We start from the raw sequence: 72089 nt of genomic DNA on the forward strand, positions 1-72089 counted from the left end.
CTAGGAGACTGCAGGGTGACTTGGATAGGCTGGGTGAGTGGGCAAATGTTTGGCAGATGCAGTATAATGTGGATAAATGTGAGGTTATCCATTTTGGTGGCAAAAACAGGAAAGCAGACTATTATCTAAATGGTGGCCGATTGGGAAAGGGGGAGATGCAGCGAGACCTGGGTGTCATGGTACACCAGTCATTGAAGGTAGGCATGCAGGTGCAGCAGGCAGTAAAGAAAGCGAATGGTATGTTAGCTTTCATTGCAAAAGGATTTGAGTATAGGAGCAGAGAGGTTCTACTGCAGTTGTACAGGGTCTTGGTGAGACCACACCTGGAGTATTGCGTACAGTTTTGGTCTCCAAATCTGAGGAAGGACATTATTGCCATAGAGGGAGTGCAGAGACGGTTCACCAGACTGATTCCTGGGATGTCAGGACTGTCTTATGAAGAAAGACTGGATAGACTTGGTTTATACTCTCTAGAATTTAGAAGATTGAGAGGGGATCTTATAGAAACTTACAAAATTCTTAAGGGGTTGGACAGGCTAGATGCAGGAAGATTGTTCCCGATGTTAGGGAAGTCCAGGACAAGGGGTCACAGCTTAAGGATAAAGGGGAAATCCTTTAAAACCGAGATGAGAAGAACTTTTTTTTTTCACGCAGAGAGTGGTGAATCTCTGGAACTCTCTGCCACAGAGGGTAGTTGAGGCCACTTCATTGGCTATATTTAAGAGGGAGTTAGATGTGGCCCTTGTGGCTAAGGGGATCAGGGGGTATGGAGAGAAGGCAGGTACGGGATACTGAGTTGGATGATCAGCCATGATCATATTGAATGGCGGTGCAGGCTCGAAGGGCCGAATGGCCTACTCCTGCACCTAATTTCTATGTTTCTATTTGATTTATGTGTTCGGAGGACTTGGCCACAGCTTGTGCTTTAAATGGACAGCCAATGCTCATGCATGGGCTTTTTTCCCTCTGGGAAATAAGTTTAAAGAGTTTGAGTTTAGTTTATTGTCATGCGTATCGAGGTCAATGAAAAGCTTTGGTTGCGTGCTAACCAGTCAGCGGAAAGACTGTATATGATTACAATCGAGCCACCCACAGTGTACAGATACAGGATAAAAGGAATAACGTGAATAACATCTAGTGCAAGATAAAGTTCATTAAAGTCCGATCAAAGATAGTCTGAGGGTTTCCAATTAGGTAGATAGTTGTTCAGGGCTGCTCGCTTAGTTGTTGGTTGGATGGTTCAGTTGTCTGATTGAGATGCTTTGCTGTTTACATACTGTGGAACCCAGTCCCTTTAAGAACTGGAAAACTATTTTAATATTGGTCATTACAGAATCATTAAGGGGAACATTCCCGATGTTGGGGATGTCCAGAACAAGGGGTCACAGTTTAAGGATAAGGGGGAAGTCTTTTAGGACCCAGATGAGAAAATCATTTTTTACACAGAGAGTGGTGAATCTGCGGAATTCTCTGCCACAGAAGGTAGTTGAGGCCAGTTCATTGGCTATATTTAAGAGGGAGTTAGATGTGGCCCTTGTGGCTAAAGGGATCAGGGGGTATGGAGAGAAGGCAGGTACAGGATACTGAGTTGGATGATCATATTGAATGGCGGTGCAGGCTCGACGGGCTGAATGGCCTACTCCTGCACCTATTTTCTATGTTTCTATGAAAACAGGGAGTTTGTCTGAATTTCCTGCGTTTCTCTTCCATATTTGAGCAAATTAGATTTTCTTGGGAGAATAAAATTTTGAGTGATTGGATACTTCATTTAGTGAATGTGGTAGGTGTTGGATTATCAACAGCTTCACACTGGCATCGCCAGTCTCCATTGCCCACGTTGCACCAAGGTGTGTGGATCACAAATCGGCCTCTACTGACATCTGCAGACCACAAGTCGACCCAATGGAGAGGAGAGGATAGCCATACTCGTTTCCGCTGATGATGACCTACCTGTGACGCCACTTTCAAAGAACTATGTACCTGCACTCCTAGATCCCACTGCTCTACAACACTCCCCATAGCTCTGTCATTCACTGTGCAGGTCTTGCCCTGGTTAGAGTTTCCAAAATGCATCCACTTTAGCGGAGTCGAGATGGTAGGTTGATTTTCAACGAACATTATTGTGAAAGTCAAACAAAAACAACAAGAGTCTATAGACGGCTAAATAACGATGTCGCTACCACAAGGATGGTGATCAGAATGAATGGGCTTGCCCAAATGCGCGCAAAAACCCCTCCCCACACCCACGTGACTGAGGTAGCCGTGACGGAGGGTTCGACCACACCAAGGCACCAGCAGGTGATACTACAGGACCCCCCCCCAGAACCCGAGGTACTGAACCGAGCGGGGACCCGGATGCAACGGCCAGAACGCGTGGTCAGCGGAGGCGGGGCAGGCGTAACACAAGGGACCGGCGAAAAACAGGGCCGGGATCAGGTAACGGGCTGGAAAGAACAGGAACCACAAGGCCGTGGGAAACAGGCACACTAGGTGCAGCCGGAATGGCCAGCGGACGACCTCTACGTCAGGACAAAACGACCACCACTGGGCTGTCCACGTCCACGTGGGCGGGCTGAGACGGCTGACGTAGAAGAATTCCTCCCGGCTGCCCACGTCCATGATGAAAGTGGCGACGCCGGATCGCAGCACCCGGAATGGCCCCTCATAGACCCACTGTAAGGGAGAGCGGTGGGCATCCCTGCGAATAAAAACATAGGCACATTTTTGCAAAACCACCTGCATATGCACCGCAGGTGAACCATATCTCGAAGTAGGAACGGGGGCCAACCCACTCACCCGCTCCCGGAGAGTCGCCAGCAATGCCAGGGCGGAATCCACCTGCCCGCGGGCGGCAGGGAGAAAATCCCTGGGCACCAGCGGGGCCGAACCATACACCAGCTCGGCGGAGGAAGCAGCCAAATCCTCTTGAGGGGCGGTGCAGATGCCGAGGAGGACCCACGGCAACTGGTCTCCCCATGAGCTGGGCCTTCAGCGCCTATTTCAGGTGCTGGTGAAACCGTTCGACCAACCCATTGGCCTGCGGGTGGTAGGCGGATGGTATAGTGTAACCGTGTCCCGTAGAGCTGGGCCAGGACAGACCACAAGGCAGAGGTGAACTGGGCCCCCCGGTCGCTGGAATGCCTTTGCGGCGTTTTATAACCCAAAGGGCATACGGAGCTACTCAAACAGGCCAAACGGGGTGATCATCGCGGTTTTCGGGACGTCGTCACGGCGAACGGGGGTCTGGTTGTATCCCCGGACGAGGTTGACTTTCGAAAAGAAAGCGGCGCCCTCGAGATGTGCAGAAAAGTCTTGAATGTGGGGCACCGGGTAATGGTCCGCTGTGGTCATGACGTTCAGACGCCGATAATCCCTGCGTGGTCTCCACCCCCCAGATGCTTTGGGGACCATATATAGCGGGGAGCCCCACGGGCTTTCCGAGCGCCAGACGATCCCCATTAGCTGAAACTCGTCCCGGGCGATGCACAGCTTGTTTGGCGGGAGGCGGCATGCCTGAGCGTGTATCGGAAGGCCCACGGTGGGGATGTGGTGCTCGACCCCGTGTTCAGGGGCTGTCCCGCTGAAACGGGGTGTGAGGAGCTCAGGAATGTCAGTGAGCAGGGAGGCAAATGGACCATCAACCTTGGCGACGACGCTGAGCTGTGTGCTGGATGTGGGCGGGGGCCGCGGAATGGCGGGGTCAATGGCTGATCGCGCAGTCATGCGCCCGCCCCGTACATCAACGACGAGGGAGAACGCACGCAGGAATTCAGCCCCCAGGAGCGGCTGAGCGACGTCGGCCACGATGAATGTCCACTCGTACGGGCGGGATTCGAATGTAAGCGAGAGGGTCCGCATACCGTAAGTCCGGAAGGTGCTCCTATTGATGGCTGTGAGCACAGGACCCCGTTTACCACATCCGGCACTCAAATACACCTGGACCATTTCCGACACTTCCCTACCATTCCTTGACCTCACTATCTCCATTGCAGGTGATAGACTTCTGACCGACATACACTATAAACCCACTGACTCCCATGGCTATCTGGACTACACTTCTTCCCACCCTGCTTCCTGTAAGGACTCCATCCCCTACTCCCAATTCCCCCGTCTACGCCGCATCTGCTCCACGGATGAGGCGTTCCACACCAGGACATCTGAAATGTCCTCATTATTCAGGGAACGGGGGTTCCCCTCCTCCACCATAAATGAGGATCGCACCAGGGTCTCTTCCATACCCCGCAACACTGCTCTCTCTCCCCATCCCCGCACTCGCAACAAGGGCCGAGTCCCCCTAGTCCTCACCTTTCACCCCACCAGCCGTCACATACAAAAAGTAATCCTCCGTCAGTTTCGCCACCTCCAACGTGACCCCACCACTCGCCACATCTTCCCATCTCCCCCCATATCTGCCTTCCGCAAAGACCGCTCCCTCCATAACTCCCTTGTCAATTCTTCCCTTCCCTCTCGTACCACCCCCTCCCCGGGCACTTTCCCTTGCAACCGCAAGAGATGCAACACTTGTCCCTTTACCTCCCCCCTCGACTCCGTTCAAGGACCCAAGCAATCGTTCCAGGTGCGACAGAGGTTTACCTGCATCTCTTCCAACCTCATCTATTGCGTCCGCTGCTCTAGATGTCAGCAGATCTATATCGGTGAGACCAAGCGGAGGTTGGGCGATCGTTTCGCCGAACACCTCCGCTCGGTCCGCAATAACCAAGCTGACCTCCCGGTGGCTCAGCACTTCAACTCCCCCTCCCACTCCGTCTCCGACCTCTCTGTCCTGGGTCTCCTCCATGGCCACAGCGAGCAGCACCGGAAATTGGAGGAACAGCACCTCATATTCCGTTTGGGGAGTCTGCATCCCGGGGGCATGAACATCGAATTCTCCCAATTTTGTTAGTCCTTGCTGTCTCCTCCCCTTCCTCAGTCCCCCTGCTGTCTCCTCCCATCCCCCAGCCTTCGGGCTCCTCCTCCTTTTTCCTTTCTTGTCCCCGCCCACCCCCGCCCCCGATCAGTCTGAAGAAGGGTTTCGGCCCGAAACGTTGCCTATTTCCTTCGCTCCATAGATGCTGCTGCACCCGCTGAGTTTCTCCAGCTTTTTTGTGTAACCCCGTTTACCATCATGGGTGTGGCGCCCGGTCGGCGGGAGGATGCTGACAATGGTACCGGAGCGTCTGCCGAAGCGGTGGTCGCGGACATAGAGGCGGATGTTTGGGCCGATCGTGATTGCCTCTACAGATGATCGGCCGAGGCATTTCCCTGAAACGAGCAGGGTTGACGGCAGCGTCGAGCCTCAGCGCCCCAGTGGAGGTAATAGAGGTACCATTTGTGCTTACCCCGGGACCTGGCTCGCTGCTGTGGCTCCGCGGTGGAAACCGTGGGCGGGGTGTCATTATGGTCATGCCGAGGCGAAAGGCGTGCTTGTGCGGAAACACGGTTAATGGTGCCGCCATCTTGTTGCTTCGCCAGCCAAAGTTCGTCAACCCGTTCGGTGAGCTGCAGAGAGTCGGCGAAATCAGCACCAGCGAGCATGAGGTGGATGTCGTTTGCCATCTGTTCCAAAAAGGCCTGTTCGTAAAGCAGGCACGGACGGTGGCCGTCCAAGAGAGCAAGCATCTCGGCCATGAGCACGGACGGCTTGCGATCGCCTAACCCGTCCATGTGCAGGAGGTGGGCGGCGCGATCCCAGCGGCTGAGCCCGAAAGTGTGAAGGAGGAGGGCCTTGAGGCCGTCGTACTTGGTGGCTGTGGGTGGGTTTTGCAGTAAAGGCAGCAACGTGAAGCCATCTCCTACGTAAGCGGCCCTATGACGTGGAAATATTTTGTGTCATCCACCACTATATTGCGAAGGTGGAATTGTGCTTCCACATGCGCGAACCACACTTGAGGCTGTTCAGGCCAGAACACCGGCAGCTTGAAGCCGACGGCGCTCTGATGAGCAACGGGAACGGCGTCAGGAACTGCGGCGGCTTGCATGTTGACATTTGGGCGTGCGGAGTCACCAGTTTAGCGGAGTCGAGATGGTAGGTTGATTTTCAACTAATTTTATTGTGAAAGTTAAACAAAAACAATGAGAGTCTATAGACGGCTAAATAACGATGTTGCTACCACAAGGGTAGTGATCAGAATGAATGGGCTTGCCCAAAAGCGCGGGAAAACCCCTCCCCGCGCCCACGTGACTGAGGTAGCCAATCGGACGGTTCGACTACCCCAAGGATACACCCGCTCCATTTTCTTTTCCCTACTTTGTTGAAACGTTCTACATGTGATTTCTGTATTGTGATTCCACATAGAATTCACGAGTTCAATACTGAAAGTGGTGTGGAGGTCACTACAGAATCGTAAAGGAAAAAATAGGGAATCAAGTTGTATTTGTATGGTTCTTCATTATCTCTTGCATCAAGATACTATGAAATTCTTTTGTTTGCATACAGATGAGTAAGATTATTGTCATACAAATACAATCCCCGATTAAGTGCGGAATTCATTGAAAAAGCACGATATGCAAGTTTTCGTTCTATTTCCAAAGTCCCAGATGCAGCTGGCTTTAAAGTCTTTCTGAACGCAATGAAAGCTTTTCACTGTACCTCGGTACACGTGACAATAAACTAAATTAAGATTTAAAATATCTCCTCAAGGTATGCCTACTTTGAAGAAGTTCTCGTGCCTAGGTCTTCCCGATTCCATATTTCTATTCCACAGTCTGAAGGAGCATCCTGACTTGAAACGTCACCTATCCATGTTCTCCAGAGATGCTGACTGACCCACTGAGTTACTCTAGCACTTTGTGTTTGTCTTTGGTGTAAACCAGCATCTGCAGTTCCTTGTTCTTACATATTATTCCAAAATGTTTAGAGGGCCCATCCTCAATTTTAATATTCAATAATAGTCTCGCCCATTCATTAATATTAAACGAACCCCTCCCTTCATTAACATTGAGAGCCAGTCCTTCCCCCTTCATTAATATTCTGGAATCAGCCCACTTCATTTATATTCAACCCCCATTCATTAATATTCAGCAGTGCGGGTCACGTGGAAGGCGAGGAGGTGGGAACTCCAGCCCTGAGGAGAGCGCGGAGGGGATACGCAGGTTCAGTCGACGTCAGCGTAGTCCTCCGGCACGTCACTGGTTTTGTGGAGTCACGGCGTGAGTTGAGCGTTTGAATGTAAACAAGAGGTGTGGGGGGTTATCACAGACGGTAGCGGTAACGGCGGCGGGCCCGCCTCCCCCTCACGGTAAAGGCCTTGATTGTCCGGTGAGGTCCAGCCCAGCCCAGCCCGGCGCGTGAGGGGGGCGAAGGCAGGCGCACTTCTCGTCTCTGCCAGTCCTAGGCCCCAGGCCCCGCGCCTCCCGCCACCCCGAGGCCCGACTGTCGGGGCCCGATTGCCCAGCGCTCGGCCGCTGCTGCACGCCCGAGGAGACGGAAGGTAAGGCAGCAGCCCCGGCTGCGGGGGAGCAGGGTGTCATGGTCTTCATGGTGGTTCTCGGCCCTGTCCCCGCTCGGGACTCCTGACTCACGCATGGCAGTGAGTGTGGGCGAGGGTAGCGGGTGTGTGGGTGAGGGTGACCCGGTTGTGTGGGGGTGGGCTAATGTGTGGGCAAGAATGTTTGGGTGAAGGCCTGGTGCGTGGATCAGTGTGAGGGGGTGTGTGGGTGAAGGTAGGTTGGAGTGTGGTGGAGGGGTGTGTGAGCGAGCCCCGGCTGAAGAAGGGACCCCGCCCACATTCTCCAGAGATGTCTGACCCACTGAGTTACTCTAGTATTTTGTGTCCTTTTTGCTAACAGATTCCAGCATCTGCTACATCGCTGTGTTGTTTAATTCTGCTCTGGCTTTGATTATTCATGCCCTCTTTATGATGTTTATTGTGGTGGGGGGGGAGGGGGGGTTCAGTCAACTTATTTCAGTGTTTTGTAGAAACAAGGAACTGCAGATACTGGTTTACAAAAAAAGACACAAAACTTCACTTATCCATGTTCTCTGGAGATACTGCCTGATCTGTTGACTCCTGAACTTTGTATCCTTGCTTCTGTATTTTCTCAGCTCTGATGAAAGTTTAGGGTTTTTATTGTCATGTGTACTGAGGTACATTGAAAAGCATGTTATCAAATCAGAAATGTGATACATACACAATCAGGCCAAACTTGTGTAGAGTGAAGGGGATGACAGTGCAGAATATGGTTCTCAACATTGTAGTTGCTCAAGTAACTGGAGAATCCCTGGAGAATCGTGGATAGGTGACGTTTTGGGTTGGGATCCTTCTTCAGACAGCATCAACAGTTCCTTGTTTCTCCAGGGCCAGAGAATCTTTGGATTAAATGAAATGATGCTTATATCCTCAGTTTTCATCTCTATCTAATGATCTGGAGAAACTGGCCATTCAGAAGCAATCATTTTTTTTCTTTTAATCATTCTCGTCTATTCAAATAGCTTGCTATATAAGGATTTCAGATGGGATGTAAAGCTCTTCCCACCACAATAATTGAATTGCAGCAACAACTAAAAAAACTGGAGAAACTCAGCAGGTCAAGGGTTTCCACAGATCAAGATTCGAACATCTGTAGTTTCTTGTGTCTCTGTTTTCTCAGATGCTTCCTGACCTCCAGAATATTTCTAGCACCTTTATTCTGTGGGTCGCTTTTCTTCACAGTTAATCCAGCAATTCTGGCCAGAGTTGAACTGACAGGCTGTGCAATTGTGGACACAAGAGACTAAAATCTGGAGCAAAGAACAAAGTGCTTGAGTGACTCAGCAGGTCAGGCAGCATCTGTGGTGGCAGGGGGGTGCTTGACCATCCCTGTGCCTTCACAGGTACTGCCTGGTCCCCTTGCTTCAGCATTTTGCCAGCTATGATGAAGGGTCTTTGATATAAAATGTTTCAATTTCCACAGATGCTGTCTAATCTCCAGAGTGTTTCCAGCTCTTTTTTGTTTATTTTTATTCTGTGTCCATCCAATTGCTTGTGCCACTTAATCTGGCAGTACTGGCCTGATTTGAGAGTTGACAGACTGCTTGTGGAAATATTAGAGACTGGAATCTGGGGCAAAGAACAAAATACTCGTGGGACTTGGCGGGTCAGCAAACATTTGTGGAGCGAAATGGCCAAATGCGCTTTGGAACCTTTCAAGGCTGGAGTAGAGGAGATAGCCGGTTGAAAGAGGTGAGAGGAAAAGGTGAGCTGCTGAATTCCTTCAAGAATTTTGATTTTTTTTTTTGCTGCAATTCAATTGAAGTGGTGATAATGGGTCTGCATCCCATTTAAAAACTTTGTCCATCAAGCTATCTGGTAGGCGAGGAGGCTGGGGAAAGAAATCGTTCATTGATACTCAATGGCCATCCAGTTCCCACAGAAGAGAGGTTAGCACTTGAAATGACCCATTGGTAATTGTCCTCAGAATTGGGGTGGATTCTGAACCATAATCCTCCAAATATTATAAAATGTATAACTTTTAAAAGTATACATTTTTTAAAAGTTTCTTATGGAGTAGCATAGTTTAATTTGATTGGTATCATTTATTGTTGCTTGATTATTGTAATTCCCCATCTGGGATATGTGATTAATTTCTGGAAAGAATTTGAGCCTGTGGCTTTTATCAGTTCCATTTACAGTCTGAGAGCTATTTGTCCTCAATCGGAGAGCTACAGATTTGAGCTTCAATTTAGAGGTTAGCACGAATCATCTGGTATTGATGTTAAAGAAGGAACTGCAGATGCTGGAAAATCGAAGGTAGACAAAAGTGCTGGAGAAACTCAGTGGGTGCAGCAGCATCTATGGAGCGAAGGAAATGGGCAACATTTCGGGCCAAAACCCTTCTTCAGCCTTCTCCATCTGAAGAAGGATTTCGGCCCGAAACATTGCCAAAATCCTTCGCTCCATAGATGCTGCTGCACCCGTGGAGTTTCTCCAGCACTTTTGTCTACCTTTGGTCTTGATGTTAGTTTGTTATTGTCAAGTGTACTGACATATGGTGGAAAAATTAAAATCCATCAATTGATATATCAAATGGATAAATCAATAAGTCTGGTGGCATGCTTACTTTCTTTAGCCTTCTGTGGATTTGGAGGTCTGTATTTTCTTGGCCTTAGCATCAATGTGATTGTATCAGAACAAATAGGTGATACAGGTGCACAACCTTTTATCCGACAGCCTTGGGACCAGACACTTTTCGTAATTTGGAATTTGTCGGTCTTCGGAATGGAAATTTTTTAGCGTAGATTTTAATGGCTGGCTCGGTGGTAGAGTGCCCGGCTCATATCCGCAAGGTCGCGAGTTTGCGCCTTGATCCCGGCAGTTCCTCGGTCGCGAGTTTGATTCTTCAATGTAGTTTTTTCTTGCAGAATAAATATCTGTATGAAATGCAGTGTGTTGAATGAATTCCTGAGTTTGTAAATGTGACCGCAGCATTGAATCACCTCCCGCACTCATGTCACCCTAGCGGGGCTACATGCCCTAAGGCGGCCTAAGGCGACATTTTCACACTCTTATATCCGTGTGCAGCAGAGGCGCCAAACGTGAGCTTTGGTGTGCAGACGACATCCTGGAAAAATGTCTGGTTTCTTCCAGGTAGGCGATATACCCTCCCGCGCAATATACCCTCCACTTCTCTTTTATGAAGGTGATTTAGTTCCCCTTTCTTCCAGGACCGACCCGAGGTTCCGCTGTCACCTCTGCGGGCCACCCTCGGTGAACGCTCACTCAACTTTGTCTTGGGATTCCTACTCTCCCACGCAATGTACCCTCACCTTCTCTTTTATGAATGGGGATTTAGTTCCCCTTTCGTCGAGGACCGACAGGAGGTTCCGCTGTCACCTCTGCGGGCCGCCCTCGGTGAACGTCCTGTCTCTCTGTCCCTGGGATAGCAGGGGGCGATCATACAGCACAATACCCCCCTCCAACTCCAGAGGAATCCGCTCCCCGATGGGCTGCTACGGCGACAAGTGGCAGTTCGCCCACAGCCCGAGCTGCGTGACACCAAGAACAAGACGCACCTTGCGCACCATCAGTTTCTGCCCCTCTGGAGTTGGAGCGGGGCTAGGCTGGAGTTGCTGATCTGGGATCTCCGTGCTTGCAGTGGGGTCGGTGTCCCGATGAGGGGGCACAGCTCGGGCTGTGGGCGAACTGCCACTTGTCGCCGTAGCGGCCCATCGGGGAGCGGCTTCTGGTGGTCCTGATGTCTCCCGCTAGTTTGCAGTTTTCCTCTGGAGTTGGAACGGGGCTGGGCTGGGCTGCTGCTGGCTGTGGGTCTCTGGGATCTCCGTGCTTGCAGTGGGCCTGGGGGTCGGTGTCCCGTTGGTCCTGACGTCTCCGGTGACTGGCATTGCCGACGTGAAGACAGTGCAAAGCCCCCACGCCGGTGCAATGGGCGGGGAGCTGGAGAGGGGAGGGAAGGGGTCACACACATGGCCAGGAAGCAGAGGGGTGTAGGTGGGGTGAAACTGAAGGGAGCGACAATCTGCTGCTGCCTGCCCGCTGAGTTAAAAAGTTCCCACGCAAGACTCACGGTACACTGTGTATCGTGAGTCTACCGTGGGAACATTTTAACTCAGCGGGCAGACAGCAGCATATTGTCAATTATTAACCCTCCCGCGCAATATACCCTCACCTTCTCTTTTATGAATGGGAATTTAGTTCCCCTTTCTTCGAGGACCGACCGGAGGTTCCGCTGTCACCTCTGCGGGCTGCCCTCCGTGAACGTTTTCAAGGACCTTTTTTCAAGGACTGAAAAAATGTCGCTATTCGGAGGTTTTCGTTATTTGGATCGTCGGATAAAAGGTTGTGCACCTGTATTTACACCTGGGAACTTGATGCTCTCACCTACCTTCACTAGTTGAGCGAGTACTCCACCCTGCTTCTTGAAGTCGATGACAGGCTCCATCTTACTGACATTGAGGGAGAGTTTGTAGTCTGGACACCATGCTACTAAACTCTATAATCATTCCTGTACCCGTCTCATCATTATTCAAGATCTGGCCCATTGCAGTGGTGTCATCTGCAAACTAATAAATTGATTTAAAGAAAAGCATTTAGCTTCACAGCCTTGAGTGTATGGGGAGTATACTAAGGAGCTGAGGAGGCGGCCTTGTGACGCACTGATGTTGAGAATTCTCATGAATGATTTTTGTTGCCTATCCTCACTGATTATGGTCTATAGGTCAGGCAGTTGTGGATCCAATTACAGAGGAAATGTTGTGACTTAAGTCCAAAAGTTTAGATATGACTGGAATTGTGGCGTTGAGTTGGAGCAATCTCAATAATAGGCATCTGACATAGATGTTATCCAGATGTTTTGAGAGTGAGTGTAGTGCCAGGGAGATGCCATTTCTTGTGGAGGTGGTAGGCAAATTGCAGTGGATTAAAGCTGTTTTTTAAGGCTGGAGCTGATGTGTGACATGACCGCAATGGGTGGCACAGCTAGTAGAGCCTCACAGTGCCAGAGACCGTTCGATCCAACCTCAGATGCTGATTGTGCGATATTTGCACATTCTCTCTGTGACCACATGGATTTCCTTCGGGTGCTCTGATATCCCCCCCACATCCCAAGACGTGCAAGTTTGTAGGTTAATTGGCTCTCCAAGTTGACCCTAGTGTGTAGTCGGACAGTGAGATAATAGAACTAGTGTGAACGGCTGATCTACAGTCGACGTGTCCTGAAGGGCCAGTTTTCATCCTTTATCTCTAAGCTAAACTAAACCAAACCTGCCTCACGAAGCTCATGATGGTGGATGCCAGAGCCATTGGCCATTGCATTGAGGCATGCTGCCATGATTTTTTTTGGTAATGAGATGGCAGTAGTCTTAAAGCAGGTGTGAAGATCAGATTGGAATAGAGCGAGTTTAAATATGTCCATGAATATTCCTGCCAGCTGGTCAGTGTGGTTTCCGAGGACACGACTAGGGACTCCATCCGCGCCGGCCACCTTCCGCAGGTTCGCACACACAATGACCACTCTGATGTCTATGACGATGACACTGGGTGCAAGCCCACCAGAAGTGAGAAACAACCATTCGCTGACTTTCCGTTCCTCATTCTGGACTGTGCATTTAAAAAATTTTACTTTCTCTATAATGCTACGATGCTCTGGCAGGACTTTCACTTAATTTTTTTCACTGTTGCCAGCCAGGCAACCTAGGCAGTATTTTAGGTTGCCGAATGACAGTTTACATGGTCATTTAAGACGGTTTGCATGACGCGTGCGATAATGTGCTCGGACGAAGTGCGTAGTTACCATTCGGAATTATGCTCAATGAAGCATTCACATATTATTTCTGCTTCAAATAAAGTCACAAATAAACATATTCACCAATCAAGACATGATATATACCACAATGACATGCAGCAAAATTATAATACAATATCTCGACTCTTTTTACACGTTGCAATGAATGCAATTTCTATTATTTCTTTCCACTTCCAAACAAAAATGTGGTTGGATTATTCAGCGTATGATCAACCTGTGTCAATAAATCCTGGACCATGGTAACATATATGTTTAACACTACAGATTGATGCAAGCATGTATTCTGTGAAGGACCAAAAATTATCATGATATGGCCATAGCATGGGTCTTTTCCTCTTGAATCTTCAATCATCAATCTCTGTTATGCCCAGTCACAGCAGGGTAAGTTGATAAAGAATTGAATCGATCTGTTTGACACCTTTGAAGGTGGACACAGTAACACCATCATGAGGGGAAAAATAGATACATAATATATCCCTTCTGCTCTGGGATTTTGTAATTTAAAAGAAATAAAGCGAATGGAACCGTACTTTAATTTTCTTTTTCCTGTAACATACTTGTTACTGTATTATTATTATTACCTGACCAGACCTATACCATACCTTTGAATGTATATACAGGTGCACAACCTTTTATCCGAAAGCCTTGGGACCAGACACTTTTCGTAATTCAGAATTTTTCGGCTTTCGGAATGGAAGATTTTTAGCGTAGATTTTAACGGCTGGCTCAGTGGTAGAGTGCTCGGCTCATATCCGCAAGGTCGCGAGTTTGCGCCTCGATCCCGGCAGTTACTCGATCGCGAGTTTGAGTCTTCAATGTAGTTTTTTCTTGCAGAATAGGAGAGAATAGGGGGGGTTAGGCTGGGATCATTCTCTGCGAGATAATCTTAGTGCGGGAGACAAGTGTAGGAGAGGTGTACTGACTGTGTGGGCAGAACTTTGGAAGTGATTGCCCACCATTCTCAAAAGCCGCTGTGTCTCCCTGTCCCTCCAACTCCAGAGGAATCCGCTCCCCGATGGGCCGCTACGGCGACAAGTGGCAGTTCACCCACAGCCCGAGCTGCGCCCCCTCATCCGCAACCCGGGTTCCTCTGGAGTTGGAGCGGGGCTGGGCTAGAGTTGTTGCTGTCTGTGAGTCTCTGGGATCTCCGTGCTTGCAGTGGGCCTGGGGGTCGGTGTCCCGATGAGGGGGCACAGCTCGGGCTGTGGGCGAACTGCCACTTGTCGCTGTAGCGGCGCATCGGGGAGCGGCTTCTGGTGGTCCTGACGTCTCTCAGCTCCTGTCCAGGGGGATGGCCGGAGACGTCAGGACCAACAGGAACCCGCTCCCCGATGCGCCGCTACAGTGACAAGTGGCTGTTCGCCCACAGCCCGAGCTGCGCCCCCTCATCCGCAACCCGGGTTCCTCTGGAGTTGGAGCGGGGCTGGGCTAGAGTTGCTGCTGGCTGTGAGTCTCTGGGATCTCCGTGCTTGCAGTCGGTGTCCCGTTGGTCCTGACGTCTCCGGTCACCCCCCTGGAATGGAGCTGAGACTGGGAACTGTACCGCCCTTGCCCCCTCCCTCTGCAACTGCAAACAACCCCACAGTTCCCAGTCTCAGCTCCTGTACAGGGGGGTGGCCGGAGACGTCACAGCCCGAGCTGCGCCCCCTCATCCGCAACCTCAAGACCAAGACGCACCTTGCACACCATCAGCTTCGGTCCCTACGGGGAGCGTGTTCCTCTGGAATTGGAACGGGGCTGGGCTGCTGCTGGCTGTGGGTCTCTGGGATCTCCGTGCTTGCAGTGGGCCTGGGGGCCAGTGTCCCGTTGGTCCTGACGTCTCCGGTGACTGGCACTAGCTCCGACGTGAAGACAGTGCAAAACCCCCGCGCCGGTGCAATGGGCGGGGAGCTGGAGAGGGGAGGGAAGGGGTCACACACATGGCCGGGACGCAGAGGGGTGTAGGTGGGGTGAAACTGAAGGGAGCGACAATTTGCTGCTGCCTGCCCGCTGAGTTAAAAAGTTCTCATGCAAGACTCACGATACACTGTGTATCGTGAGTCTACCGTGGGAACTTTTTTAACTCAGCGGGCAGGCAGCAGCAGATTGTCAATTATTAACCCTCGCGCAATATACCCTCACCTTCTCTTTTATGAATGGGGATTTAGTTCCCCTTTCTTCGAGGACCGACCGGAGCTTCCGCTGTCACCTCTGCGGGCCGCCCTCGGTGAACGTTTTCAAGGACCTTTCTTCAAGGACTGAAAAAATGTCGCTATTCGGAGGTTTTCGTTATTTGGAACTTCGGATAAAAGGTTGTGCACCTGTAGTACCTATTTTACTCTGTGCCCACTAAGAAGACGAATCATGGAAGTAGGTGACTATTGAATCAATCATGGAACTTGGCAAGTGAGATTGCCCAGAAGGGCAATAAAAATGGCTGGTGGGTTTTTTTTTTTGGGGGGGGGGGGGGGGGGGGGGGGAAATATCAACTTTAAATGAACAAAAATATTATATTTGTGAGTACATGTAACTTTTCTGCTTGATAGTTAAACCATCTCCTGAAAAGCAAAGTAAAGACAGAGCTGTTCAAATACCTATAAAAGTCACTTGAATTGTCATCTGAGTCGCTCTCGAGCAGAGCATCCTCATCAGACTTGTCAGAGTGAGGTCCTGAGGCAGATGCTGCAGCTGGGTCTTCTCCCATGTCAGGCCTCCTTGCCCTCATCCCTCCTGCAAGCCACAAGCTGATGGCTGGCCGGGGATCAAGGTCCTTGATATTACAGGCATACACCATGATGAGTAGCTGGTCTGTCACCTGGTCCTGGAGGGAATTCCTGATGGTGGTCTTCAGCTGCTTCAGCAGGCTGAAGCCTCGCTCGGCCTCAGCTGAACTTGCCGGGATGGCAAGGACGAGGCCAAGGAGAATGCGGATGTTGGGTAGGTCTTCTGGTGTGGGACTTCAGGAACACCATGTTGTATCACAACGACCCTTTCAGCAACATGGCTGTTACTTGGCACTACCGTGGAGCATTAGGGGGAGCTTCAATGCCCAAATTTCAGGGTGGGTTTCTGATGAAAAAGTGGGGGAGAACTGGTAAGCAAGAGAGAGTCACAAAGACGGAGAGACAGAAAGAGCAGAGACAGAGACAGATAGAAAGACAGGGACAGAGACAGGTACAAGGATAGATCAGGTTTGGAGGGATATGGACCAAACGTGGGCAGGTGGCTTTGCAGTTTCACCCGTGGTGTGAGGGATTTCAGGGCCTGTCCCACTTGGGCGACATTTTCGGCGACATCCTAAAAAGAGGTTGTTGCATCGTGGTCTGGTCGTGACACATGTAGTGACGCGCGATGTCTCCCTGTCGCCTCAGGATTTTGGAATGTTCAAAATCCAGGGGCGACATTTGGGTGTCTCATCATGTCGTGCACCCTGTCACACGCTGACGTATGCTGTCCTGCGACGCCCGGTTAGGGTTAGGGATGGGCTGTAAAATATTCTTCCTTCAATGCATGGATTTTAAACAATATATTAAAATTAATACAATGAAATCAATTGTGCAAATGAAAAGATATCCGAATCGTTCAGTTTTATTTTGTATTGGTCCGCTTCCAGATGCAAATCACCGTCTCTAACTTTTCACAGGGATGGATTCATTGAGTGTAGACTGAACTGCTCTCTCCCCTCCCTTCCCCATCCCCCCCACTTCCTCTTCCCCGCTCCACTTTTTCTCCCCCTTCTCCACTTTTCCCCTTCCCCCCCCCCCCCCCCCCCCCCCCCCCCCTCACATCCCCTTCTCCCCATCTCCTTCCCTTCTCCCATTTTCCAATCCCCTCCTCCCACTTTCCCAGACGCCCCTCATTTGTGGACCCAACCTGTGACAGCTAGATCCCACTAATAGTACTGCACAATGTCTACTCCACATCTGTTTCAAGTGCCTGTCCCACGAGCATGCGACTCCATGCGGCAAGCGCAACCTAACGTGGTCGCTTGAGCCGTACGGCCTCGCGGGGCCGGTCCCACTTTGATCGCTGGAGCCATATGGAGTTGTGCGGAGCTGGTCCCGACATCGCGCGGGGCTCCGAAAAAAGTGACCGTGTTCAAAAATTCAGCGCGGCAATGGCCTGCCGGCCCGCAGCCACCTTGACGCCATAAGCACCACCTCGACGGGCATACGCAGCGTCTTGATGCTGTATGTCACACGCAAACTTCCCACGGACTTCGCTCGAACATTGGAACTATACTGGAACATTGACAACATTGCCTGTACCCAGTTGAAAAGCCCGCTGTCTCTGGGGGTTTGGAGAGATCATTGGAAGAGAGATCTGCCTCTGGGACAACTCGTGCCCAACAGTTTAGTTCCCATGCAGAATATTGGGGGTTCGAGTCCGACCTCTGGGGCCCCTGTGTCACATTTAGTTCAGCGATACAATGCCCTTCGGCCCACCGAGTCCGCACCGACCAGCGATCCCCTGCACACTATCCCACACATGCTAGGGACAATTTATAAATACCAAGCCTACCAACCTAGAGTTAGGATTAGAGTTACCTCCCGCACTCCAAAGGTTTGTATAAATTGTCCCTAGCGTGTGTGGGATAGTGTGCGGGGGATCACTGGTCGCAGGCTGGGTCCACAAATGGGGGACGTTGGGGAAAGTGGGTTGGAGAAGGGAGGGAGAAGGGGATTGGGGGGGAAGAAGGGGGAAGGGGAGAAGCGGCTCAGGCGGTCGACACTGCTGCAAATTGTTCTGTTCCTGTTGTTCCCTTAAAGAGCCTGTCCCACCAGCTAGCAACTTCTTCATAAAGACTTGGTCTATTGCTAGAAATTGTAATTTATTTACCTATCTGTTACGAACTTACAGCATATCAAACAATAATATTAAAGTTCTGATCTTGAGAATATCACATTTTTGAATTTTTCAAGGCAGTCTGGGTGTTTATTACTATTTCTGTCACAACGGTCAATTTTGTAATTAGCTACAATTAGGTAATTAACTAATTATATGCTTTAATTTCAGGTCATCCAAGTAAGATGTTTTATATTTGTTTCAGAATGCTTCAATCTAATATAACTGAAAATTTCACTCGGTTCTCTTAATTTTTAAGGAAGTTACGGGCTTTTGACTGACCTCGATCACAGCTTTTGTGTTAAGTCAATGGAAAAGCAATAGGGAACAAGTTGCTAATTTCCGAGTATGAAAATGACCATAACTTTTTTAATACTGCAGACATAAAAGTGAATTAGGTGTCAAATTAAACGTCTTTTTATGCTTTATCTGATGAGATAAATTGCAGACTTGATTTTTTTAAATCGCAAAATGTTGTAACATTGTTACTTTCTCTGTATAATACATCAATAACAACCAATACCGACATCTTCTCTAGTATATTCTGTATTCACTATTAGTGCTAATGTGTTGTATTTAGAATTTTTTGTTTCATGTTTTTATCTGTATGTCTTCCAGTCTGCCATATTCATAATTCATGTAAACTTAAGGCAAGGTCCACGTTTGATGTATTTATAGTATAATTGCCGTATGATCACCTCTATACCTCTGACTATCACATTGCATCCCTGTCTAGACTTAATTGAAGGGCTGTATTAGGCTCATTCTCAGTAAATCTTTAAGATGTAATGGAAATTTGAATTTTTAGTATGGTCAACATTTTTTTGTTAGTCATTTATGAAAAGAATGGTTAAAGGGATATGAGATGGGAGCAGGTGGCAGAGTAATCCATAAGATTGGAGGAGTTGAGGTGAGATTTTAACTGCTTTCAAAGGAAATGGCACCATACTTTCTTCAAAGATTCATCGTTGTTAGTGGGATCCTCAGCAAAAGTCAGGACATCGACATCTCCAATCGTTGGTCATGAAGAAACGATGAGATTGTGAAAATTTAAAATATAACAAAATATTGTGGATCGAGTGTGTAAGTGGAGCCATGGTTTTGAATGGTGGGTCAGGATCCATGAGTTGTATGGATGACTCCTGCTTCAAGTTGTGTTCTAGTTAATGTAGTGGAGGTTATGGTCTCCTGTGGAAAGTGTACCCAGCATGGTGTCATTATTACTCTCCGACTGAGTCTGTGCTGTCCAGAGGCACAGATTGCTTCATTAGCTAAAATATAAAATATGCTGAGAAATACACAAAATACATGTAGAGGGAGAAAACAGCTAGTATTTCACGTTGGTGTCTTTTCCTCAGAAATGAAAGTAAAAATGAAATATGCTTAAGTTTACATGAATTATGAATTTCAGTGCAACTTATCTGAAAAGGTAGGAATGGAAAAGAATATCATGTACTTATCAACAAACATCCTGCTTCTGGTTTTATGATTGAGGAATTGTCATTGAAGTAGCGTCATTGGCAAAGGAACTGAAACAGTATGGCATGGGGTAGTACCTTGCAGAATGCGACTGGGGTTTAGGTTAGAGATACAGCGTGGAAGCATGCCCTTTGGCCCACACCGACCATTGATTATTACGTATCGGTACGTATATATATTTGTGAGTATGTACACACACTGAAATCTTTTCCCTCTAGTTTATTATATTATTTACAGTGTGCTATGTTTACATAATCTGTTGTGTTGCTGCAAGTAAGAATTTCATTGTTCCTTCTGGGACATATGATGATAAAACACTTGACTCTTGACTTGATCACCTGCACACTAGTTCCATGTTATTATTTTGAGAGGGCTTGTACAAAAACAGACTGGATGTCGAGAGGATGTTTCCACCAATGGGAGAGTCTAGGACTAGAGGTCCTAGCCTCAAAATTAAAAGCTGTTATAGGAAGGAGTTGCGGAGGAATTTCTTTAGTCAGAGGGTGGTGAATCGGTGGAAATCTGTCATAGAAATGTGTAGAGGCAGTCAGTGGATATATTTAAGGCAGAGATGGATAGATTCTTGAGTAATACGGGTGTGAGGTTATGGGGAGAAGGCAGGAGAATGGGGTTAGGAGTGACATCAGCCATGATTGAATAGATGATAGACTGAATGGCCTAAAGGGCCTGTCCCACCAGCATGCGATTGCATGTGTCTAGCGCGACCAAACGTGGTCGCTTGAGGCGTATGGAGTTGTGCGGGGCTGGTCCCGACATCATACTCGCCAATCAGCTGGGCGGGAGGCAGGCCGACTGAATTTGGACGTCGGGCGGTGACGTCATCACACAATGGCACGCCGAGTGGTGACGTCATCAGCAGCACCACGTGCTAGGCGTACGCCATCAAGACGCTGCGTACGATGTCAAGACGCTGCCCATGCCGTCAAGACACTGCCCACGCCGCCAAGACGCTGCCCACGCCGTCAAGAAGCTGCATACGCCCTCAATACGCCTGCGGGCCGACAGGCAGTTGGCGCACGGAATTTTCAGACAGTGCAGGATTTTCGGAGCCCCGCGCGATGTCTGGTCCAGCCCCGCACAACTCCATACGCCTCCGCGGTTTGAAGTGCAACCGGCCCCGCGCAGCCGTACGCCTCAAGCTACCACATTTGGTCGCGCTAGACGCATGCATGCTGGTGGAACATGCCCTTAATTCTACTCCTATCTCTATGATCCCATTGTCACATCCTACACGCTAAGAGCAATTTACAGAAGCAAATTAACCTACAATCCTGCATGTCTTTGGAATATGGGAGGAAACTGGAGCACATGGAGAAAAGCTTTTGACCGCACCGGGCCTGTGCCCGCTGGAGTATTGAAGGACGAGGGGGACCCCATTGCAACTTACCAAATAGTGAAAGGCCTGGTTAGAGTGAATGTGGAGAGGATATTTTCACTAATGGGGAAAGTCTAGGGCCAGAGGCAATAGCCTCAGAATAAAAGGGACATACCTTTACAAAGGAGATGAGAAGGAATTTCTTTAGTCGGAGGCAGGCAAATCTGTAGATTCTTTGCTGTGGAAGCTAAGTCGATGGGCATTTTTAAGGTGGAGATTGATAGATTTGTGATTAGTAAGGTGTCGGGGTTATTGGGAGAAGGCGGGTGAATGGGTTTGAGATGGAAAGATAGATCTGTCAAGATTGAACGAAAGAGTAGGCTTGATGGGCCGAATGATCTAATCCTACTCCCAGAATTTATGAACTATAGAAATCACGTGCTCATCATCTTTCCCATGTAGTAGCATGATGGTGGCCAGGGTTATATGGGTCCTTGCTATAAGCTGCTGCATTAAGGTAGTGCTTCCTGTATATCCCTTGCAAAAATATTGTGCTGTCTGCATTATTTTGTGAATATCTTTACTAGAAAGACTGCCCTGTTCAAGTTGTGGCTCGCCACTACCATCTTGGGGGCAGTATGGAGTGGACAGTGAACATTGGCTTTGCCAGCGTTGCTTGCATCCTTGCAAAGAATGAATAAGAGGGGATTTAATTGTGAATATGCACTGGTTGTCTTCATGCAAGTTGTGTGTTCATGTTTGGGGGGGGGGGGGGGGGGGGGGGGGATAAAAATGGCTTATTGTGTTTGAACAATATCTGACACTGAGGAGATCACCTTTTTCCACCATATAGTCCTTTTGCACTCTATCTGTAGCTGTGGGCCAGACATCTGCATCTTAAAATTGGATGGCCTCTGGTGAAGTACTGACGATGAAATATCACTACCGCTCGTCCATCGAGAGCCTGCTGACATACTGCATTACAGCATGGTATGGCAGCTGCACCATGGCAGACAGGGAGAGGCTTCAGAGGGTAACTAGGACAGCGCAGAAGATCATTGGTTGCCCTCTCCCCTCCCTGATGGATATCTACACCTCCCGCTGCCTTAGCAGGGCAAAGAAGATCATCAAAGACAGCTCCCATCCTGCGTTTGGACTGTTCGACCTGCTGCCCTCTGGAAGGCGCTATAGGTGCATCAAATCCAGGACAAATAGACTCAGAAATAGTTGCTTTCCGAAAATTATAACTACTCTTAATTCAAATTCACACATGCACTGACTTCACAGCCCAACACCCGGACTTCCATCTGTATATATGTATATAGCGCCGCAGAATTGTGCACCAATTGTGCACCCCCCCCCCCCCTTCTCCCTTCTGGTTTTTGTTTTTCTGTTTCTTGTTTTTTGTACTAAAATTATATATATGCACTGAGTACGAGCAGCTTTCAATTTCACTGTACATGTATAGTGACAATAAATGGCATATCTATATCTATATTGCTCTCAGCTTGCGCACTTATTGGCTTGCCTTGGCTGTCTTGTTTGTGCTGATTTTTCTTAAGGTATGCATTTCCTGCACATGGTTGCTTCTATTGAGGCCCCTACACCAGAGGTCCCTGGGCAACAAATGGTCAGTGGTTTACTAGTGCCTCACACCCCCCGCCATCTATCCACCCCGCACCGATTCACACACCCCCTGACCCTATTGTGCTTCATGGTCTTTAGAGCGAACATTGACTATGTTTGATAACGGATTGCAATCAAATGTGTTTTAATTCCCAATGTTATTATTTGTTTTGACACCTTTAAACATTTTACCAAAAGAATATTTGCTGCAGTTATGTCCTTTGGCCATCTCTTGTCAGTTAGTGTTTAAGATCTACTGAGATCTACTCTGAAACCCCAGCCAGACCATCAGTACCGACTGGCTATCCGCCGGCATACCCAACAATTCTCCAACCGGGCACTGAGATCTACTCTGATCGCCACCTCCAACGTGACCCCGCCACTCGCCACATCTTCCCATCTCCCCCCATGTCTGCCTCCCGCAAAGACCACTCCCTCCGTAACTCCCCTGTCAATTCTTCCCTTCCCTCCCGTACCACCCCCTCCCCGGGCACTTTGCCTTGCAACCGCAAGAGATGCAACATTTGTCCCTTTACCTCCCCCCTCGACTCCATTCAAGGACCCAAGCAGTCGTTCCAGGTGCGACAGAGGTTTACCTGCATCTCCTCCAACCTCATCTATTGCATCCGCTGCTCTAGATGTCAGCAGATCTATATCGGTGAGACCAAGCGGAGGCTGGGCGATCGTTTCACCGAACACCTCCGCTCGGTCCGCAATAACCAACCTAACCTCCCGGTGGCTCAGCACATCAATCGCTCCCACTCCGTATCCGACCTCTCTGTCCTGGGTCTCCTCCATGGCCAGAGCGAGCAACACCAGAAATTGGAGGAACAGCACCTCGTATTCCGCTTGGGGAGTCTACACAGAGGGAGTACAAGGAGGGAAGAGACAGAGACTAACACTTTTGCCTCCATCAAAGTGAGGAGGTGCTTGGTGAACTCACTGTGGTGGATGTTAATTTGTGTTTATTGTATGTTTTGTTATTTATTATTATATGTATGACTGCAGGCAACGAAATTTCGTTCAGACCGAAAGGTCTGAATGACAATAAAGGAATCTAATCTAATCTACATCCTGGGGGCATGAACATTGAATTCTCCCAATTTTGTTAGTCCTTGCTGTCTCCTCCCCTTCCTCAGCCCTCCTGCTGTCTCCTCCCATCCCCCAGCCTTCGGGCTCCTCCTCCTTCTCCTCCTTTTTCCTTTCTTCCCACCCCCCATCAGTCTGAAGAAGGGTTTCGGCCCAAAACGTTGCCTATTTCCTTCGCTCCATAGATGCTGCTACACCCGCTGAATTTCTCCAGCTTTTTTGTGTACCTTCTTGTCAGTTAGTGTAATGTTTAACCTGTCAGATGAGTATAGCCGGTTTTAACAGCTATTATCATAAAATGCCTTTAGAAATGTCCTTGCAACCTGTATATTTTGTTATGGATAAATTATGTGGGAAGCCAGAGTGTTTCTGTGCCAATAGCAATAACGACCCATGCTATGGCCATGTCACGGTAATTTTCGGTCCTTCACATGCTTGCATCAATCTGTAGAGTGCATGGTTAAGCATATATGTTACCATGGTCCAGGATTTATTGACACAGGTTGAATTATGCTGAATTATCCAACCACATTTTTTTTTGGAAGTGGAAAGAACTAATATACATTGCATTAATTGCAATGTGTAAAAAGAGTTGAGATATTGTATTATAATTTTGCTGCATGTCATTGTGGTATATATCATGTCTTGATTGGTGAATATGTTTAGTTTGTGAGTTATTTGAAGCAGAAATAATATGTGAATGCAGACAAAGGTGCTGGAGAAACTCAGTGGATGCGGCAGCATCTATGGATCGAAGGAAATGGGCAAAGTTTCGGGCCGAAACCCTTCTTCAGACTGATGGGTTTCGGCCTGAAAAGTTGCCTATTTTCTTCGCTCCATAGATGCTGCTGCACCCGCTGACTTTCTCCAGCACTTTTGTCTACCTTCGATTTTCCGGCATCTGCAGTTCCTTCTTGAACATAATATGTGAGTGCTTCATTGAGCATTATTCCAACTGGTAACTATGCACTTCATCCGAGCACATTATCGCACGCGTCATGCAAACCGTCTTAAATGACCACCTAAACTGTCATTTGGCAACCTAAAAAGCTGCCTAGGTTGCCCGGCTGGCAACAGGGAAAAAAAAGTTAAGTGAGAGCCCTGATTGCGCTATGGCCACAGTGCTATGGGTCACAGACTGTTAGGGGAGGGAGAGAGGAAGAGGGAGAGAGGAAGAAGGAGAGAGGGAAAGGGAGAGAGGGAGGGTGGGAGAGGGAAGGAGGAAGGCTTCCAAAATGATTTCTACATCACAACGGTGCTAAAAGCAGGAAGCAGCCATTCAAACAGCAGTATACAAAGAGCTAGTAATGAATGCAGTCAAGTAAAGTGCGTAGAAAACATGTCCATTGGTAGCAAAGTTATGCATTCTTGTACTCTTACATGGGTATGACCGCACATATATTAAAAAAAAACACTTTTCTCAGCAAAATGGCACCGTGTAAATATACTGATTTCCTCGGGAAAATACTGAATTTCAGGTACTAGAATACTGAAATGCTCTGACAAAACTTGGCAGCTCTGCACTTCTCAAACTGCCAAGTCTCCTGTCCCATTGAGCATTTCCTGTTCTCTCTGGGGGACCATGTGGAAGGAGGGTCGTGTGTGGGGAGGGGAGAGAGGAGGATGATGATATTTGGAAATTGTCAGTAGGCGTAGAATGAGTGGATCAGTCTGAAAAAGGGCCTCGACCCAAAATGTCGCCCTTCTTTTAGGGCTTCAATTAAATTTCCAAAGGGATTTTATTGAGTTTGGGTTTTTTTGATAGCAGGACGGTTTCATAATAAGCATTATTGACAAAAATGTTTATTTCCAGAATCAATGAACAAATAAGTACACTTGACTTTTTCTTCAGTACATTTACCATATTATTTTCATTGTTATTATATTTAGCTATAGTTCCTGCTAAATTCTATGGTAATGCAGCAACCCTCATTATTTTCTTAGCAGTAAATGAGAAGGGTCATTCAATTCATTCCCATTAGAAGAACTGTACCACCAGATGCTCTAGTGTAGTATCTTACACATCGCTCATGGAACCAATTTACAGAAGCACAAACTGTCGCAGGAAGAGAGCACATAGTAGTAATCTTGACTGCAATTAAATTTATATTATAATTATAATGCATTTTAATTTAGTTTTTCTAATGCCGTGCTGCAAAGTGATGTTTCTGTCTGCTTATGAATACATTTTATGAAATGTCACATCATTTCTACACTTTTCTTGTTTTCCCCACATGCAAGAAAAACTGACCAGAGTTTCACAAGGCTGCATAGAAAATGAAAGCAAGAGAAAGATTAAGATCACCTACTTCAAGAAACTAAATGAGGGAAATTCCAGTTGCTTGTATGACTATTTAAAGGTAAGAAATGCTATAGGGAAGGGCTGAAATAAAAAATGGTTATGTGATTGGAAAATGTACTGATGTCATTGCAATATAATTTAAAATATATTGAGGAAAGTAATGTGCTTTCCTGTTGAATAATTCCTGTTCAATTTTGAATAAAAATTGAATATTTGCTAGTTGGGTTTAAAAAAAAGCTGGACTTTTGATACTTTCAATTTCTAAATTTACCTGGATTTTTGAAAAAGTCAAATCTGTCTGTGATGCTCAGAGATGTGGCTCTGATCAGGGATAGATTAGTTGTGAGCAGTTACTTCCATTTGGAAATAGCAGTATGTTTGGGAGTTCATTTCAGCACAATTTATGAGTTTGGGATTGAGAAAACTCCTTGGGATATATATGTTGAGTGTATCACAAGCGTAGGTAGGGGAAGTGTGAGGGGCAGCATTTCACTACTAGGAAGGTGGGATTATGGAACAACCTGCCAGAAGAGGTATTTGAGGCAAGTACACTTGAAAGGTAAATGGCTAGAAAATTAAAATTTGCTTAAAGTAAATGGCTAGGAAAGGTTTTGAGAGATATGGGCCAAACACAGGCCAGCCAATGTTTACCCACTGTTTATAGAACCTTCTAACTTATTTCATTTAAATGAAGATTGCTTGCCTGTTGTAGAACCTGTGATGTTTACTAAGAGTTTACTGGACAAATTGGTGGAAATGAGTACATGAATGTAGGTTCTGAAACGGGTGATAGGTCCTATTTGGAATTGTATTTGAGTTTCATTTTAAAGTATGACTGAATGGTAATTTCTTCTATAGATGTTATACTTTATTTTGCAACAATTAAGAAACTCCAATTTACAACAGAAGCATAAACTTTAATAGCTATTAAGCAATAATCTTATCCTGCTTCAGTGACTGTTTCAATTTGGGCTTTCCCCCAATACCTTGTATCATTTTCTGATCTGCCATGGTTTGGAATTTCCAGCAGCAGATCAAATTTCCTGTGTGTAAATTGCTGGTTATAATTAATTTCCAATTCTGCACTTGCATATTTATTTGAGAATGTGTGCAATTTCCCTGAGCTACTGCCTCACAGCGGCAGGGACCCGGATTCAATCCTGACCTCAAGTGCTGTCTGTGCGGAATTTGTACGCTCTCCCTGTGACAACGTGGGTCTCCTTCAGGTGCTCTGATTTCCTCCCACAGTCCAAAAACACATGCAGGTTTGTGCAATAATTGGATTTTGTGAAATTGTCCCTAGTATATAGGATGCAAAAGAGGGATGACATCGATGGATGCTGTATCTAAAAAAAAAAAAGTTTTTTTTGTTATGTACTGACAGTGGAACAACGACGTACATACTTGTAGCATGTAAGCACTTATGGGCGTGTAAGCACTTATGGGCGTGTAAGCACAATACACATAGATAATAATAATACACAGATTCAATAAACTAATTGGTCTAGTAAGAATGCATAAAGTCCTGAAGCTACAAACAAGAGAACGCCAAAAAAAAATGCCGGCGATCAGAGGAATAAAATTAAAATACATATGCTCCTACCATATACAAAAGTCTTAGAGTATAGAGATATAGTGTGGATACGGGCCCTTCGGCTCACCGACTGCGCTGGGCAACGATCACCCATGTACCTTAGCATTACCCTACACACTAGGGACAATTTACAATATAAACTCCAATTAACCTACAAACTTTTTTGGAAAGTGGAACGTCTTTAGAATGTGGGATGAAACCAGAGCACCCAGAGAAAACCCATGCGGTCACAGGGAGAACGTACAAACTCCTTACAGAAAGCACCTGTAGTCAGCATCAAACCTGGGTCTCTGGCGCTGCAATTCTACTGCTGCGCTACTCTACTGCCATTAGTGCAACTAAAGACAGTTCATTGTTCATTTCCCAAAGCAGAATTAATGTCTAAATATTGGTCATAATTTATGTTAAACACAAGATGCATTTTTTCAAAGTCAGTTTTATCTCTTATAAAAGCCCCCCCTCCCCCCCAAGTTTGTTGTTGGGAGAGGATGAGTAAGTGGGGTAACAAAGAACTAATGTGAACGGGTGCTTGATGGTCAGCATGGGACGGAAGGCCTGTTTTCATGCCATAGTTGAGTAGTGAGGTTCATTTCTCTGCCATGTACAATAGTAAATGGTGCACGTAATCATGTGTTGTCTTTCTGCTGACTGGTTAGCACGCAACAAAAGCTTTTCACTGTACATCGGTACATGTGACAATAAATTAAACTAACCAACTGGTAGGGACACTTATTTTTATAGCGTCTTCTACAAACTAATTCTTGTAAATATCTCCCTTTTCTCACTTGATTGTTAATTCTTCCCCTTTTTTGAGGTATATTTCTGAGGCAAAGCCTATAACCGATACAGAATGCAGCATTTAGTGGGATTTCCTCACCAGCCGTGTGATCTTTAAGCTGCATTCCAGTACATTATTTATGATTTTTGAGAGGAGAGGGAATGAATGATTAATCCGACATTGTTTCCACAGGAGGCTTTGTGTTTGAATCTGTTCGATTCAGCCTTTGATCAGCTCTTGCTGAAACTGCAGCCATATGATATACTGTGCAGTTGAATGCCAAATGTTATGCATGTTATATGGATGGAGCATAATACAATCTGTCTCCCAGTGACCCGTCACTTGCCTCAGCGATGAGGAGAGCAACATTATAGCCCCCTCCTCCACTAAAATATTGTTAACTAACTCTACACCACAACTATGTATCTCTCTTGGGATCACACCTGTTTCTATCGCTAGCAATCTGACTATCAGGGAACCCCCTCGCCTGAGGTCATCTCTTGCCTGCTGCGATTTGCTGTACCTCTTTTCACTTTGTTTCTTTTGCCTGCTCCCCACTATGGTCTGAAGAAGGATTCTGACCTGAAATATCACCTATCCATGTTTTCCAGGGTTTCTGCTCGACCCGCTGAGCATTTTGTTTCTATCTAAAATTGAAGCCTTTTTAACTTTCCCCCTTTTTTTAGTTCAGTGGTAATGTTATTGCAAGATTGAGAACATAAATCTGCTGAAGAATTGTGCTGTTTATTGAAAGGTCCTTTAAAAAGTTGTTAAAACAACAACCTTAAATCTGTTGGAACAGTTTTCCCAAGGTAGAAATTTCAAAAACTAGAGGGCACTAAAGACTAGTGGGTGGCATAGTTGCTGACTTGCAACACCAGAGACTTAGGTTTGATCCTGACTGCGGGTGCTGTCTGTATGGAGATTGTACGTTCTCTCTCCTGGTGCTCCGTTTTTCTACCATATCACAGACCTGCAGGTTTTTAGGTTAGTTGGCTTCTGTAAATTGTTTCTAGATGTGTAGATGGAATAATGTAGGGGTGATCATTGCGGCGGGGAATTGGTGGCCAAGGTAACCTGTGCTGACTCCGTGCCTCACCTCAATAGAGAATTGACTCAAAGTTAGGGAATATATCAGGAGCCTGTATGAGGTAAGAAAGAGATTTACTGAATGCAATAATGTGGTTGAGAGCTTTCAGCTATGTAGTGACGTATTTAACAGCAGTAAGTGGAGTTATAATGCATGTTCACTGCTGCAGGGTCTCGACCTAAATGACAGTCATCCCTCTGCCTCCACAGGGAATGGGCTGCCAGGGGTGTGTAGGAGGCTGATATGTTAGTTGCGTTTAAGAGGCGTTTAGATAGGCACATGGGTACGCTAGCAATGCAGGGATATGGATCTTGTATGTGTAGATAAATTTAATCTTAGCATTATGTTCAACACTGACATTATGGACTGAAATGCCTGTTTCTGTGCTGTACTTTACTATGTTCCAAATGTTTTGTGCAGGGACCCTTACACCAGTTTACTGAGCATCAGTTCTGATGTAGGGTCTCTACCCGAAATGTTGACAATTTTCCACCCTCTCGCTCCCACAACGGATACTACTAGACTTGCTGAGTTTCTACAGCAGTTTGTTGTGGTTTTGCTCATGATGAATTTTAAGACCATTTTTCCACTTGCCAGTTGGTGGAGCTGTAATCAATGTTTAATGTAGTCAAGCTTTTACAGTATCACTCAGTGGCTGCATCAGTACTGTGTAAACTGCATAAGATGGCTAAATGTCAGAGTTCTATCCAGGAGCCTCTCATGCAGGTTATGATTTTATCCTATGTTGGTTCAAACAAAAAAAAAAGGAATATTTTATTTTGAGCTATAATATTAAAATGAGCAGGATAGACCTCCATTACTTGTAGCACAGGAGGATGAGGGGTGATCCTATAGAGGTGTACAAAATCATGAGAGGAATAGATCGGATAAACACAGTCTCTTGCCCAGAGTAGGGAATGTGAGGTCCAAGGTTTAAGATGAGGGGGGAGAGATTTAATAGGAACCTGAGGGGCAACTTTTTTAAATACAAAGGATGGTGGGTGTATGGAACATGCTGCTGCCAGAGGAACTAATTGAGGCAAGTGCTTTTGCAATGTTTAAGAAACATTTAACCGTGTACATGGATAGGATGGTTTAGAGGGATATAGGCTAAACACAGGCGGTTAGTTGGGTCTAGTCTAGATGAGACTTGTTTAGACAAATTGGGCCAAAGGGCCTGTTTCCACGCAGAATGACTGACTCTATTAGAATATTGTTATAATCATCAACATTCTATGTAACATTTCAATCTACAGGACATTGATATGGAGAGTAGAGGATGCACGTGAAGTAATAGCTATCAAAATGAAATTGACAAATATTGGAAAAGCCGTGGGAAAGATGATTAACAAGGACCCAATGTATCTGTGCAAATAACATTAATTCCACTATGTTACTGGGGAACAACTCAGCAGATTGGATTGCTCACTGAGTACTGTTAACAAGTGTGAATGCAATTCGACATCTTATCTGTGAAAGTAATAAAGAAGTGAATGTTCCATCCGAACTTTGCTGAAATTGTAAATTGAAATGGCTTTGCTGATGAGCAGGGAGCTGTGCACTTTTAAAATGGAGAGGGAAAAGGGTTTTCTGCACAGCTAGCCATGATAGCCGGTTGGCGGCGCGACTGACGTCGCAGCGGCCGCTGCAGTCCGTCTGTCTTTTTTATTTTTATTTTATTGTCCTGTTGAGGGTACAGTTTGTGGTGGGTTTTTGACTGTATGTGTGGAGGGTGCGGGAAACTTTTAGATCTCTTCCCTGTATGGGGACCCGACCTTTTCCCTGTCGGGTCTCCGTTGCCGTTGGGGCCTAGCACCGTGGAGCGGCCTCCAACCGGAACGACCTGGGGGCTCAAGTCACGGAGCCTGCGGAGCTGCGGACCTACCATCGTGGAGCTGGCCGGCTTCAGAGCGTGGAGAGCTGCGGTGGCGCGCTGCTGCGACCCGACTCCAGTGGATGGTGACACCGGGAGCTTGCGGCTCCCTGGTGGGAGACTGCGGGGCACCGGCAATGGCGACTTCTCCCGCTCGAATTGCGCGGTTGAGAGTGACGTGGAGCGGGGCCTCACATCGCCTGGCGCGGCTTTAAATGGCCGCGGACTTGCTAGCGCCCGCCGGGGGCTCCAACATCGGGACCCGGAGCAGGGCCTTGCATCGCCCGGCGCGGCTTTGAGTGGTCGTGGGACTTGCTAGCGCCCGCCGGGGGCTTTGACTTTGACTTCGGGAGAGGAATGGAGAGCTGGAGAGAGACAAGACTTTGCCTTCCATCACAGTGAGGAGGAGATTCACTGTGATGGATGTTTGTGTAAATTGTGTTGGTGTGTGTCTTGGTTCATTTCTTGTATGAATGCAGAAACCAAATTTCGTTTGAACTTCATGTGAGGGTCAAATGACAAATAAACGGTATTGTATTGTATCTGAAAATTAACTCTGCTTAACGATACTACGATTTTCCTGAATTATTTCCATTCACCTTCCCTTTGCTTGAAGCTGTTTCTATCGTAATTTAGTCTAGATCTGGCTAAGTTAATTTGCGTGCTATTCTTTAACAATTAATGGCAGCTGTTTTTGCATGACCTGTTTCTCAACGGCTTCTGTTTAGGAATGAACTCAACAGCCTCATAACTATGAATCAGCCATGGTGCAATTAAACCAAGAAACTTTGTTTGCCCACACAACTATCCTCATTGTCTATTGTTTAGTCTCTGGGAGAAAAATATTTACTTGGAAATAAATAGTTTGTTTCGGTGGCTGAATCACTTCCTTATTTTCAGTTTGTTAAATAGTAACTTTTATCTTTCCATGGTATTACTTTTATCATAATTTAATAATGGCTGTAGCTGTAAGTGCATCAAAGCATAATGGTTTAGTTTTATGATAGGAACATTTCAACCATCAGAATTTTGTACTGTGGCTTTTTGTAACTTGTATCCCATTACAGAACTAGTGGGGGACGGATGATCGATGGTCAGCGTAGACTCTGGGCTGGAGGGCTTTTTCCCCATCCTGTATCTCTAATTGAAATACTTGTCATTATATTAGTTTATAGGCACTCCCTGACTTGCGCAATAGACGACTTGCATAAACTTGCACTTTAGCGATTCTTTAAGCCCGCTGCTTTATTTCCGAATTGCATATCTCTGTAGCATTACTGCACAAGCGGCTATTTGCAAGCGCTTGCGGGTTTTTTCGGCATCATTGACTGACGTATCACCGAAAAAGTCACGGCATGATGATGTATTGATGCGTGTTGTTTCCTCAAATGTCGGAACATTTTTTTTGTCGCCGCTGGATTTTGAAATGTTCAAAATCTTTCGGCAACCCTGATACGTCAGTTATTCACGCGGCAGTTGCCGGAAAAAATCGGCAAGTGGGACGGGTCCTTAAATGATTCCAGGATTTTTACCTCCACAGCCCGCTGAATCAACTTCAACTCAATTTTGTGCAGTAATTTGAGGTATTATTTATTTTATAAAGCAGCTTGTACAACACTATCACCAGCGACACCTCCCACCATTCCCTGTATGTGTTGGTTTTTGCTCTGCTGATAGTAACAAAACCAGGATAGATCTCTCATCATTTCATCGTAAGACCATGCTTTGTTTTCTCAATCTGCAATCAAGCCAACGTTTGTTCAATTGGCTTAAACCATCTTGGATAAACAATGTATTGTTGAGATGTGATCCACTCTCACTTAATCCTTGAACTGTTACGTGAGACTAAACCTGTATGTACCTGTGGTATCCTCTTTAATTTCCAAACTGAGCTGCAAATCTCATATTCAGTTGTCACTCAAGACTTTCACATTAAGACTCGTATTATATGTGTCTTATTTTTATTTCCCCAGCCACAGTATAGCTAAATTCTCTCAAAATCCATGCTTTGCCATCTCCATGGTGGAACTGTGTCATCACACTGATCTTCTGCTACCTCTGCTGGCAGTTTGCTAGTATTTTCCATTGTTGCCCTTCTGCCTTCCCCGTATTTTATCAGACGGGTTATTCTTTCTGATCCGCCATCAATGGAGAGTTCACAACTTACTCCTACACAGCAGAATATTTTTTGTTCCAGTGTTTTATTGTCATACGTACCGAAATGGAACAACAAAATTCTTACTTGCAGCAACAGCACAACAGGTTCAATGGGTAATATAATAAACAAAAAATAACTTAATGACTAGTGCAATCAAGGCAGTTCAAAGTTTAGTTGGGGTCGTAGCTTTCAATAGCCATATGATTGTTGGGAAGAAGCCGTTCTTGAACCTGGATGTTAGTTTTCAGGCTCCTATAACTTCTTCCCAATGGCACGATGCCTCCTTTTAAAAGTTTTTAAATTTGTTTAGCTACCACCTTCATCACATTGGTCTGAAGAAGGGTCCTGACCCGAAAAACCATTTATCAATGTTCTCCAGAGGTGTTGCCAGACCCGCTTAGTTACTCCAGCACTTTGCCTTTTACTTAACCAGCATTTGCAGTTTCTTGTATCTCCACTCTATTCATGTAATGGTCTAAACTCCCTACTTCCACTCCTCTCTTCAACTTGGCTCTTTGGATTTAGTTTAAAGATAGAGCTTGGAAACGGGCCCCTTCTTTCTACCTAGTCTACATTGACCATTGTTCACACGTTCATGCTAGTTCTATGTTATCCCACTTTCTCATCCACTCGCTACACACTCGGGGCAATTTTGAGGCCCAATGACATATAAACCTGTACGTCTCTGGGATGTGGGAGGAAACCCCATCCGATCGCAGGGAGAACGTGCAAACTGCACAGGCAACTCGCACTTTGTTGTTTCTAAAGTTATTGTAGTGAAAGGATATTTTTAATGAAGGAAGGCTTGATGACTTAAAGCGTGAATCCAAACACGTGAGCCAGAATACAAGAAAGTCGCAGCAGAAATAATTGTAGAAGGCAGGAACATTATCTGGCTGGTGCCAAATTGTAGATACTAGGCTTATCAGTGGATCAGGCAGCATCTGTGAATGGAATGGATGAGTCGCATTTCGGAGCCGAACACTTGCTGAGCTAACTCCGTTTGACTTGAACATCCACCGGACTGAAGCAGGGCCCCCACTTCGCAGATGCAACTGGACCCGCTGAGTTCCTCCAGCACTTTGTGTTTAGCTCAAAATTCCAGCATCTGCAGTTGTTTTATCTTCAATGTATAGATACTTGTTCATTTAATTGACCACATGATGGCACCAAAACTTCGAAGAGCATCACTTGTTCTTCATTTCAGATTTGCCCTGTTCTTTTTTTTTTTGTGCCCTTGATCGCAAAGCGCCTTAACAATTTGCATGAAACTGAAAAGTGGCAGCTAGAATCATAAGAATCTTAAAAATGATTTCAAGGGAGGATGAAGGATCCGGTTAAGTCAGCAAGCTGAAATGTTCAAAAAAGGAAAAATTGTTGATTCTGTAAATTTGTTGAAGTTTTAACAGTAATAGCACAGGAATAGGCCCTTCGGCCCACAATGTCTGTGCCTAACACGATGTCAAGGCAAACTCTTATTTGCCTGCACATGATGTATATCCCTTCATTCCCTGAAGTCTCTTAAACGCAACTGTAGTATCTGTCTCCACCACACTTGAAAAAATAAGTGTTTTCTTCTCTCTGCACATGCCTACTGAATATTTTCAGTATGTTCTGTTCTTAAAGGAGATGATTGATCTGGGTGGGTGGGAAGAGTAGTGAACGGGAACCATGTGAGCCCAGGTTTGATGGATCAGAGTTCCTGGAGTTTGTTGTGGTACAATTTATGTAGCTAATAAATAGGAAATGCAGATGTCGGTTTATGCCAAAGATAGACACAAAATGCTAAGTCGCTTTGCCACTCATTCTGAGACAGCTTGATAAACTGAACTACTGATGGAAAGAGAACATTTTTGCCCTCTATTATTGGCACTTAGTTATGAGTAAATGACTAATGTTTTAATTGTCAGTTTTTGAAGTTTTGATTCAAACCAAAAATTGCTACTTTGACCACATGTTAAAGTGCTTTTGGTAAAATATACATTTGAACAGTGTTATTTGACATTGTACTCTCTATATGTGATATATATATACCTAAAATTTCTGCTGTCGTGAGACCTTTTCTTTTAAAAAAGGAAGCAATGTTGGAGCAAGTCAGGAAGCATCTCTGGAGAACATGGATAGGTGACGTTTCGGGTTGGGACTCTTCTTCAGAATGAAGTTAGTTCATTCTTCAGATTGAGTCTGTAGAAGGGCCCCAACCCAAAACGTCATCTATTTATTTTCTCCAGAGATGCTGCCTGACCCATTGAGGTACTCCAACATTTTGTGTCTCTCAATCTAAGCAGCTTTTGGATGCATTTTGAAAATCCAAAACTTTCAATGAAGATTTCCAGTTTTGTAACTCTTCAACTTGCGATCTCTGTTACAGATAACATCGAGCCTGGCTGTTTTCCCCAACATGGAACCGGAGGGGAAAGGTGGTGAGGATGAGGAGAGCCTGCAGATGGCATTCAAAAAGCTTAAAGTGGATTCTGAACGGTAAGTCTAGTCAACCAAGTGTGGCACGAGAATATTACTGGTGCACGTCCAGCCCTTCAGGGGAAGCAATAATTCTGGGAGACTCTACATCCATCCTGGAACACTTCAAGTGTCATTGGTGCAGGGGGAATAAGTGCTGGACGCTGCCCGGTCCGTCACAGGTACTGACCTCAAAGGCAGCAAGCATCATCAATGACCCACACCACCCTGGCCATGCTCCCAATTCACTCCTGCCATCGGAAAGAAGGTGCAGGAGCCTGAAGACCATGAACTTGAGGTTCAGGAACAGCTTCTTGCCAACAACCATCAGGCTCTTGAACGCTACAAATACCAAATGAACTGCAAACTGTCTTGGGCTTTTTGCACCAATATTGGTTTTTTTTTAAACTTTGACCTTTTTTTAATCTATTGTGAACCGCTGTGAATTGTGTTTACAGGCGTTATGCTGTTTCAAGTAAGAATTTCATTGTTCCATTTACAGTATAAATGGCAATTAAACACTCTTTACCCTTAAGCTGACTAAAGGTGGTTCTGAATGCTCGTCAGGAATTGGGGGCCACAGGAGAAAATACTGAGAACAGCTGCACTAGCAGGATACAAAGTTCAACTGTTTAAATCCAATGGCAGCACCAGCGGTAATAGACAACTTGGAGAGCAAGGAAAGCAAAAAAGTCTACAAGTAGAGCAGCAAGTTACATATTATGACGGTGCACATGGGCGGTGAGCTGTCTGGGGCCAGTCGCTAGCGATCCATCAGGGAGACAGCAGCTAAAGTTTACACATTCTCCCTGTGACCATGCGACTTTCCTCTCTCATCCCAAAGACGTGTGGATTCACAGATTAATTGGCCTGTGAATAGCCCCGAGTATTGAATAGTACTTGTATGAACGGGTGATCGATGGTCCATTTTGGACTCGTTGGGCCGAAGGGCCTGTTTCTATGCTGTATCTCTAAACTAAACCTTCTCTCGGGTGCCATTTCGTGTCCTTGTCTTGGTGTCCATTTTTCATTTAATCTCCCACCCTTATAAAACACCATAATTTCAAACTTTTTTCTGAATTCGGACAGTAGATGATCAATCTGAAACTTTAATTGTGTAACTGCTATACAGCTGCAGCCTGGCATAACTTCCAACACGTTGCATTTCTCTTTTTTATCATATAGCTACACCCTGATTTATTTCACATCCTGCACTGATTTTTCCTGTTGGATCTTCCAAATGTCTGCAAGCTTCATGCTAAATGCAACCTCAAGATCCCATGGTGATTAATGCCCTTGTCCCACTATGGCCACATGGTTGCTGGGGTGTCTCCTCGGTTGCCCAAAGAATCGTAGCATTGTTCTGGTCGCTGCTGGAGTTTGAAATGGTCAAAACATTTTGGCGACAGTCGGTGTACGTGGGCTTTTGTCATAGCTTGATTTCCCCTGACGTAGGTGCTGTCGTAGGTTGTTGCCAGGATGGCGTAGGTTGCCGCCGGTGCCGACTGCGGTGAGTTCAATTGCCGACTACCTACGTCAACCGGCGACTGAATTGTCGTAGCTTGTCGCGGGTGGACATAGGTTGTCGTAGGTGTGGTCGTAGGTGGACGTCCTAATGGATCGCGGGTTGTCGGTAGCTTAACGTCGACTAGATGGTAGATTGTAACGTTGTCATAACGGGGTCCAGTCGCCGGTTTTTCGGCGACCTGCTACGTCTAACAGTCGCCGAAAAAATCGCTGAAGCGGAAAGGTCCATAAGTAGCTTGTGAAAACCCTCCAATTATAATCACTTCCATCTACAGCACAGCCCAATGTTATGGACAATCTTGCTCTCTGTCCTTTTTGCTGAAAATTATAAATAACTTTCAAAGTTGTATCTGCAAAAGGTGCCTTTTACATCTTCCTTTATATTAGTGCAAGTATTAAAGCAGCAGAGGTATTACAACAGCAAGTGATTTATTTTTAAATGTTTTCATAATTTCTAGTGACCTGTCAATCTACGAACTATAAAGCATCTTGTTATCTAACCTCCCAATCAGTTATTTGTTATAAGTTGGGTGTTGTTACTTTAGAGATCAGTTACAGTTAACAGCTGTAATGTAGTGAAAACCACTAGCTGATGTTACTTAACGTTTTGCATCATTTCAAGTTTTAGTCTTAATGTTTTGGGTACATTTGTTTCTTGTGGTGGGCTTCTCACTTGAAAGAATCAAGTTGGAACCCTTCTTCTGACCGAAACATCACCCATCCTTTTTCTCCAGAGATACTGCCTAACCTGCTGAGACTCCTGTATAAATAAACCAGCATCTACAGTTCCTTCCTACACAAAGGATCAAGTGTTTAATTGTCACATGCACCGACCACGGAACAATGGAATTCTTACTTGCAACAGCATTACAGGCCAGTAAACACAATACACATCGACAATATATAATAAACAAAATTTAAATAAATTAATTGCTCCAATACTAGCAAAAAAAAAAAAAAAAAATCTAAGTCCTTAGTGCAACCGAAGAGAGTTCATAGTTGCCTGAGCTATGAACTTCAGAGCGAGTTGCAGGAGCTCGGGCTGGTGGAAGGCACTAACAACATCGCCTGACCAACCCCTGTAACACTGACCCAGGGCAACAGGCCTTCAAGGGCAAGATAAGACTCCACATTTTTAACAACTTTGCATTGGAATCGTACAAAATGGTGCCAAAAATGTGGTGGCTATTGTGCACTCAGTGTAATCTTCTAATCCTACGCTCTGACACTTGAGCATGATTGTGCCTAATGGTAGGAATTGTATTGGCCTGTGAGCAAAAAATTAATTTCACTCTACCCAAGGCCATCTGACAGTAAAGTACCGTCATACAATTGGACCATTGAAGTTAGTATTGTGCAGTGTTCAAGAGCCTGATGGTTGTTGGGAAGAGGTTATTCTTGACCCTTTCTTGAAGGTTCAAGAAACATCTTGAAGGATGTACTTTTAGAAAAGAGATAAGTAATTTCTTGTGCCAGAGGGTGATGAACCTGTGGAATTCATTGCCACTGACGACAGTAGAGCCCGACATTGGGTATTTTTAAAGTGAAGATTCACTGTTTTGTGAATAGTAAGTGTGTCAAAGGTTAAAGGGAGAAGACAGGAGAATGTGGTTGAGAGGGAAATATAGACCAGACGTTTGAATGGCGGAGTGGACTCGATTGACCGAAATACCTAATTCTGCTCCTATGACTGATGAACCTGGTTTTCTCGGTTTTCAGATGTACACGTCCACCACAGAGTTTTCAGCACCATTGGTTCCAGAGCCTTGCTGTATTACCTGTTTTGCCCAACCAACAGAGCTCACAGCGCTTTCTTGGGGGGACTTCCAGCTGTGATTTCAAGTGCAAACTCGTAATTTTGTCTGGAATAAAAGGGGTGTCGGACCACCATTTGCTGGAAATTCAGTGGTGGACATGTACCATCTTCATGATGGCCGGAGTGAAATAGCCAGGGTGGTAGCCAAAGACAGCATGTGCTTTGGGAGGCCGGGTTGGTGCCTGCTGCCTGAGATCATTTTGTTTAATTACTATCCATAGTTTGTGATCAAAGCAGGTATCAAGTCAGTGGCTTTCTTTGGAGCTGATAGATTGGGCATAAGTGAGAAAACTAATGTTGACTGTTGTGTTTGATTCTGTTTACAGTGCTGCGCCTGCATCTGTCCACATAAACACTGAAACAACTACTTCAAGGACATCAATGCGAGGCAGCCCTGACGGAGCTAAGGCCAGGACAGTATGTTCTTCCAAAGAGAGCTGGCACGGGTAAGCAGCTGAAGCTCAGCATTGACTTTTGAAGTTTGCATTAATGTCAGCTTTGTGTCAACCTAAACCAGTTCTAATCGATAGTTGTATAATGTTATAAATACACAACATAAAGGTTTCATAGAATTAAATTAATAATTGTGCTAAGGTTTATCTTCTCTAGAACCGCCCAGTAGTGTTTAAACTGGATTCCAATTTCAAAAATCCTGGACAGGATTTCATTGGAATCCTGGTCTAGATTCAACCCATGCACAAATACTCAAGAGTAGCAAACCTGTCAAAAGCCCTGCGCAAAAGGGGAGAAAGGGCTATGCAGTGTCGGCAGTGCTATGCTACATTTTACTAGGCCCAGAAGTTGGGTTGAATGCATCGGCCTTTTGACCTTTTTGGCCAGTCTGAAAAAGGGTTCTGACCCGAAATGTCACCTTCTCCTTTTCTCACTGAGTTGCTCCAGCATATCGCATCAACCTTTTGACTTTGCTGTCAAAGTGATCCCATGATCTTTCCCACTCTCCCATCTACCTCGGAGCTAACTCTCTACTGTGCGCTCCTTCCCCACCCCAGTGTTACCGTTCCCAAGTTTGTTCCAACATGTCAAAGTTTAATTCGATATTATCGCTTTGCGACTAAAGTTCCTCTTTTCTGATGTAAATTATCAGTGATTTTTTACTATTAATGGCTAACAAGCAATTGAGAAAGTGAAGGTACACAAAAATGCTGGAGAAACTCAGCGGGTACAGCAGCATCTATGGAGCGAAGGAAATGGGCAACGGTTTGGGCCGAAACCCTTCTTCAGACTTGCCCTGAGTTGAAAACTCTGCATCTGGACCTACTTATTGTGAAATTTTCTAACGCCCACCCCAGTGCGCACCCAGTTCTCTCACTATCCTGTCACTCTTTCCCATCCTCATGTCCCCTTCCACCTCTGTCCCTCCATCTACATTTCAATCCTCCTTACCTGACTCTTTCTCCATTTCATCTTTAGCCTTTGTCACTTGCTCCACCTATCTGCCATTCAGACATCTTTGTTGGACCCCCTCAACTGCATCCACCTATCACTTTGTCCCACACCCACCTTTTCCAATTTTAACCCCAAGACAACTTTCAGTTTGAAGAAGGCTTTTATTGCATTGATGTTTGTGGGCGCTTGCATGTCACATGACACTACAAGGTAGCTTTACCTCAGAAACACTCGATTGTTGTGAAGCACCTTGTCCTGTGTGGTGCAATATAAACACAAGGCTGTGCATCTGTTCCTCCCCTGTTCTCTCAATCCCTTTAACAAAGTAACATGCGGTGTTTGTGGAAAGACCTTTTCTAGGTTGTGGTAAGACCTTTCTGGTTTGTAATAAGCCCTTTTTTTACCGTATGTCCTTAATTGGTGGAAAGTCCCAATTCATAAATCATGCACTAGGTAGACTGCAGTGTGTGTTGCAATTGAAAAGTGGTATTTTTGTAGAAAATGTTCTGACAGTCAGAACATTGTTTCCAGGGCGGAAATGTCCAACACTAGAGGACATAGATATAACGTGAGAGGGGGAAAGCTTAATGAAGATGTGCAGGGCAAGTTCTTTTGCACAGAGCATGGTGGGAGGGGCGCTGGAATGCACTGCCAGTGATGGTGGTGGAGGCTGATATGATAGTGACATTTAAGAGGCTTTTGGATAGACACATGGGAATGCAGGAAATGGAGTTATATGGATCATGTGCAGGCAGAAGAGATCAGTCAGCTGGGCCAAAGGGCCTGTTCTTGTGCTGCACTGTTCTATGTTAACATTGTGAGCAAAACACAGTGCTGGAAGAACTCAGCTGGACAGGCAGCAACTGTGGAAGGAATGGACAGGCGATACTTTGGGTTGGGACCTTTCTTCACTCTAGTTTTGACTCTGCGTCGCCTATCCCTATCTGAAGAAGGATTCCGACCCGAAACAACATTGCCTGTCCGTTCCCTTCACAGATGCTGCCTGATTTGCTGAGTTCCACCAGCACTTTGTGTTTTGCTCAATATACCAGTGTTTGCAGTTCCTTGAATCTCTCGTTAACAATGGTTTCTCTTTTGTGCCCTCTTGCCGACATGGGGATAAAAACATACAGCTCAACCAGAAAGCCATCGCGTGGTGCCATCCGAACTCAGCGGAGAAGACGTTCTAAATCGCCCATTCTTCATCCTCCTAAATTTACTTACTGCAGTTCCGCAGCGCCCTCGGCCAGCTCACAAGCGAAGCACAGTAACCAAACGGAGCCTTACCAGGGCCTTGCCGTCCAGCCTCCCAAAGAGTGCTGTAAGGCCGGGCAGCCTGAAGCTGTGTTTGGCGCTAAAGTCCCCACCGTCTTCTCACTGGAGCCATCGGAAGAACCCGCAGTTGTAAATGGCACCGGATCACGCACTGACTCCCCATCCGAGACACCGAAACTAGCGGCCCTGAAGTCCAGGCCATCCTCCGACTTCCAGTCTCTGTCGAAGCTTCACCAGACCGACCCCTGCCGCTGCTCGCGGGAGAAGGAATGCCGCTGCAAGCGGTGGCAAGATGTCGAGGTGTACTCCTTCACTGGGCTTCGCAGCGTGATATCGGAGTGCGAGAGAGATGCAGCCGAGACCGGCCGACGCACCTCACCCCGTCGAAGAACTCAGCCAGGCACTGGGGCCGCGGGTTCCCCACGCTCTTGCTCCGAAGAGGCCAGGGCATTTGTTGAAGACATCACCATCGAAGACCTGTCGGGATACATGGAATATTACCTGTATATCCCCAAAAAAATGTCACACATGGCCGAAATGATGTACACTTAAAAGAAGGATCACTCCTTCAATGGGTGATTTATTTTCAAGCTAACGTGACTGGTGTAAAAACAAAAGTTGGAAGGAATACTGGCTTAGTTAAATTATGCAAGAACTGATTTTTTTCTTTTTTCTTTTGATTTGACTTTTCAAAGTAATTTCTTTTCTCCACCGCTCCCTGTGGTTTTACTTTGGGGCCCTTGGTGTAGTTTGGAGCTTCATGAGTGTCACATGTGAAAACATGAAGCTGTTGGTCTAACATATGTGTTTTGGGACACAGGTTTAAAATGTCCAAAGTTCACTGTTTACATAATATGTCAGCAGTCAAATTAATCAACAAAATTTCTTGCATTCGCACTGCATCTACAGTGGAGAAAGATGTGATTTTTATTTGCACGAATAGAATAACATGATGGCTTTGAAATAAACGGTAGGGTACGTCTTTGGCTGATTGCAGGCTGTGACTTGTGTTTATGTATTCCTCTGACAGAAAATAGTCTTAACCTCTGATTTGGAATGTTAAATCTGCATTGCGTTGTGATTTTAGACCTGGTAAAACCAAGGGAAGTCATTTCTGAGTGTGCAAATGTAAAATCCAGTACCGCCCAAATCCTGTGCTCTCCTCTTCTGTGAATGGATTTGAGGTGGGGGGTGATGGAGTATTGGCTTCTGATCTCTTTAGCCGCATACTGTGTCTTCAGCGGAGCGGATCACAAGTGCTTTCTGAATTGGAAGACCATGGGTAGAAATTCCCATTATGCTAAAGGAGCAGAAAAAGTAGTTACACATTGTACCAAAAATTGGGCTTATGAACTCCAATGGAATTGAATTTTGGAAGTAGGTGGCACAAAGCCATCTTATTTATGTATTTTTCCCCCAAGCAGTTGCTTCCCCTTTTCAGAATTAATTTGTACACCACTCTAATTTATTGGCGTGTTGGTCCATTTTGAAGGAACATTTGCTGGTGTGAGTTGTAATTGATACGCATTTAATAATCCAAAAGAAAAAAGCTAGAAATGTGTAAAGGAACTATTGAATGTGCATTAGCAGACCAAGCAGTGTCTGGAGAGATGCAAATAACTGGTTTTCTCCTTCTGTAGAATCTCCCTGACCAGCTGAGCATTCCAAGCTCTATCTTGGCAGCCAATTGATCCATGACTTGTTGTTCTACCAGTTGTTCACATTAGCTGGGTACGATCTTGGAATTACCTGATTACTTGTAACCCAAACTAATTTGTGCCCTCCAATTTAGCTTTTTTTAAAAGCTTGAAATAGTTGTTCACTGCACTAACCAGCGAGAGGCTGAATGATGAAACCAGAGTATTTAAATCTATTGCTGATCCTTTAAGATAAATGATCTTGAATGATAAATGGAGAAGGTGCTGCAACTAGCCCTTGCACTCCTGTGTTTTATGTGCACACTTGTAGGTGTGAATAGAGGAGGGGTGAGGAGAAATCCACCTTCGGGTGATAATTCACCTGGATTGTGAAATGTCAATTTTGAGGATGTTTAACGTTAATCTATTTGGATGAAAACAAATTATAAAATGTCCGCTTGAGTGCTTTTGTAGTGACATAAACACAGATTACGCCATATCTGAATTGAATTATTTCTGATTTCCTTCCTCCAACAGAGGATAAAGTGCTTTGAGTATTAACACCGCCCTTCTGATAGGACTGCGGTAGAGTTCTGAAGTAGCATGAGTACTCTGTGCATCTTTGTCTTGTTTACTGTAGTTATTTTGCACAAAAAAATCAATTTATTTGGAATCAGTAATTCAGATTAGGAAAGGATGGGGGGTATTCTGCGTCTCCAGAGATTGAACCTCGTAAAATCTTATTGAACTTGGAATCAAATTGACTTTTAATTAGCAACAATGGTCAAACGGGCAGCCTGTTAGAATAAATGTTGAGGCGTTTTCCAATTTACTTCTGGGAAGTGATGTTGTGTGTAAAGCCAACTCCAAGCTGCACTGATTAGGAGGTGGGTAATTTGATTAATACAACTTATTGGATGTTCTTCTACAGCAGAGGATAGTTCAGAGTTGAGTCCAACATGGATTCTCCCAAGTTACAAAATTAAAAACTGGGTTATCAATTGTAATATTTGAAAATTGTACATCCATCTGTAAAGTATACATGCCCAGTACCATTCTGTTCCATATGGTCTGAAAGCCACTAGTTATTTAAAAACAGAACCTCAGCATGGTTAACACTATTATATTAACAACTGTGCCAAAACATACACTCAATTCACAAAGTAGCTATATTCACAGGCAGATGTGCTGAAATTAGGCGTCAAATCCAAAATTAATTTGAAATTGATCAGGATGAAAATAGGGTATAGAATTTATGATGCTGCCATTTTTGAAATCACACAAGTTTACATATAACTGTTTAATGTATACTACCTAATCCTGTGATCTGCTGCAATATGGCATTGCATCCCTCTTTTGCTGTATCGAAATTTTATTGCATTAAATAAAAATGTTGCAGTTTGATGCCAGACAGTTGCATCCCTGGGTAATGCAATTTGCATATGCATGACTTGTTTATTTCAGCAGATCCCAGAAATTTATGTTTGGCCAGAAATGTAGAAGATCCAGATCTTGCAAAAAAAGTGCTCACAACCCAAGTGTTATGGCATGGTCTATTCACTGTCCCTCGCAGTAATAGCGAAACTTTGTGATATCCTTTTTAACACCACAAAATGCATAAATGTTTCCTGAATTATAAAAAATTGCTGCTTATTGTTAAATGTTTGGGGATTTTTGTGCGTTGTGTCATCAGTTCCCCAACCCTCTCCATCCCAGCACCACGTACAAACTTGTACATTGACCCACTGATTGAAGTGTACAACTGTGTAGAGATGCCTGCTTGTATTGTGGGCTGTTGGACCTTTTTAAAGTCCATCCATGTTGACAGTTACCTTTCCAAGTCTGAGCTTGAACATGCGTTAGTTATCATTTGCTTGTGTCCAGAGGTGTGTGGGTCCTATCCCCAACACAAGAACTGAGCATGTAGCTTCACTATTGTGATGCGCCAAGTGAATGATGCTGTTCAAAAATTGGTGTTGGGAAGTTATTTGGGATATATACAAAGGATGGATGTCAAAATGAATGGGGGAGACTTAATTCCATCTAATTATATTAATTTCAAAAGCAAAAGAAACACATTGCGGCAGGTTTTATGGTGACAGCCTCTGGGGCCAAATCAGAGAAAAAAAGCTGCATGTATGTATTGTACCATTCTTAACTATTTCACAGTAGGATCACATTGGATTGCTGTCTTGTCTAGGTTCTTAGTTTTTGACATAATTGGACGTGCCAGAATTCTACGGACTGTCAATCCCTGTTTTGAATGTTAGCAAATTCTCATTCTAATACTGTGTTCCCATGCAGTGAGTATTTTATGCATCAAAATCCTGGATGTTCTTTCCAATAAAGCCACATGTAAATAGGTGATTGGGTCGCTGTGTCTTTGTACTGGGTAGTCCCATTATGTGGGAGTCTTTCTGCATTATTGAAACGGGCTCAAGGAGGCTTGTTTTAGGGTGGGGATGGTGGGGGGGGGGGATGCACTCATGCCATTATGACTGTGTAGAACAGCACAGGAACTGTATCTTTGGCCCACAATGTCTGCTGAACATGATGCTAAATCTGGGCAGCGTGGTGGCAGAATTTAATGCAGACAAGTGTGAGGGTCAGATACCACAAGGTTTAAATGGCCATTCTGTAACTATTTCCCTTTGATAGAGATTCTCCACCTGGTGAGAATGTCTTCTTTGGTCACACTCCCTCAGTACCTTGCATGGGTCAGTCTGATCACTCCTCCCCAGCCAAACCGATCTAATGGCATCTGTTACTCCTAATAGGAAAGAGCTCTCAATCCTGAAATTATTCTAATGAACCTCTTTTGTACTACCTCCAATGTCAGCGTGACTTTTCTTAAATAAGGAAACCCAAATGGCACAGCATTCCTGGTGTAGCCACAAAGGCACCCTTTACGATTGTAGCAGTATTTCCCTATTTCTGGACTCGAACCCTCTTGCAATAAGAGGTCAATGTACCGTTTACATTTCAAACCACTTACTACAGCTGCCCACTAACATTTGTACCTAAAAAACACTTAGACCTCTCTGTACTTGTCACATCTGCAAACTTTTTCCATTTAGATGAGGTTCTGCCTTTCAATTACTCAACCTCGAGTGTCTCCCTCATCCCGTAAAAAAAGGACAGCACACTGACGCAGTGGTAGAGTTGCTGCCTCACAGCGAAAGAAAGCCAGGTTCGATCCTGACTACAGGTGAAGTATGTATGGAGTTTGCACGTTCTCCCTGTGACTGTGGGTTTTCTCCGGGTCTGAGCGTCATCCCAAAAGCGTGACGATTTGTAGGTTAATTGACTTTGACAAAATAGTAGATTTCCCTTGTGTAGGATAGAACTAGTGTGTAGGGTTGATAGTTGGACTCCGTGGGCTGAATGGCCTGCTTCCACACTATCTAAATTAAACTTAGACCTATGTTCTTTGCACATATGCAAACTCTCTTCATTTAGATGAATCTGTCTTTCAATTCCTCTTACTCATGTATGTAGCCTCACACTATACGACCTTAAATTCCCTTTGTCAAATTTTACTCCACTCGCTCAGCCTATCAATAGAGTTCTAATCTCATCAGAGTTCTAATATCATCGCTACATGCTCCCTACCTACATTTGTCACATTGGTGCGTTTTAATGTTAAAAGCTTGTCACTGTTTGTTTTCTACTACATTGTAGTACTGCTGACATGCTTGCCTTCATCGATCAAGGCATTGTATAGGATGGTTCAGTTGCCTGATAACCTGAATCTGGAGGTGTGTATATTTGCACTTCTGGACCTCTTGCCTGATGGGAGAGGGGATGAACCATCCTTTTGCCAACTAGAGAGCGGTCCTGACATACCATCTATAATTGGAGACCCTTAGACTATCTTTAATCGGACTTTACTGGACTTTATCTTGCATTAAACATTATTCCCTTTATCCTGTATCTGTACACTGGACGGCTTGATAGTAATTGTGTATGGTCTTTCCGCTGACTATAGCACGCAAAGGAAAGCTTTTTGCTGTTAACATGACGTTAAGCTAAACTATGAGTCAGGAAGTCATGTTTCAGCTTTATAAGACTTTGGTTATGCTGCATATGGAATTCTCTGCAGATCTGGTCACCCTATTACAAGAAGGATTTGGAAGCTTGGAGATGGTGCCATTCTGATTAGAGGGCATTGGATATAAAGAGAGGTTGGATTGTTTTCTCTGGAGTGTCAGAGGCTGAGGGGAGATCCAATAGTAGTGTATAACATGTTGAGAAGCATAAATAGAGTAGTCAGAATCTTTTTCCCAGGATGGGAATGACAACGGCTAGAGGGCATTGTTTAAGGTGAGAGGGTTGAAGTTTAAAGGAGATGTACAGGGCAGATTTTCCTGCCCACAGTGGTGGGTGCCTGGAATGAGGTGGTGGTGGTGGAGCCAGACACAAGATTGTTATTTGAGAGGCACATGGATATGCACTTGGAGAGATATGGATCAAGTGCAAGCAAAGGAGATTAGTTGAACTTGGCATCATGTATGGGTAAAGAGCATGCTGATTTGTTGCATCACGGCCTGGTTCGGTATTTTAAATGCCCAAGAGTGAAGGAAGCTGCAGACCTGGTGGAAAGATGCTGGTGGACATTATCCGGACCTTCATAGGTATTGACCTGCTCTCTGTTGACGGGATCTAAGGAAGTTCAATGGTGCTTTATTTGACACGTGCAACTGCATTTGACGCCTTTTCCAGAGTCCGGTCCGCCCTTCGATCTACTGGAGCAGTTTCCGATCCTGTTAACCCCCAGGCTCCTGCAGGGCCTTCATCCATTGCCTTTGTCCCACGAACTGACGTCTCTATCCTTGCTCGGCCATATTGTATCCCGGGGGTGTCTCCTGCAGCCAACCTTGTAGGCATTACCCAGGTTCACCTACCTACTGACCCTTGCTCCTCGAGTCCATCACCTCCAGAGGTTCTGCTGTCGGCGGAGCCTTTGGGTCCTCCGGGCGGGTTCGGTAGCCGCTGCACCTTGGGAAGTTCTGCCTCATAATGGCAGTTAACACCATCAAAGACCCACACCACCAGTTAGTCTCATCTCACTGCTGCCATCGGGAAGAAGGTACAGGAGCCTGAGAACAGTGACCGCCAAGTTCATCAACAACTTCTTCCCATTGATTATCATGTTCTTGAACCACAGTACACAAGCTGAACCCCAACCTTATCTCAGCAACAAACTACAGTCGACTTTGTAAAATGTTGCACTACACACCTTGGCTTGCACTTGTATGGTCTGGTCGCCTTCATAAGCTTATAATTTATTGTGAGCTAAAAGGAGAGGTTTGGTAGGCTCGGATGTTATTCTTTAGAGCAGAAGAGGATGTTGGATGATCTTATCAAGGTGTGTAAGATCATGATCATACTTTATTAGCCAAGTATGTTTTACAACATACGAAGAATTTGATTTGCCATAGTCATACCAATAAAAAGCAACAAAACACAAAATATATTTTAACATAAACATCCACCACAGTGACTCCTCCACATTCCTCACTGTGATGGAAGGCGAAAAAAAAGTTCAATCTTCCCTTCTTTGTCCACCTCGAGGGGACAGTCTTGGCTCCCGCAGCTAGCGTTGGGGTACTCCACGTTGGGGTGATTAAGCACCAGCTTTGGGGGGGGATCTCGGCTCCCCCGCGCCAGGCGATCAGACCCCGGGTCGGGGCTAACCTCTTGCGACTTTGGAGCTTCCCGACATCGGTCGCTACCCGAGACTGCGAGCTCGATGTTGAAATACGCAGTATGCAGTTGGAGTATCTATCCCAGGGAAGGGATCGCAGGCTCCGATGGCAAGTCAACTGCCCCACGGTGGGGCTCAAAGTCACTCGAGCAAGGCCTCCAGCTCCATGATGTCAGGCCGCAGAGCGACCAGAGATACGATCCGGAAAAAATCGCATCTCCAGCAAGGTAGGAGATTGAGAAAAAAAGTTTCCTCTGACCCCCCCCCTCCCCCACCCCCCACATAAAACAAACCAGAGAACATTAACACGTACTTTTTAGAACACACTAAAAATAACAAAAAAGACGAAAAGACAGACAGACCGTTGGCAAGGCTGCCATCGCTGACGGCGCCACCCGGTGGAGATCATGAGGGAATAGATAAGGTAAATGCACAGTGTTTTATCCAGGGTAGGGGAAATCAAGAATCAGAGGACATAGGTTTAAGGAGGTGAAAACATAGAAACATAGAAACATAGAAATTAGGTGCAGGAGTAGGCCATTCGGCCCTTCGAGCCTGCACCGCCATTTAATATGATCATGGCTGATCATCCAACTCAGAAAAGATTTAATAGGAACCTGTGGGGCAATGTTTTCACAATGGGTGGTGGGTGTATGAAACCAGCTGCCAGAGAAGGTAGTTAAGGCAGGTACCATCGTAATATTTAAAAGACATTTCGACAGATACGTGGATAGGAAAGGTTTAGATGGATATGGTCCAAACGTAGGCAGGTGGGACTAGTGTAGATGGGACACGTTGGTTGGCATAAAGCGCCTGTTTCGACACTGTGTCACGATGACGCTATAATCTCAGTAATATTTATATCATCCTCTTGTAATTTTCATTTTGGTATTTTCACTTCCCTATTTCATGACGCGCTTGAGTAATATTTCTTAGTTTTAGTGAACACATCAAAAGCATCACGAGCGTTTCATTGTCATGTGTTCACAAAGGAACAATTATTTTTTTCCTTGCTGCAGCATAACAGGCCCGTAAATGCAGTACACATAGATAACATCATAAACAAAGAAAAAATATATATATCTGTGTATTAAAAACCCTAGTACTAGTGCAAAAAAACCTGATGTACTTGGTACAACCAAGACCAATTATAGTGTAGATAGACACAAAGTACAGGAGTAACTAAACGGGTCAAGCAGCATCTCTAGAGAAAATGGATGGGTGATGTTTTGGGTTGGGATCTTTCGTCAGACTGAAACATCACCCATCCTTTTGCTTCATAGATGCTTCCTGACCCACTGAGTTACTCCAGCACCTTGTGTTTATCTTCAGTATAAACCAGCATCTACAGTTTCCTCTTACACCAGACCATTTCTAGTTTTGTTTAATTTATTATCACGTGTACTGAGAATTAGAATTAGATTCCTTTATTGTCATTCAGACCTTTCGGTCTGAACAAAATTATGTTGCCTGCAGTCATACACAGAACCAATAAAAACAAAACCTACAATAAACACAAATTAAACATCCACCACAGTGAGTTCACCAAGCACATCCTCACTGTGATGGAGGCAAAGTCTTAGTCTCCATCTCTTCCCTCCTTGTTCTCCCCCTGCGCTGAGGCGATCGATGTACAGTGAAAAGTTCGTTTTTCTTGTGTTCAAGAGCCTTGTGATTGTTGGGAAGAAGCTGTTCTTCCTGGTTGTCATGGTTTTCAAACTCCTGTATCTTCGTCCAGATGGTAGGAGTGATGTGAGAGTGACCAGGGTGGTGTGGGTTTTTGATGCGGGCTGCCTTTTAAAACATGCTTTGAAAACTGGGTTCTTAATAGCCACTGTGCAGTATCATGTCAAGCTGAAAGCAGTCTGCATTAGAAACATAGAAACATAGAAATTAGGTGCAGGAGTAGGCCATTCGGCCCTTCGAGCCTGCACCGCCATTCAATATGATCATGGCTGATCATCCAACTCAGTATCCCGTACCTGCCTTCTCTCCATACCCCCTAATCCCCTTAGCCACAAGGGCCACATCTAACTCCCTCTTAAATATAGCCAATGAACTGGCCTCAACTACCCTCTGTGGCAGAGAGTTCCAGAGATTCACCACTCTCTGTGTGAAAAAAGTTCTTCTCATCTCGGTTTTAAAGGATTTCCCCCTTATCCTTAAGCTGTGACCCCTTGTCCTGGACTTCCCTAACATCGGGAACAATCTTCCTGCATCTAGCCTGTCCAACCCCTTAAGAATTTTGTAAGTTTCTATAAGATCCCCTCTCAATCTCCTAATCAATTAGATCATTAACTTTTCAGCACTTTCTCATTTCTTGCAGATAAGACTCTAGCTTTCTGATATCTTATGTGCTAATTAAATTAAGCTGTTATAGTACTTCATTGCCAAGCTGCCTTTGAATGGCACCTTACCCATCCCCTATACAATGTCCAGTCATAGCCTTTTTAATTTACAGACGAACGTTTATTACAGAAGATAGACACAAAATGCTGGAGTAACTTAGCAGGTTGGGCAGTATCTCTGGAGAAAATAGATGGGTGACGTTTCAGGTCGGGTCCCTTCTTCAAACTCAACCCAAAACGTCACCTATCCATTTTCTCCAGAGATGCTGCCTTACCCGCTGAATTACCACCATCTTTGGTATAAACCAGCATCTGCAGTTCATTTTTTATTACATTAAGTTTATTGCAGTTTCAAAAGTACTATTCAAAGAAAATATCAATCTGGAAAATTAAGAATAAGCAAGAAATAAGTGCATATCAAAGCAAAAAGTTTCTACCCTGACAGATATTTAAAGATGCACTCGAGCCCCTGCGATGCCCATTGGTCCTATAGATGGCCAAGGTGTCCGTGGACACAGTGTGCTTCCACTCCAGTGTCAGCGTGGACATGGACATAAGTCTGGCAGACCCCTCGGCTACCTTCAGTCATGACCCACGACAGGCCAGATTGGCCAGACCCAGCTGAAAACTGACCAGGATGTATCTCAACCGACCCTCTTCCCCCACAGTGAAGAGTTATTGGTGTGAAGTACTGTATGCAGTTGTGATCGCTTGGAGGATGTGTGCAGTTCTGGCCATCCAGCTACAGGAACGATGCCATGACGTTGGGGGGGAAGATGCTGAAGAGATTCAACAGGATTGTACCTGGAATTGTGGGCTTGAGTGAAAGGAAGAGGTTGTATAGGTTGGGCCTTTTTTCCTTGTAGTGTGGGAGGCTGAGGGGTGACCTTATTGAGGTGCACAAGACCATGAGGTGCATGGATCATGTGAATATTCTGTCTTTTTCCCAGCGTAGAGGATTCTAAACTAGAGAACAAGGAACTTAAGGACAAATGGAAAAGATTTAAGAAGTACCTCGGAGGCACTGGTTTCACTCAAAGTGTAGTATGCATCTGAAATGAGCTGATAGAGGACGCTGTGGAAGTGGATATAGTTACTGTATAACTTTTAAAAGTCACTTGGACAGATATATGGATATGAGGGATTTAGTGGGCCAAATGCAGGCAAATGGAACTAGTTTAGTCTGCCAACTTGGTCAGCATGGAAAAGTTGGGCCGAAGGGCCTGTGTCCGTGCCGTCTCTAGAACCGGGAATAGATTAGATTCCTGTTGTTTCACTTTTGTTTGAGAGAATGAATGAAGCTAAATTAATTCTTTACTGCAAATTTCATTTGACTGACAATCCTCTGATGTCAAGAACACAACGGGTGGAGCTGCTGCATCACAGCGCTAGATACCCAAGTTCGATCCGGACCTCGGGTGCTGTCTGTGTGGAGTTTGCACCTGCTCCCTGTGACCATGTGGATTTCCTCCGGGTACTCCGTCCGGTTTCCTCCCACATCCCCAAGACGTGTAGGTTAATCGGCTGCTTAGTGTGCAGGGAGTGGATGCAAAGTGGGATAAGATAGAACCTGTATGAACGGGTGAATGATGGGGTTGGTGTGGACTTGTGGGCCGATGGACCTGTTTCCATGCTGTATCTCTGAACTAAGCCAAAAAATGTCAAGCGTGTTTATTATATGTACTGACAACAGAACAATGAGGTGCCTCTGAATAAGAATGTTGTGTTGTTTATTTTAGAGATACAGTGTGGTGACAGGCACTTCAGCCGAATGAGTCCATGCTGGACAGCGTTCACCTGTACATTAGTTCGATCCTACAGAGAGGCCAATTCATCCCCAAATCCACACGTCTTTGGAATGTTAGTTTAGTTTATTGTGGGAGTGGGAGGAAACTGGAGCACCCAGAGAAGCCCCACGCAGTCACAGGAAATATACAAACTCTGTATGGACAGCATGTGTAGTCAAGATGCTGGTTGCAGCCTGGGTCTCTGGCACTGTGATCACAGGAGCATGACAATGGAACACGCATGGGTAACTTACAACCCAGTGGTATGAATACTGATTTCTCTAGCTTCAAGTAATCCTTGCATCCCCTCTCCATCCCTTTCCCCAACCTGGTCATCCTAATAGTTTCACTGTTGCCCTGTTCAGTTTCACTGTCTGTATCGCTCGTTATCACCTTGCCCACAGCCAGCAATGGACCTTTGTGGGCTCCACCTTTCCTTGATCATTGTTGCTGGCTTTGATCAGTTTTGCATATCTTTCCTTAATTTATTCCAATGCTCCTATTCATATCTCTCGGTTTTCTCCATCCCCTCTCAGTCCGAAGAAGGGACTCGACCCAAAATATCACCTATTCCTTTTCTCCAGAGATGCTGCCTGACCCACTGAGTTACTCCAGCTTTTGTGTCCATTTTCGGCATAAACCAGCATCTGCAGTTCCTTCCTGCACAGTCATGAACAGCAGATCTGTTCTGGGAACCCCTTGCACTTGCTCCTGATGTGGAACTACTGGAACTGCAAGGCATGTCTGTACCAGTCCATAGAGCATATTATATCTGTTTATGATTCCGCGCATTGGATTATATATAAGACCCATTAAACAAAGCTGCCTGCGGATGAGTCAAGTTGGACCTGGTCCAGAGCAATTGAACGGCTGCACAGCAAACCTGAATTAGTGGCTTGTTATGTTCCTTGCTTGAATGCTTCAACTGATGCCAATTCTCAGAATTATAGTTGGGTGCAAGTCCAAATATTTTAACACAAAAGAGATTAGTTTAGTTTAAAGATATAGCGTGGAAACATGCCCGTCCCCCACTGAGTCTGCGCTGACCAGCAATCCCCTTACACTAATACTATCCTACACACTAGGGACAATTGATTACTTTTACAGAAGCCAATTAACCTACCACCCCGCATGCCTTTGTAGTGTGGGAGGAAACCGGAGCACTAGGAGAAAACCTGCGCAGACATAGGGAGAACGTACAAACTCTGTACAGACAGCACCCATAGTGCGGATCGATCTCAGTCTCTGGGGCTGTGAGGCAGCAACTCTACCACTCTACCGCAGCAACTCTGCGCCACCATGCTGTAAGGGCTGGAGGAACTCACCGGGTCTTTCACCAAATTGATGATCCTTCCAGCAGCACTTGATATCCATCTCCGAGTGTGTCACTGGGAATCTGAACATCGAGAGTCCTCTGTTAGGCAGCTGCTCGGGATGAGCTCGTGACAAGGATCAGAACATCCTTCTCCAGACCCTCTTTGCAAATCCACGCTTTGGAAGGAGGTTTAGAAAGAGGTCTCACTCCATCACAATCATCCCAAAGCAGCATGGATTAGATCTGTTTAAGAAAGAACTGCAACTGCTGGAAAAATCAACGGTAGACAAAATGCTGAGAAACTCAGCGGGTGAGGCAGCATCTATGGAGCGAAGGAATGGGTGACATTTTGGTTTGAGACCCTTCTTCAGACTGATGTGCACCCCCACCCCAACATCAGTCTGAAGAAGGGTCTCGACCCGAAACGTCACCCATTCCTTTGCTCCATAGATGCTGCCTCACCCACTGAGTTTCTCCAGCATTTTTGTCTACCGTAGATTAGATCTGTGTTTATTATTAGCACTGTGTACCAAGATATGGTTAAAAGCTTTGTTTTGTATGCTATCCAAACATAAGATAATAGTCTACATACATACAATCAAGTCAAACTCAAGTACAATAAGTGGAACGAGGGAGAAGATACAGAGTGCGGAATATAGAGGGTGACACAACCTCTATTCCTCCTCTTTATTCCCCATTTCTTCCAACCCATCGTGCCCCATCTGGACTCGTGCCTATTTCTCCCCTTCACCTACCATCCTTCCTCTGGCTTCACAATTCACAACTCATCCCAGGCCTTTGATCAGCCATCTGCCTATCAAAAACCTTCCCTAACCGTGATCACCTATTACCTGCCATGCTTTATCCTGACCCTCCTCTCTTGCAGCTTTTTTCTTCCCCCCACCCCCACCCATCAGTCTATTGAAAGGTCCCGATCTAAAACGTCACCTGACCCATTGAGTTACTCCAGCACTTTGTCTTTTTTTTGTAGCAGTTCCTTGTTTCAACTTCTTCATTACAATGGCACCCATCTTTGTTTATTCAGCAAAGTCGGGTCAGGGCTGCCTGTTCCCCATTTCTGGAACACATCTAATTTAAAATAGTTAACAAATCTCAGCCAAGTACTGATGATTAAATGCATTTGCCAAATTTTCAGTTCCCTTTTCATTTCCACCTCCTTAATTCATAATTTTATTTTGCTGACTATATACGATTATCGTGCTGAATAACTGCTGAATTGGTTTCTTTTTTTTTCAAGTCAGACTGTGGTTTTTTTTTTTTTTTGCTGATAGGTTTTTCCCCAGCACTGTCATCTCTTTATCTCTTTATGTCATTTCTGCTCACATTTTCCCAACTGAATCCTGGCCATGTTTAGGTGCTGGAATGAAAGATGGGTGAAAGGAACTCTGTGTTATGTCAGTAGCCCCCTTGGGCATAAGATACAGAAGCTTGAAAGCACATACCTCCAGACTTGGGAACAATTTAGCAAGGCCAATAGCATAATCATGGATTAGTCTCACTCCCTCTTCTCCCGTCTCCCATCAGGCAAGAGGTACAAAAATGTGAAAACGCACACCTCCAGATTCAGTCTCACGCTCAGTCTGAAGAAGGGTCTTGTCCCCAAAATGTCGCCTATTCCTTCGCTCCATAGATGCTGCCTCACCCACTGAGTTTCTCCAGCATTTTTGTCTAGCTCCAGATTCAGAGAGTTTTTTCTCAGCTGTTAACAGGCTATCCTATCACCAACTAGAGAGCAGTCCTGACCGACATCTGCCTCATTTGGAGATCTTCAATCTATCTTTAATTGGATGTTGCTGGACTTTCTCCTGCACTAAATGTTATTCCCTTTATCATGTATCTGTACACTGTTGATGGCAGGATTGTAATCATGTATAGTCTTTTCGTTGACTGGATAGCACGCACCGAAAATAGTTTTTCACTGGAACTGAGTACATGTGATAATGATAAACTAAATTAAATGTCTCTGTTATCAAGCTTCTGAATGGTCCTTCCATAATCTAGGGTACAGATTCTATTTTCAAACCTACCTTATTGCGGACATTGGACTTTTTCTCTGGAACTGTAATGTGATGTTGTTGAGAAGCTATATTCTGCATTCTGGGATTTTCCCCTTTGCTCTACCTGTTGCTTTTGTCTTTGGCTTGATGTCATTCATCCAGAATATTCTCTGATTTGATTCCCATAGCACACATACAAAAATCTTCCTCTGTAATTGGGTACACTTAGGGCTGCATAGTGGCGCAGCTGCTAGAGCTGCGATGTTTCACGGCGTCAGAGACCTGTGTTCGATCCCAACTTCAGGTACAGAGTCTGTGTGGAGTTTGCACGGTTTTTTTTTGTTTTTTTTTTTGCTTCTTTCCCTTCGATGGTGGGAGGTTAGTAGCTGTGATGGATTAGACAGTGTCTGCCGTAATCTCCTTCGTTTTTGTGTTTGAGTTGCAGATTCAGGCCATGATGCAACCAGTCAGAATGTTCTCTTCAATTTGACCCGAAATGTCATATGTCCATTCCCTCCACAGATTTTGCCTGACTCGCTGAGTTCCTCCAGCACCTTGCGTTTTGCTCAAGAGGTCAAAGTAGATTGGCCCACAAGAGATTATGATCATCCCTCAGCCTCCTACGCTACTAGGAATAAAGTCCTACCTTGTCCAACCTTTCCATAGCTCATGCCCTCGAGTCCCAGCAACATCCTTGTAAATCTTCCCTGCACTCCAGCTTATTGGCATTTCTCCCAGCAGGGTGACCAAAACTGTGCAGAATACTACAAGTGTGGCCTCACCAACATCTTGTACAACTGTAACATAACATCCCAAATTCTACACTCCATTCCCTGACTGATGAAAGCCAGTGTACCTAAAGCTTTCTTCACCACCTGTCACACCCCTTTGAGAGAATAATGTACTTGTACTCGCTGAACTCTCTGCTGTACAACATTTCACTCAGAGTTGAGGTCCTGCCCTGGTTTGACTTTCCAAAATTAAGCTCCTCGCCCTTTTTGGAATTAAACTTCATTTGCCAATCTTCTGCACATTTTTAGTTTTTTGAGTTTTTAGTTTAGTTTATTGTCACATGTATCGAGGTACAGTGAAAAGCCTTTTGTCATGTGCTAACCAGTCAGCAGAAAGACTATATACATAATTACAATCGAGCCATCCACAGTGTACAAGATAAAGGGAATAACATACGTTGAGCAGGAATTTTGAAACGCCAAGACCCTCTGGAGGCCAATGAGTACAGGGCAAGGAAACACAGTAACATTTAGTTCAGCCTCAGACAACTGGTCCTTTCATGTTGCCTGCTTGGATCAGACCACCGTATGGAATTCTATGAAAGCTGCACTGTTGGTGGTCCTATCAGGCTTTTGACACATCCTGAAGCAATCGTGTAGAAAATAACTTCCACTCCTGGGTTTTCAGGAAGAGCGTTGCGGTTTTGCAATGGTTAATCTTCAAAGTTCTGCAAAACACTCGAGAAGTCTGGGTTCCAGGTTCCTGAAGCAGTCGGGGAACTGTTGTGCAGCTGTTTTGGTTCCAATATTCCACTGAGGACACGTGCAAGTCCCAGTATCTCCTGACACAATGATCCTTATCCAAGGTGGAAAGCCATCCGAGTGTTAACGAACACTTGAGAATAAAGGAGCTGCAGAGAGTGGTGAACCTTGCCTGGTCCATCATGGTTACATATCCCCCCCCACCATCTACAGGAAGCGCTGCCTCAAGAAGGCAGCCAATATCATCCAAAACTTTACTTTAGAACTCAGAGATATATCGCGGAAAAAGGCCCAGTGCACTAGTTGGTTTTCTACACACTAGGGACAATTTACAATTAACCTACAAACCTGTACGTCTGGAGTGTGGGAGGAAACCAGAGCACCTGGAGCAAATCCACGGTGTCACAGAGAGAACGATTACCACCCAGGCCATGATCTCATCTTACTTCTACCATCTTGGAGAAGGTACAGTGTTTAAGAAGAAACTGCAGATGCTGGAAAAATCGAAGGTACACAAAAATGCTGGAGAAACTCAGCAGGTGCAGCAGCATCTATGGAGCGAAGGAAATAGGCAACGTTTCGGGCCGAAACCCTTGGGTTTCGGCACAAAACATTGCCTATTTCCTTCGCTCCATAGATGCTGCTGCACCCGCTGAGTTTCTCCAGCATTTTTGTGTACCTTGGAGAAGGTACAGGAGCCTAAGAACCATTACCTGCAGGTCCAAGAACAATGTCATCACATCAACCATCAGGCTTTAGGCTTTACTTTAAAGACACAGTGTGGATGCAGGCCCCACGTTCCACCGAAACTACGCCAACCAGAGATCACCCCATACACTAACGCTATCCCACACGCTACGGGACAATTTACAAAAGCAAATTAACTTATAAACCTGTGCATCCCTGGAGTGTGGAAGACAAACAGAGCACCCGGAGGAAATCCACACTGGCACAGGGAGAACGTACAAACTCTGTACTGACAACAACTGTAGTCGGGATCAAACCTGGGTCTCTGGCGCTGTGAGGCAGCAACTCTCGAACCACCTGCACAACCCTAACCAAATCCTACCTCTGCACCAAACTGCAGGTCTTTGGGATGTGGGAGGAAACCCAGCCGGTCACAGGGAGAACGTGCAAACTCCACGCAGACAGCACCTGCAGTCAGGATGAAATACGGGTCTCTGGCACTGTGAAGCAGCGACTCTACTGCTGCCGCACTGTGCCACCCCTATTGTTTCTGGTTGCTGTCTGACTATTGAATCTGATAGTGCCAAACCCGTGCCTGTTTCTGCACTGTTTGTTTTGCCTGTGATTAGTCAAATGCAAACACTATGTAAATAATCTCTCGGTATCTTGAAATACACAATCCAAATATTGGCTTTGTTGACAGCTCCTCGTCCCCCAGCTCCTAGAGATGAGTACAGAGAGCAGGGAGTAAGCCGCGCAGATCAACCACGTTGCTAAAACAACAGCAAATCAACAACGGCATGTTGGTGCAGTGGCAGCATTGCTGCCATTACAGCTCCAGAGACACGTGTTCGATCCAGGCTACAAGTGCTGTCTGTACAGAGTTAGTACCTTCTCCCCAGGGTTTTCTGCAGCATCTCCAGTTTCCTCCCACACTCCAAAGACGTACAGGTTTGTAGGTTAATTGGCTTTGGGTAAAATTGTAAATTGTCCCTCATCTATGTTGAATGGTGTTAGTATGGGGGATCACTGGTCAGCGCAGACCCGATGGGCCAAAGGGCCTGTTTCCGCATTGTATCTCTAAACTAAACCTATTGTGTATTATCTGATGGACCCATATGTTCCTTAGAATGTAAAAGTGTAAGACCACATCCCCAACCAAATGCCTGTTCTATCATTTGGAAAGACCGCAGTTGATCTTCAATGATTCAATGGTACTTCATTGTCACATGTACCTAGGTACAATGCAATTCCTTTTTCGTCCACAGTTGAGTAAGAATCTCACGCTACATAGGCACATACTTACAGTACAAGAGTGGAAAATAGGAGATTACTATGAGTTGCAGGGCGGCACAATGGTGCAGCGGTAGAGTTGCTGCCTTACAACGACAGAGACTCTGGTTCGATCCTGACTATTGGGGCTGTCTGTTCTCTCTGTGACCACATGGGTTTTCTCCGGGTGCTCGGGTTTCCTCCCACACTTCAAAGATGTACAGGTTTGTACGTTAATTGGCCTCGGTAAAATTGGAACTTGTGCCTGGAGTGTAGTGCTAGTGTGGTGTAGACACTGGAGTGTAGTGCTAGTGACCCTCTACTATCCAGTGTCTGCTAGGTAGGTGAAGGGCCTGTTTCGGTACTGTATTGCTAAAGTCTAAAGCTGTATGTCTAGCGTCTACAGTCTAAAGTGCATGTACTATCGCAACGTTTAACAAACATTTAGACATACCTGGATAGGGAAGGTTTAGAGGAATATGGGCCAAAAGCAGGCAGGTGGGACTAGTGTAGATGGGGCATCTTGGTCATGTGGGCAGGTTGGGCCGAAGGGCCTGTTTCCACACTGTATGACTATGGTGGGACTGAGAGGAGGAGTTGTAATTAGGGGAAGATGAGTAATGATTATAATTACCGGGAAAGAACTGTGAATAGGGAAACTGACGAGGCAGGAATTTCTGAGTAACTGAACTACAGTTACTGTTAAATCAGGAAATGTTAATGTCCCTAGTGGGAAAAGTATGGGAGGCCAACTATAGTATTTATATTTGTCGAATAAACTATTTAGAGACCCATCAAAGCCAAGTTAGTAGCAGTCACAAACTCTAAGGCAACAGTTCACCACTGGGGAAGCTTTGCAGCAGACTCACTCCTGGTTCCACTCCACGCTTATCATGCCCATACACTTGTCTGTTTCTGCAGTGGGTCATGTACCTGCAGGTGAGGAAAAGTCCCGACCCAAAATATCCATTCCCTCCACAGATGCTGCCTTGCCCGCTGAGTTACTCCAGCACTTTGCATTTTGCTCAAACAAAAGTAGTGAAACATTAACGTGTGTGTGTATGTGTGTGTATGTGTGATGGTGTGTGCGCAATGGTGTGTGTGTTGGTGTATATGTGTTTCTGTGTATGATGGTGTGCATGTTGGTATATGTTTTTATTGTGTATACGTCGGTGTGTGTATATGCTTCTGTGTGTGGCGTGTGTGTGTGTATACATGTGCATATATGCTCGTTGTTTGTGTTTGCATGTATATGTGTGTGTGTGTGTGTGTGTGTGGTCTGTGTGTGCGTGCGTGTGTGCACGTGTTTGTGCTCGGGTGCATCTGTGCAGTGGTTTAGGTGATTACTAAGGCCACAGTTTATAAATGAGAGATGCCCCTCACAGTGTATGAAGCCCTAGAGTTGAAGATGGTCGCTATGACTCACGATCATTCCAGAAGATTATCCACAGTCAAGGCCAGTTTACCAAAATAAAATATTCTCGGTGCTAATTTCTGTCCCATTTTTACTTTGTAAATTTAAGATGATGGAGGTTAGGTTCTTACTGATAACAAATATTTCCCTGTCCCCACTTGCAGGCTGTGTTGTTGGTTGTATTGGATACAAAGCATGATCCCCTTCCCATCTGTCTGTGGTTGAACATTACACCACCGCTCTCCTGTAAAGCTATTATTATTTCCGCTTGATGTTTTTAGGATCTGGGTATCACTGAGTTATTGGAGACACAGGAAACTGCAGATATTGAAATCTTGAGCAAACACTGCAGAGAGTTAAAGATGTAGCCCAGTCCATCACACAGATCAGACTTCCTACCATTGACCTTTGTGTCCTGCCTCAGTTTAATAGAGTCATACAACATGGATGCTCCGCCTTCCTCCCACCCTCCAAAGACGTACAGGTCTGTAGGTTAATTTGGCTTCTGTAATTTATCATTGGTGCGTAGGATCCATCATCCCACCATGCCTGATGTCTGCCACAATCATCCCAACACCAAAAAAGCCTGTTATCAGCGGCCTTAACGACTGCCGACCGGTTGCTCTCACACCAGTCATCATGATGTGTTTCGAGAGACTGGTCCAGCAGCACATCAAAGCCAGCCTCCCGCCCACCTTCGATCCACACCAGTTTGCCTACAGAGCAAATGGGTCCACTGAGGATGCCATCGCCACTGCTCTTCACACTGCACTGACCCACCTCGAACACCAGGGGAGCTATGTGAGGATGCTTTTCATTGACTTTAGCTCCGCCTTCAATACCATCATCCCCAGCAGACTGGTCACCAAACTCATGGATTTAGGACTCTCCCAACCCATCTGCCTCTGGATCAAGGACTTTCTGTCTAACCGCCCCCAGACCGTCAGACTGGGCCATCACCTCTCCACCCCCATCACACTCAACACCGGCTCCCCACAGGGCTGTGTGTTGAGCCCCCTCCTCTACACCCACGATTGTGCCCCCGCCCACTCCACCAACACCATCATCAAGTTTGCGGACGACACGACTGTGGTTGGATGTATCTCAGGAGGAGATGAGACAGCCTACAGGGAGGAAGTCCAAAGACTGGCAGCGTGGTGTTCAGACAACAACCTCATCCTAAACACCACAAAAACAAAGGAAATTATCACACAATACACAATACAATTTATTTGTCACTTGAACCTCATAGAGGCTCAAATGAAATGTTGTTTCTGCAGTCATACACACAAGAAAAAAAGACCCAAGACACAACACAATTTACACAGACATCCATCACAGCGCATATCCTCCTCGCTGTGATGGAAGGCAAAAAAACTTATCTCTCCACTGCACTCCCCATTCCCCTCCCGATGTCAGAGTCAAAGTCCCCGGCGGGCGATGGCAATTGTCCCGCGGCCAATAACGCCGCGCCGGGTGATACAAGGCCCTGCTCTGGGTCATAGACTTCTGTAAGAACAGTGCAGCCCCCAAACCCCTATTCATCAATGGGGACTGTGTGGAAATGGTCTCAGACTTCAGATTCCTGGGCACACAAATTACAGAGGATCTCTCCTGGACTACAAACACCACCACAGCAGTCAAGAAGGTCCAGCAGCGACTCTACTTTCTGAGGATCCTCAGGAAAAACAACCTGGAGGAGAAGCTGCTGGTGTCCTTCTACCGCTGCTCCATCGAGAGTGTGCTGGCGTACTGTATAACCACATGGTATGCCAGCTGCTCTGCAGCGGACAGGAGAGTCCTTCAAAGGGTCATCAACACCGCACAAAAAATCACTGGCTGCCCACTGCCCTCCCTGAAGGGCATCTTCAGCTCTCGCTGCCTTGGCAGGGCAGCCAACATCCTAAAGGACCCTTCCCACCCTGGACACAACCTGTTCCACCTGCTGCCCTCTGGCAGACGGTACAGGTCTTTCAAAACGCGCACAAACAGACTCAGAGACAGCTTCTACCCCATAGCCATACGTGAACTTAACAATGCAAATTAAGAAATAACACTCACATTCAACTGAATGGTTCTTACTCACAAGCACCTTAAAAACATCCTGAATGTACTTAACCATTTGCACTACTATATAACTGTACAACACCCAATACCTCAGCTGCTATTGTTATTTATCTGTAATTTTTTTATATGTATATATTTTTGAATCACACCGTTGGATTGACTTTTAAATTTTCGTTGTACCATGTGCAATTACAATAAAGAGATTCATTCATTCATTCAGGATAGAATTAGTGGACAGGCAATCATTGGTTGGCACGGACTCGGTGGGCCGAAGTGCCAGTTTCCACGCTGTATCTCGAAAAAACAACTAGATAGGGTTGGCAGTCAGAACCTTCTTCCCAGGGTGGAAATGTCAAAGGCTAGAGAGTATGGCTTGCAGGAGAGAGGGCAAAGTTGAAAGGTGAGATGGGAGTTAAGATAGATATTGTAACAATATTTAAAATACTTTTGAACAGGTACATGGATAGGAGAGGTTTAGAGGGATTCAGGCGAAACATGGGCAAATGGGATATGGGAACGGGCAAACTATCTGGGACATTTTGGTCAGCATGGACAAGTTGGGCTGAAGGGCCTGTTTCTGTGATATGATTATGTGTAAGACATGTTTTTTGTTTATTCAATAGCATAGTTGTTACCTGGAATACGATGATGGCGGAGGCAGATTCAATAGTGGCGTTTAAGAGGCTTTTAGATAGGCACATGGTTTGGTTTGGTTTAGTTTATTATTGTCAAGTGTACCAAGGTAAAATGAAAAGCTTTTTATTGCTTACTATCCAGTCAGTGAAGACACTATACATGATTACAAACAAGCTGTCTGCAAGCTGACTGATTAAAGATAGCCCGAAGGTCTCCAACGAGGTAGAGGGTAGGTCTGGTCAAGGCTGTTCTCTAGTTGGTGAGAGGACGGTTCAGTTGCCTGATAACAGCTGATAATGGCTGGGAAGGATATCAATCATGTGGAGGTAGACGAGATGAGTGTGAAGAAAAATCCGACCCGAAATGTCACCAATGCACCTACTCCAGAAGCACCACATGCTGCCTGTCTTGCTGGCACTTTGTGTCAATTTAGTTTAGTTGAGTTGAGAGATACAGCGCCGAAACAGGCTCTTCAGCCCACTGCGCCGCACCGAACACTAACATGATCCTACACTATCCTACATCCTAGGGACAATTTACAATTATACCAAGCCAATTAGCCTACAAACCTGAATGTCTTTGAAGTGTGGGAGGAAACTGGAGCTCCCAGAGAAAACCCACGTAGGCCACAGGGGAAACGTACAAACTCTGTACAGACAGCATCCTTAGTCACGGTCAAATCCGTGTCTCTGGCCCTGTAAGGCAGCAGCAACTCTACCGCTGCACCACCGTGCTGCCCGAGAGATCAGTTTATCTTGGCATCGTTCGGCATGGAAATTGTGTGCCAGAGGGATTGTTCCTGTGCTGTACATCTGTGCTAGGAAAGGAGGGGTGAAAACTGTAAAAATGATGTTCATAAACATACCTGTACAATGAAGTTTTGTTTGAACAGCATTAATCTATAATTAGATGTCATGATCTGTCAGGCGAGCAAGCTGTTAAAGATCTATGACACTGCTCTGGAACCTCACCCTGGTCTAACAACTTCACAATAAAAGTTGTCCCAGGTAGGTTGGGGTGCTGCCACACCTGGTGTAATGGGACTGCTAACTGCTTTAACAAGCTGCTCAAACAAACAATGTTCTTCGGTCACAGTTCTTGCTTTGCACTTCAGCACTCCATTTTAGCGTTTAGTTTAGTGATGCAGCATGGAAACAGGCCCATCGGCCCGCCATGTCCACGCCAACCATCCATCATCTGTTTGCACTAGTTTTATGTTATCCAACTTTCTCATCGACTCCTTACACACGAGGGGCGATTTACAAAGGGCCAATTAACCCGCAAACCCGAAGGCAGACACAAAAATGCTGGATTAATTCAGCGGGTCGGGCAGAAATCTCTGGAGAAAAGGAATAGGTGACGTTTCAGGTCCGAACCCTTCTTCAGACTTTAGCAGTCTATCCAGAAACATCGCCTATTCCTTTTCTCCAGCAATGCTGCCTGGCCTGTTGAGTTACCCCAGCATTTTGTGTCTATCTTCAGTATAAACCAGCGTCCGCAGTTCCTTCCTACATATTTAACATCCAAACCAACTGGGAGGAAACTGGAGTACCTGGAGAAAACCCATGTGGTCACACAGAGTACACACACTCTGTACAGACAGCATCCGTAGTCAGGATTGCACCCGGGTTTCTGGCACTGTATGGCAGCAACTCTACCGCTGCACCGTTGTGCCCTTCACAGAACTGACTCGAATGGAGTTCACGTCCCATTCCAGTTTGTCTGTTGCAGACTTAAGAGCAAAGAGTGTTTTATTGTCATGTACTGAAAACGGAGCAATGAAATTCTTACTTGAAGCAGCTTAACAGGCCAATAAACACACAACTCATAGATAACATTCACTAAACAAAATATTAAACTAATTAATAACCCAATACTTGTGCAAAAAAAACCAAAGTCCAGGCACCCACCAGTCTCTGTGTCAAAACCTTAACGATTTCAGGAAGCATGGTATTTAAAAGACACATGGACAGGTACAAGGATAGGAAAGGTTGAGAGGGATGTTGGCCATACACTGACAGGTGGGACTAGTTTAGATAAGGCATCATGGTTGGCATGGTAGAGTTCGGACGGGGTTGTTTCCATGCTGTAGGACTCTGACTCTGTGGCCCACATGGGCCCTTCCTAGGCTTTTCCTACTCGCATGCCTATGGAGGGACTCACATTATGTTTCTTGCTGTTCTACTCTCATCTGCTACATTCTCCTTCATACAGAGTTGTGCAGCACAGGATCAGTCCCTTCAGCCCACAATGTCCATGCCAAGATAAATTATTCTCTCTGCCTGCACGTAATTCATATCCCTTCTTTCCCTGCCTATCTATGTGCCCATCCAAAATCTTCTTAAACACCACCATCATACCTGCCTCCACCACCACTCCTGGCAGCACGATCCTGGCACCCACCACCTTTTGTGCAGAAATATTTGCATTGCACATCTCCTTTAAACTTTGTCCGTGCATTAAAGCTGTGCCCTCTAATCATTGACATTCCCACCCTGGGAGGGAGTGAAAGCTGTTCATAGTTTTATACACTTCTATCAGGTCTCCCTCTGGCATTCCAGAAGTCTATCCAACCTCTCCTTATAGCTGATATCCTCCAATCCAGGCATCATCTGATGAACCTCTTCTGCTCCATTTCCAAAGCCTCCACATCCTTCCTGTAATGGAGCGACCAGATCTGCGCGCAATACTCCAAACGTGGCCCGACCAAAGTCCTATAAAGTTGCATCACAACTTCATGACCCTAATGCCCCTGTCCCACTTAGGAAACCTGAACGGAAACCTCTGGAGACGTTGCGCCCCACCCAAGGTTTCCGTGCGGTTCCCGGAGGTTCCGGAGGTTTTTGTCAGTCTCCCCACCTGCTTCCACTACCTGCAACCTCCGGCAACCACCTGCAACCTCCGGGAACCACACGGAAACCTTGGGTGGGGCGCAAAGTCCCCAGAGGTTTCCGTTCAGGTTTCCTAAGTGGGACAGGGACATTATACTCAATGCCCTGACCTATGAAGGCAAGCATACCATAAATATTTACAATTCCTCTGACATCCCGCGTTCAATTCTAGAATGTTTGTAATCTTCCAGCTCATTGCTTTCTCTGGAACTGGATTTCCAGTTTATTGCCACATCTTCCGCATACAAAGAATTGGAAGTGAAGTGAAGTGAAACCCAAGGACATGCCTTGACGTAGGTTGTTCTGTAATGATAGTCACACTTCCTTTCTGCACTGTGGCTGTACACGGATCTATTAAGCTTCCTTCATCCTTTATTGAGTTCCTCTCATCCCCCTCCACCATCTGTTGCATGCAGTTCTGGTCTCCCCATTAGTTTATTGTCACGTGTGCCGAGGTACAACAAAAAGCTTTTTGTTGCATGCAAACCAGTCAGTGGAAAGACTATACATGATTATAGTCAAACTGTCCACAGTGTACAGATACATGATATTGGAAATAACATTTGACATAAAATAAAGTCCAGTACAGTCCAATTAAAGATAGTCCATGAGTCTCCAATGAGGTAGATGGTAGGTCAGGACTGCTCTCTTGATGTTGAAAGGGTGATTCAGTTGCCTGACCACAGCTGGGAAGAAACAGTCTCTGAATCTGGAGATGTGCTTTTTCACACTTGTGTACCGCTTGCCTGATGGGAGAGGGGAGAAGAGGGAGTGACCAGGGTGAGACTGCCCTTGATTATGCTGGTGGCCTTGCTGAGGCAGTGTGAGGTGTAGATGAAGTCAATGGAAGGGAGGTTGGTTTGCGTGGTCGTTTGGGCTGCGTCCACTGTTCTCTGCAATTTCTTGCGGTCTTGGGTGGAGCTATTCCCAAACAATGGAGCATCTGTGGAAGTTGGTGAGAGTTGTTGGGAAAATGCCAAACTTCCTAAACCTTCTACGGAAGTAGAGGCGTTGGTGTGCTTTCTTGGCCGCTGCTTCAATACGGCCAGTCCAGGACAAGTTGCTGCTGATATTCACTCCTAGAATCTTGAAGCTATCAACCATCTCTACTTCAGTGCCGTCAATGTGTACTGGTGTATGTTTAATGCTCCGCTTCCTGAAGTTAATCACTATCTGTTGTGACTTGCTGACACACAGAAGGGTTGTTGTCTTGACACCAGGTCACGTGGTTCTCATTCATGTGGAAACTTTGGAGAGGGTGCAGAGGGGATTTGCCAGAATGCGGCATAACCTATAAGGAGTGGTCGGACAAACTTGGATTGTTTTCTCTGGAGCGTCGGACGTGAGGGGAAACCGAATAGAAGTACATAACATTTGTGAGAGGCACAGATAGAGTAAACAGTCAGAACCATTTTCCCAGGCAGAAATGTCAAAGACTAGAAAGCATAGCTTTAAGGTGAAAAGGGCAAAGTTTAAAAGGAGATGCATGGGGCAAGTTCTTTTACACAGAGGGTGGTGGGTGTCAGGAACGCAGTATCAGAGATGGTTGTGGAGGCAGATATGATCATGGTGTTTAAGAAGCTTTTAGATAGGCGCATGGATATGCAGGGAATGACGGGATGTGGAACACTTGCAGGCAGAGGAGATTCTTTGATCTTGGCATCATGTTGGGCAGGGACATTGTGGGCCAAAGGACCTGTTCCTGTGCTGTTCTGTTTTTATGTTCGTAAACCACAATTGGGCAAATCTTCTCTACCACACTCCAGTAAGAGACTACAGGACACACTGAAGCAGCAACACTGCTCAAAAAGACCGATATGACCTTCTACAGAAAGGACAGAGCATGCTGCTTACGTACTGGGCTACACCTACATGGGGTAGGCCATTTAGGACTGAGATGAAGACAAACTTTTTCACCCAGAGAGTTGTGAATCTGTGGAACTCTCTGCCACAGACGGCCAGTTCACTGGATGGCATCAATGTGGTTGAACTGTGACAGATTGTTGGTAATATTAACGAGAAGGAAATTAAAGCTCTCGACCGTTGCCACTTCTACACCTTTGATGCTGATTGGGGCAAGTACTCCATCGTGCTTCTTGAAGGTGAACGAGAGGCTATTGTCCTGTCACCACGTTGCTAAGTTCTCTATCTCCTTCTTGTTCTCCTCATTCTTGTCATTGTTTGTGATTTGGCCTCTGCAAACTTGTAGATGGAGTTAGAGCCGAGTTTACTCTATGCGTCCATGGAGGGTCTAGTAGAGCACTCGTGTTGAGAATTACTGTGGAGGAAAAGAAGACTCCGCAGGTCAGGCAACAATTCTGGAAAACATGGATAGGTGACAATTCAGGCCAAGACCCTTCATCAGAAGTTCTTCACTTTGTCTTTTTTTAATTCTGTAATTCCAGTACAAAATGATGCTCTCTGATTGAGGGGCGATCTTATAGGAGTGTATAAAATCGTGAGGGGAATAGATAGGGTAGATGCACAGAGTCTTTTACCCAGAGTAGAAGAATCAATTACCAGAGGACATAGGTTTAAGGTGAGTGGGGAAAGATTTAATAGGAACCTGAGGGGCAACGTTTTCACTCAGAGGATGGTGGGGAAATGGAACGAGCTGCCAGAGGAGCTAGTTGACGCAGGTACTATAACAACATTTAAAAGACACTTGGACAGGTATCAATGGTACTTTATTGTCACATGTATTCAGGTACAGTGAAATTCATTTTTGTTTCCAGTTTAGTGGAAGTATTACTATACATAAGCACTTACATACATCTTAAAACATCTCAGATACAGTACAAGTATAGGGGAGTAGTGCACGGAGACACTCCACAGAGCTGCCGGATTTGGCGCCATTTTCAAATCCCAGTTCAGGTTTAGTTTATTGTCACGTATGCCGAGGTACAGTGAAAAACTTTGTTGCGTGCTAACCAGTCAGCAGAAAGACTATACATGATTACAGTTGAGCCATCCAGAGTGAACATGATACATGATGATGGGGAAAAGTGCAGTTAGTGCAGGGTTCTTGATCTAACCATGGATAGGAAAGGTTGAGAAGGATATGGGCCAAATGCAGGCAGGTGGGGGGACTAGTGTAGATGGGGTATGTTGGTTGGCATGGGAAAGTTGGGCCAAAGGGCCTGTTTCAGTGGGCTGTGACTATGACTCTTATGTGACCTCCAACATCTTGGAGCCTCGGTCTGTGGAGCTTCTGGCGACAACATGGAGCGGACCTTCCATTGTGGAGCGGGCGATCCCTCGCTGGGGGTCGCCGGCGAAGATCTCCGCCCACCGGGCTGCGGCCTACAACATCTTGAAGCCGCGGTCTCCGGTAAGGAGGTGGCCATTTGGGAGCTTCGGGCCGCGCGCGGGGTGTGCTCAGCCTGTCTCGACGTCGGCGTTCCGACAATCCCAACCAGAGGGCTTGAACATTGGGCCGTCTGTAGCGGCAACTACAGAGGGTCAGGGCCCCGACCACAGCTGAACAAGGGAGGAGGAGAAGGAGGAGGAGCAGTGTCTGAACTGTATTGCCTTCCACTACAGCGAAGAATGCTGTGGTGGACGTCTGTGTTGAATTATGTTGTGTATTGTGTCCTTTTTTAATTGTAACGCTGCATGGTAAATACATTTGAACTTGAACTTGAACTGTTTTTCTAGTTTGTTGATCATTATATATCACTGTGGGTACCACACTAAGTTGTTTAAGGGATGGTCAATCGCCTTATTGTACTCCTCCACACACAAAGCAAGTGAGATCATTAATAACAAGTGTGGAAATTATCATAACAACAGTGTCTGGAATAACAGGCAAGACTAAACCTGCGGTAATTTGAGCCGTAGAGCTGGTAACGTGGTGCTCCACCTAGTTACTGATCCACAGTCTTGATTGAGCAAGAAACTGCAGATGCTGGCTAATATGGCAAACGACACAAAGTGCTGGAGTAACTCAGCTGGTCAGGGAACTTCTCTGAAGAACAAGGAACTGCAGATATTGGTTTATACCAAAGACATACACAAAATGCTGGAATAACTCAGCGGGTCACAAAGTATCGTCACCCATCCTTTTTCTCCAAAGATGATCCAGCACTTTGGAGAACACGGCTGGTGACATTTCTTCAGTCCTTCTTCACATAGAGAGTGGATGCAAAAGTGGGATAACATGGAACCAGTGTTTAGTTTTACTGTACATCACAGAACAGGCTATTCGACCCACGGAGTCCGTGCCGACCAGCGATCACCCATACGCTTGTTCTGTTGTACATGCTAAGAACACTTTACAGAGGCCGATTAACAAACAAACCTCTCGTTTTTGGAATGAGGGAGGAAACCGGAGAACCTGGAGAAAACCCACAGTCACAGGGAGATTGGACAAATTGCGTACAGAGCACCCCTAGTCAGGATCGAACCTGGGTCTCTGGCGTTGTAATTGTAGTCATTTAACCAGTTCCACAAATTGCTCCATTATATCCGTCTTGAAGTCACACCTTCCCGAGCCAACAATTGGCTATGAGGGAACCTTCCTGCCTGAGGTCATCTCATGCCAACCCTGATTTGTCCTGGTCTTTTCTTATCTTCCGTTTAGTTTAGTTTAGTTTAGTTTAGTTTAGTTTAGTTTAGAGATACAGCGTGGAAACAAGCCCTTTGGCCCACCACCGAGCCACGTCAACTAACGATTCTGCACGCTGACACTATCCTACACACTAGGGACAATATTCAATTATACCAAGCTAACTAACCTGCAAACCTGTACATCTTTGGAGTCTGGGAGGAAACCGGACTTTCCCAGATAAAACCCTCGCAGGTCATGCGTAGAACGTACAAACTCCATACAAACAGCACCGCCACCCAGTTCTTGCTCTTCCCCCCACCCCTCCCCTATTTTCAGTCTGAAGAGGGGGTTCCGTCTACCGAAAGCGGAAATGTCACTTATCCATTTTTTGTCCA

At 45.6% G+C, this 72089-nt stretch overlaps 1 protein-coding gene across 2 annotated transcripts; it reads left to right on the top strand.

Moving 5' to 3' along the window:
• The first annotated feature begins 7070 nt into the window (after positions 1–7070).
• Positions 7071–45873, top strand: oser1 (oxidative stress responsive serine-rich 1). 2 transcript variants are annotated; one of them, XM_055652279.1, is made up of 6 exons: positions 7071–7430; positions 13504–13620; positions 25835–25953; positions 35760–35869; positions 39518–39637; positions 41732–45873. In XM_055652279.1, the coding sequence occupies exons 4-6, from the start codon at positions 35790–35792 to the stop codon at positions 42423–42425; spliced, it is 894 nt and encodes a 297-aa protein (XP_055508254.1). In that variant the 5' UTR covers positions 7071–7430; positions 13504–13620; positions 25835–25953; positions 35760–35789; the 3' UTR covers positions 42426–45873. The 2 variants fall into 2 exon arrangements, with proteins under 2 accessions (XP_055508254.1, XP_055508253.1); XM_055652278.1 differs by lacking the exon at positions 13504–13620.
• The last annotated feature ends 26216 nt before the right edge of the window (positions 45874–72089 follow it).

The sequence above is a fragment of the Leucoraja erinacea genome, chromosome 21 (assembly GCF_028641065.1).
Source record: "Leucoraja erinacea ecotype New England chromosome 21, Leri_hhj_1, whole genome shotgun sequence".
NCBI classification, from domain to species: Eukaryota; Metazoa; Chordata; class Chondrichthyes; order Rajiformes; family Rajidae; genus Leucoraja; species Leucoraja erinaceus.

Excerpts from the sequence above, each read along its gene's own strand:
- oser1 (XM_055652279.1), top strand. The coding sequence starts at position 35,790 with ATGGAACCGGAGGGGAAAGGTGGTGAGGATGAGGAGAGCCTGCAGATG. Across the intron at positions 35,870-39,517 it reads CTTAAAGTGGATTCTGAACG|TGCTGCGCCTGCATCTGTCC; the intron begins GTAAGTCTAGTC and ends TTCTGTTTACAG. Across the intron at positions 39,638-41,731 it reads TCCAAAGAGAGCTGGCACGG|CTCAACCAGAAAGCCATCGC; the intron begins GTAAGCAGCTGA and ends AAAAACATACAG.